Source organism: Spinacia oleracea, chromosome 2 (genome assembly GCF_020520425.1).
Source record: "Spinacia oleracea cultivar Varoflay chromosome 2, BTI_SOV_V1, whole genome shotgun sequence".
NCBI classification, from domain to species: domain Eukaryota; kingdom Viridiplantae; phylum Streptophyta; class Magnoliopsida; order Caryophyllales; family Amaranthaceae; genus Spinacia; species Spinacia oleracea.
Genome location: NC_079488.1, coordinates 62,812,465 through 62,884,553, shown reverse-complemented (window position 1 = coordinate 62,884,553; position 72,089 = coordinate 62,812,465). Strand labels below are relative to the sequence as shown.

The 72,089-nt window shown below is 37.9% G+C and overlaps 2 protein-coding genes and 1 long non-coding RNA gene across 4 annotated transcripts; 2 read left to right on the top strand and 1 right to left on the bottom strand.

Moving 5' to 3' along the window:
- Positions 1-37,922: 37,922 nt before the first annotated feature.
- Positions 37,923-44,591, top strand: LOC130467889 (uncharacterized). Its single transcript, XR_008927878.1, has 3 exons — positions 37,923-38,562; positions 42,706-42,807; positions 43,218-44,591. It is a non-coding gene; the product is annotated as an uncharacterized lncRNA (long non-coding RNA).
- Positions 44,592-45,187: 596 nt separating this feature from the next.
- LOC130467888 (uncharacterized) lies at positions 45,188-53,635 on the top strand. 2 transcript variants are annotated; one of them, XR_008927877.1, is made up of 3 exons: positions 45,188-47,144; positions 49,479-50,673; positions 51,299-53,635. XR_008927877.1 is itself a non-coding variant. In XM_056836878.1 (2 exons), exon 2 carries the CDS (start codon positions 49,528-49,530, stop codon positions 50,224-50,226), a length of 699 nt encoding a protein of 232 aa, XP_056692856.1. In that variant the 5' UTR covers positions 45,188-47,144; positions 49,479-49,527; the 3' UTR covers positions 50,227-51,292. The 2 variants fall into 2 exon arrangements, 1 of the variants encoding a protein (XP_056692856.1); XM_056836878.1 differs by lacking the exon at positions 51,299-53,635 and having other exon boundaries at positions 49,479-51,292.
- A 9,059-nt stretch (positions 53,636-62,694) lies between these two features.
- LOC130467458 (uncharacterized) lies at positions 62,695-63,633 on the bottom strand. Its single transcript, XM_056835969.1, has one exon. It carries the CDS (start codon positions 63,631-63,633, stop codon positions 62,695-62,697), a length of 939 nt encoding a protein of 312 aa, XP_056691947.1.
- Between the last annotated feature and the right edge of the window lie 8,456 nt (positions 63,634-72,089).

Sequence of the window (72,089 nt, the reverse complement as noted above, 5' to 3'; positions counted from 1 at the left end):
TCGCCGGAACAATGTATGGGTTAGGAAGGCTCAGCCGCCTGTAGAAACAGTGGCTAGTCCAGTTGATGATAGTAGTCCTTCTCCCACCATTGCCTGTGCCTTCGAGGCTGAGCGGGCTATAATCGAGAATGTTTCTGAAGCCTTGACATCTTTGGAAGTTAGTGTCCAGGAGCCGGCTCTTATGGAGATTGATATTGGGGCAGCGCAGAAGACTACGGGGGTGGATCCTGCGAACATTGCTCTCTACAAGACTTTATTTGATGATCCGGAAGAACTAGAGTAGTGTAGTTCTTGCTAGGGTGTAGGTGCCCTTTATTTATTTCAGTTGTGTTTGTTTTTTATTCCTAGCACTTTGTTTTCCTTCTTATTATATTTTAATAAAGGCGTATTTTTAGTTTCCATTCAATTTTGTTTATATGTCTAAGACTTTTTTACACAAAGAATATAATAATTTTTTTTATTATTATTTGGACCGAATCCTTGGTAAGGATTGCCTACGTATCTTGTCAAAATCAGGTCGCGCGTAGTTCTAGCTTTAGAATAAGTTCTAGTATGCCGGATTTCGGTAGATATGTCCTGAAGTGGAAACATATTACTTAATCGGTCAAATGAGTGAAGTATTTGCCATTTATTTTCATCTGCCGTTTTTTTTATAGGTTGCGTAAAATTCGACCAATTTGTTGGTAAACCTATTTGGATACGTACTGTACCCCCCAAGTGTTCGTTGTTTTTCCGTTGTGTGCGGATAAAATGACGAGCACTTTCGAAAAAGAAAACTTTTGGCAGGCAGAGAGTTTCAACGCCCAGGCTGGGGCGTCAGAAATTTCGGCGCCCAGCCCTGGGCGCTGAAAATGACTTGGGCGGTCAATTTTGACGCTTTGCTTCACATGTTCTTGCGTTTATTCCTATTTCGCTTTTTTTTGTGCCTTGGTATTTTTCTTTGTAGTTAAAGTTAATTTTGGGGCTATTTTGGAGGCTTTTTTGACTGTTAGCGTGAAACGCATTTTTGTCCAGATTAATTTTTTCTATTGGTGACTCAAAACAGTTTTGAAAATGGAGTTAGGGTGCGGAACTTATGAAGATCTTTGTGTAGGCTTTGGAGGTAGGTTGGTAGTGAAGGGTATGATGGAATCTATGTTTTATGAATCTGTTTTTTGGTAACATTTGCATTGTTTTGAATTTTTGATTTCCTTTGATTTTAGGTTGCATGGATTGGTTCTGACACTGGTTGGCTTTTTAGGTTTTGGGGACGTGAATGGGATAGTATGGTTTATTTTGTGGGTTTCGGGAATGGCATTATTTCAAAACCGAGTGGATTTTGTTTGTTGGGCCTATAGTGGGCCGCTTCTTTATTATATTTTTTTTTATTTTGCAAGTACATTTGGTGTTTATTTAGTGTTAGAATAAAATTTTTAGGAGAAATATTATGCCTTTATTGATTCGGAAAGTAAGGAAAACACACTGAAATAAAACTGACCCATATTCTAAAGGGCCTTAGGACCATCTAAAGTCTCTATTTTTTTTTTTTTTTTTTTTTTTTATCAATCTTAAAGAACTACTAGGCGCTTTTTACTAATGGTGCTCTATGTGGCTCAAGCCTGGGGTTTAGTCTCATAAAACTTCGGTCCTTCACCGGTACTCATCTTGAATTCCATTCCTTTTGCGTTGACCCACTGATATGTCTTCACCCATCCGTTCTCGACCTCTTCTAGTGTTGATGCAGGAGAGATTAACCGGGTTGGATCGAAACTTTTATCTTGTAAAGCTAGGGTAGTCATCACAGTCTCGTTCTCCATAGGCCTCGATTCGTTAAACAATGTCCACAGAGCCTGGTTGTCCAATATTTCAGATGTTTTAGCCTTAGCGAGGTGGGGTGCCTCATCCAAGGTGTGGCAGTCATGGAAAATTTCAAATCCGGGTTTTAGCAAGCCATCCTGAACGAAGGGTTCAGGGAAATCACAGCATGGGTGTTCTTCTCCTTCCCGAATGAACATCCCGTTAAGGGTCCTTTGATATGGGGGAAGGAGGGTGGTTTGTTTGGTTTTGTTAAGGCGTAGCCTAGATAGGCGGTCAGCAATATCTTCCTCCGTTGGTTCATAACCTAAGCCAAAGGGAGTAGATTTGTTGGGAAAAGGATGGAATGTGCATTCCTTCTTCCTTATGCCCAATGGGGTTCCTGGAAAATAGCCTTGAGCTAGCAGCATTCTAGGGATGACTCGGGATGCATGCGGGTCTATGAATGCTGGATCATAATCTTCGATGAACTGGATTGTTTCTTCCATTTGAAACCCATAAAGGTTGTCTGCAGTTTCAGCCGTTCCAACCATAGTACAACTGACGTCGAGAGGAGGGTCACGGATTTCTAGTATTACCCCGTTATGGTTAAGTTTAACCATTTGGTGCAAGGTCGAAGCCACACCTCCTAAGTCATGGAGCCAAGGTCGCCCCAAGAGGAGGTTGAAAGTGGGCTTGATGTCGATTATTTGAAACTCCGTGGTGCGTGCCACAGGCCCAGTTTGTATGGTAAGGTTGATTTTTCCCAATACAGGCCTTCGGGAGTTATCATAAGCTCGTACCCCTTGTGAGGAGGTTTGGAAGTCATCGCTTCCTAGCCCCAAGCAATGGGCGGTTCGCAATGGGCAGACATTAACTACCGAACCATTATCTACGAGCGCTAGGGGGATGTTTTGTCCTTTGCACCCAACCACTAGGTAAAGGGCTTTATTGTGAGCACCCCCCTCTTTGGGTAAGTCTCTATCAGTGAAAACTATGGCCTTTTCTCCGGCATCTCTCGTGACATGGCTAACCAATGAGTCAGGTGTGATATCTGTAGGTACCGAGATGAGGTCAAGTGAGCGAATAAGCTTTTCGCGATGTTCCTTTGAAGTACACATAAGATCCCAGATGGTAATCTCAGCCTTGGTTCTTTTCAGTTGTTTCAGGAGAGGATTTTCAATGACTTCCGCGACGGTGGCGTGCCGCCCGTTCTCAGGAGTTTGTCTGACCGGGATGTCGTCCATAGGAGGCGGGTGAATATCCGGTTGGTATATCCTTCCGGATCGGGTGAGGTTGTCGACTTCGGGCTCCTGAGGGGTGGTGTCAATGAGAGCATACCCGGGCCAAGTTTCAGTGAAGAGGTCCTGGCCCAAGACTTGAGATAGGTAAATATCTTCAGCATCATCGTTCCACACACCGCACACTTCCCCCTCGATTCGATCCATAGGTACCACAGCGAGTGGTGCACCTTGAGGTGTAATATACACCGTGGGGTCGAAATTCTCTGGTTGGTCGAGAGATATGTGACAAGAGCCGAGTGGGCTCTTGTTGTTGTTGGGTTTGCCAACGTTAGGGAGAGGTATTACTTCATCCTCTATCATGTCCTGGATCGTATGTTTTAGATTCCAGCAGTTTTCAGTGTCATGCCCATTTCCTTGATGGAATTTGCAGTAATTACCTTCGACCCAATATTTGTTTTTGACAGGAGGGTCACGGGTGGGGCCTATAGGTCTCAACTTTCCTTGATTGGTTAGTCTTTCAAAGGCTTGTACCAAAGTTGACCCGAGTGGGGCAAACTTTCGGTCTCGGACCCATCTTACAGGGTATCCTCGGGCGGGAGCCTCTTCTACAGCATGGACTTCTTGGGCTTGGGATGTGTTACCCCGATTATAGGTGTTGGTCTTATATGTAGGTTTGCTCTGTATGGTTTTGGCGAGGTCGTCCTCGATTTTTATTCCCACATCATAAACTCTTTTGAAAGTGTCGAGTCCCAGGTACCTAAGGTGTTGTCTGTAAGCTGGGTCCAGATTGTCAATGAATTTTTGGACCAATTCTGTTTCGGGAGGCCTATTGATTAGCTGGGCCGCATGGTCCCTCCATCTAGCAAAGTAGGTTGTGAAACCTTCATTTTTCTTTTGGAAGAGAACTTCCAGCTCGCGCACGGTGACTTGAAAGTCCATGTTCGACGAGTATTGCTTGATGAAGACATTGACAAAGTCTTCCCAAGTGGGGAAGAGCTTAGGGTCCTGGTGATAGTACCATTTGAGCGGCACAGGTTCCAAGGATAAAGGAAAGGCAGGTAAGTACATGGACTTGTCCACGCCTTTCAAGTTCATGGTATTCACAAAGCTCAGTAGATGATCACGGGGGTTATCCGTGGCTTTGAACTTTGGTAAGTCAGATGAACTGAACTTTTCTGGTAATTTGCCAGGAAAAGGTTCAGGATCGAGGGAGAAGTATTTTCTCCCCATGGTTTGCTGTAGGACCATTTTTTCAATCCTCTTCTCGTTTTCGAGATCATTTTTGGCTTGCGCAGCCGCTAAAGCTTCATTTTCCATTTTCAGTTGGCCCATAAGTTGGGTCTATTGGACAATCTGGTCTCGTAAATCTTCGATGGACATGTTTGAAGGTGCGAATCGAGGTTGGGGAAGCGGAGATCCTTGAAATGAGGGACGACAGACGGAGCTTGGAGTTACTAAACCTGATGTTGGTGATGTATCTTCGAGACGCACTAGCCGTTGATTCCCTGATCGGCACCAAGTGGCAGGACCAGTCCTAGGCATAAGATAAACTAAAGTTTAGGTTCCCAAAGTTTCAAGTATTACTTAGTCTAGACTTCGACTCTCTAAATTGGTTTCTTTTTTTCGCTCTTTCTTCTGTCGGTACACTCTTTGTTTTTTTTTTTGATTTTGGTCATTCTTTGAAACACCTGCCCGTGTGACGTTCATAGTTGTTAGCATGTTCGGCTTTGGTGCTGAGCATTGCCGTCGTAGGAGGCCTAACAACGTCACAAAGAGTTATTAATTCTTCGCGAGTCGCTTTTGAAATCGAGTGCTTTTCTTACGCCCTCGTAGCAATTCTCTTTTTTCATGAACATTTTTGCTACGTATTTTCCCTTCGCTCGGGCACCGAGGCTGCTGCGCCTGACCAGAAGGCCAAGCAGCAACTTCAGCGCCCAGCGAGGGGCGTGAGAATTTCTGGCGCCCAGCCAAGGGCGTTGAAAATGCGTCCCTGGCTGGTTCTCGTTTTTCTGTCTTTTGTTTATGCGACTTCGACTTGCGTGCTTGCCTAATAACGTCCTTTACGCGTAACAGCGTTTTGTGGGATTCGTTACTGAAGGAAATAATGCCCTTGGTCCAAGTATGCATTCAATGTTAAGTCTAATAAATGCGGTTCAGTATTAATTAACAAGTTAATAATTCAGTGAGATCAAGTGAGCTGAATGCCTAGCTAGAGGCCGCTTCAGTTCAAGTGGAATTAATGATATTAATCCACAGCTTACTCTTGACTGAACCCGTAGGGTCACACAAATAGTACGTAAACGGATCAAGTATTTAATAGGCATTAAATACTCCATCTATGGATATTCGGAATCGACGGATCTTGGTTTCAGTGGGAGCTGAGATCGTCACAGGCAAGAAAAGAATACTCCGGAAAACGATGATATTGCCGGAAACGGAAATATGGATCGTATCGGAAATATAAATATTATCCAAGTCGTAGATGTTGCCGGAAACAGAAACATGGTACGTATCGGAAAATATTATCGGAAATGGAAATATTGCCGGAATCGGAAATATTGCCGGAAACGGAAATATTGTCAGATCGGAAATATTATCGGAATCGGAAAATAATTCCGGAAACGGAAATATTAAATATTTGTTCGAAACGGAAATTAATTCCGGAATCGGAAATATTAAATATTGTTCGTATCGGAAATGAATTCCGGAATCGAGAATTTAATCGGAAGCGTATCGTACGAATTAGCATCGGACGAGGCCAGCCAGACGAAGGCCCAGCACGAAGCCGGGCCATCGCCCAGCAAGCCAAGCGCAACAACCACACGCCAAGCATACGACCAGGCCCAGCGCAAAGGCCAGGCCCAGCCGTAGCTTGGGCGCGCGCGCGGACAAGGCGGCGACAGTGGGCCTTGCGCTGTGCGCTAGGTGTGGGCCGCAAGGCCTGCGTGCGGGCGTGCGGTGCTTGTGCGCCACTCGTGTGTGTTACTCGGAATCCTAAGGCTACCGGGATTCGTAATATGATTAAATCTAATCCTAATAGATAAACCTTGTTTAATTAAAATCCTAGTAGGGTTATAATTAAATAGATTTGTATTCTAATAGGATTATAATTCCTTTCCATAAACTCTATAAATAAGTTCATAGGGTCACATATTTACAACGAGTTTTCAAGCATTCAAAGTGAGTTTTTGAGAGAAAAATTCAGTCACACATTTGCCTAAAAGTGCCGAAAATAATAGTACCTTAAGGGCGATTCTAGTTGGTCAATCTTAAGGCGGATCCGGACGTGCTGTGGACTATCTACGGAGGGACGACACTTGGAGTCCTAAAGACTTATTCTTGTTCGGTTCGGGCGCAGCTAGGGAAGGCACGCAACAAAGAGTATGCATCTAAACTGTGCTAAATGATTATGTGTAAATAATATGTATTCCTGGCTTAATGGTTGTTTCCGCATGATTTATGAATTGTCATATGTATCATAACCTAACAGTGGTATCACGAGCCTCTTATTATTTTCATAATCTAAATTGCATGAACATGGTTAAATATTATAAATTTGCAAGAATTTAAAGGGGTGATTAATTTTCGTAATTGTTAATTAATTGCAAATTGCGTTTATTTAATTATACGTACGCAGTTTTTCGGCAGTTTCTTCGTTACTCATCCAAATCGAGTGATTTTTGTGTCAATTCCGCATGTAAAAGGCATTCTAAAATTTTGACAAAAAGAGTATTTTTCTGCCGAACCCAGAATTCTCAAATTCGAAGCCTAACTATGACTTTTCGAAGGTTTTAGTTTTTCGAATGCAAAATTTCGTAAATTTAAGATGTTAAATTAAATATTTGCGATTCTTGTTGATAAATCTTGAATTTTTGATTGACCTACTGTATATGTTTAACAAGTTTGAATGCCTAGCCTTGTTAATTATGCAATCTAATTTGTAATTATGATTAATTAGTTGAAAATTAGAATAATTTAGAATTAATTTGATTTTCATAATTAATTATAATTTAATTAGATACCTATGATTAAAACCCACCATAAAAATTGTAAATTTATGATAAATTTTAAATTTTTATGACCTAGACTTGAATCCATGTTAATCGGAAATCAATTGAATAATAAATTTTCGATTTTTCGCCCTAAAATTATGAAATTAATATTATTTATTAATTTGTCATTAATTTTAAATATAAATTTTTTAAATTTTATGCGATTCGTTCATATAACTTGCACGCACAAAGCAATGGACGCTACGTGTTACCCTTAAGGGGTGTTGTATAGTGCGGGCATGTGACGACGAGCAAGGGAGCTCGTCGCCCATGCGGCACGAATGCAATGAGCAAGGCCATGGTGCACGAGCACAAGGCAGCAGCCCTGCCTTGTGTCGTGGGCTATGAGCAATGGACGAATGGGCATGGGCGAAGGCAAGGCACGGCAGTCGCGTGTGGGCAGCAAGCGAGCTGCGCCACAACGCGCACTGCCTCGCACAAGCGCGCACAGCCTCGTGCGCAGCGAGCGCAAGCTCGCGTGCCACGAGTGCTGCGCCCAGCGTCGATGCCTCGCGCAGCGAGCGCTGGCTCGCACAAAGCAAGCGCTGGCGAGCGCGCGCAGCGAGCGCTGGCTCGCATGCAGCGAGCGCTGGCGAGCGAACGCAGCGAGCGATGGCTCGCATGCAGCGAGCGCTGGCGAGCGAACGCAGCGAGCGATGGCTCGCGTGCATCGAGCGCTGGCGCGCGCGCAGCGAGCACAAGCTCGCGTGGAGCCTTGCGAAGGATAGCAGCAGCAGCTATGCAACGCAGCGCATGGGCTGCGCGCACATGGCCAGCGATGGCTGTGTGCGTGTGGCCCATGGGCGTGCGATGCGTAAGGTTGTTGCATTACGATTAGATCGTTTTGAAATTTTAATTTGAAATTTTCAGTTTACGTAATTTTAATTAATTTTAAAATTAATAATTTAAATTATTTTCTTGGATTTTAATTTTGAATATTGTAATTATAATAAATTTTATTTATTCTAATTATTTTACTAAAATTAAAATCATGAATTAATTTAAATACGACTGAAATTAAATTAAACTTTTTGGATTCAATTATAAATTTATATGAGCTTTAAATTTTAATTAAATTTGTATGTTTCCGGTTAGACTAGAAATACATTTTTATGTTTAAAATTAGTAAAGCATATGAATTTATTGGTTTAAGTGGGAGCCCTTTTAGTCATAAACTCTTGATTAGGTCTACAAATCCTTAAGGTTAAAACAACTTGATTAGAATTAATAAGGACTGAATAATTGGTAGATTATTGGTGCCCTTGATTAATTGCTGCAAATGTTTACGTGATGCATAATGTGTTTTACTAACCAGCTATGTGGGCCATTCATGATAATGAATGGGTGAATGGTATATATTGTATATGTACTGTTTTGCAGGTTATGAAGTGACTAGTATGGCCCAAATAGGATAGAAAATATGGTCTGCGTACCATTAATTTGAATGTAATTGGTCTAAAGTACCAAAGTTGTTTTTCAATTCAAATATGGTCTGCGTACCATCAAATAGTTGTAATTAGTTTTAATTATAGCTTATCCTATTTGAAGAAAATGGTGCCTCCCACGGAGATTTTCAAGACGGACTTTGAAGTTAAAGCTTCAAGATGAAGTCGGGCCATACTAGATCACATTTATCTTATGCATGTTTTAAGTTATTTATTGCTTTTAAATATGTCTTAAAATGCATGAGATCAAAAGCTTGATTATGTTGCATGATTAAGGATTTTAGTTCACTTAAAATCTAACCAACATAGTAAGAGCCTTAAGTTCCAAACTTAAAAATTGAGTTAAAAGGTGCCATGCCAAAATATACACTTGCTTAGATATCCTTTACATCAATCTAGTAATAGTTTTCACTCAGCGAGGTGTTACTTATTGGTCCTAAAGGGGCAAGGTACATAAATAATTGTGAGTACATGTTAGTTTTGGTGAAACTCAACGATATAAGTAAGGAGTCCTTTTATGTCGTGGCAAAATCGATAGGTTTACCTAATAAGTTCTTAGACGTACCTATCAACCAAGAATAGTTTCTAGACTATTAGCAAAAGGCTTTTGCTTACCTAAGATGTTTTAGGATTAAGTCGACAAACTGTGCTTAGTTCTTCAATGATTTTAGGATCTTGGAATCATTTTATTCACACCTGCCGGAACACATAACTTGAATAAAATGCTTAAAAAACATTGAATTATGCATGTATGCTAGAATTTAAGTTTATTAAGAGAAACTGTGAATGGTTATTTATTTGTTTATTCTTTTCAATTGTAGTTTTTAATATGGCAAACAACAATTCATTCAACATTCGATCAATTCTCGAAAAGGAGAAGTTGAACGGGAAAAACTTCCTTGACTGGCAAAGGAACTTGCAAATAGTTCTTATGCAGGAAGAAAAGGAGTATGTCCTAGAAGAGGCGATGCCCGAAGCCGCAGGCGACGGGGTCACTCAGGCAGCCCTCAATCGTTGGATTGATGCCAACAAGGATGTGAAATGTCTAATGCTCGCCACCATGAGTGCGGATCTGCAGAAAACGTTCATCAACTCAGATGCTTTCACAATCATCAGTGAGTTGAAGAACATGTTCCAAGATCTGGCTCGAGTCGAAAGATTCGAGACTCATAGGCAAATTCTTGAGACCAAGCTTAAGAAAGGCGAGCCCGTAAGTCCACATGTTCTCAAAGTGATTGGACTCATTGAGAATATGAGTCGGCTGGATCAGCAATTTTCTCAGGAAATGGCTATAGACACCATCCTCCATTCTCTTCATAGCGGGTATGATCAGTTCAAACTGAACTACAGTATGAATAGTCTGGACAAAACGCTCACTGAGCTTCACGGTATGCTGAAGAGCGCTGAAAAGACGCTCAAAAGTGATAAGCAGGATGTGCTTATGGTGCGTGGGGGCAAGTTCAAGAAATCTGGAAAGAAGAGGAATGCTAAGAAAGGTGGCAACAAGGCCAGCCCAACTAAGCAAACTGGCGCCAAATCTGTAAAGAGGAAGGTCAGTCAACCCACTTCTGAATCCGAATGCTTCTACTGCAAGAAGAAGGGGCATTGGAAGAGAGATTGCTTGAAGCTAAAGGAAGATCAGAAGAACGGAACAGTCGTTCCATCTTCAGGTATTTTCGTTATAGACTGTATACTTGCTAATTCAACTTCTTGGGTATTAGATACAGGTTGTGGCTCACACTTATGTTCCAATCCACAGGGACTAAGCAGAAGTAGAAAGTTAAGCAAGGGTGAAGTCGACCTACGAGTGGGAAATGGAGCACGGATTGCTGCATTAGCTGTAGGAACTTACTATTTGTCGTTGCCCTCCGGGCTAGTTTTGGAACTGGAAGAGTGTTTCCATGTTCCAAGTCTTACTAAAAACATCATTTCAGTTTCTTGCTTAGATGCTAAGGGATTTTCCTTTTTAATAAAAGACAATAGTTGTTCGTTTTATTTTAAAGAGATGTTTTATGGATCTGCTAGATTAGTCAATGGACTTTATTTATTAGATCACGACAAACAAGTATATAACATAAATACCAAAAAGGCCAAAAAGGATGATTCAGATCTCACCTATCTGTGGCATTGTCGATTAGGCCATATAAACTTGAAACGCTTAGAAAGACTTCAAAAGGAAGGAATTCTATAACCATTTGACTTAGAGGATTATGGTAAATGCGAATCATGTTTACTTGGCAAAATGACAAAGAAACCTTTCTCTAAAGTTGGAGAAAGAGCAAATGAACTATTGGGTTTAATCCATACAGATGTATGTGGACCAATGAGTACAAATGCTAGAGGTGGTTTCAGCTACTTTATCACTTTCACTGATGACTTCAGTAGATATGGTTATGTCTACCTAATGAAGCATAAGTATGAATCCTTTGACAAATTCAAGGAATTTCAGAGTGAAGTAGAGAATCAATTAGGCAAGAAGATTAAGGCACTGCGGTCTGATAGAGGCGGTGAATATCTGAGCTATGAATTTGATGACCATCTGAAAGAATGTGGAATTCTATCAGAATTGACTCCTCCTGGAACACCACAATGGAACGGTGTGTCGGAACGGAGGAACAGAACCTTGCTAGACATGGTCAGGTCAATGATGGGTCAGGCCAAACTTCCATTAGAATTTTGGGGACATGCACTAAATACAGCTGCACTCACTATAAATAGAGCTCCGTCTAAAGCTGTCGAAAAGACTCCATACGAATTATGGTTTGGAAAGCCTCCAAATGTGTCTTTTCTTAAGATTTGGGGATGTGAAGTATACGTCAAACGATTAATTTCAGACAAACTTCATCCAAAATCTGACAAATGTATCCTTGTGGGCTATCCAAAGGAAACAAAGGGGTATTACTTCTACAATACATCTGAGAACAAGGTGTTTGTTGCTCGAGATGGTGTCTTTTTGGAGAAAGATCACATTTCCAAAATGACAAGTGGGAGAAAAGTAGACCTCGAAGAAATTCGAGTCGAACAACAAACTCTAGAGAATTCTCAAGATGACATTCAGGATGAAACTCAGAGATCTTTAGAAGAATCTGGTGAGAATCATGATCAATCTAGAAATGTTACCCCGTGTAGATCGCAAAGATATAGATCTCAACCAGAAAGGTACTTAGGTATTTTGACGAACGAGAGCTATGACGTTCTATTACTTGAAAGTGATGAACCTGCGACTTATAAACAAGCTATGACGAGCCCTAGCTCCAAGCAATGGCAAGAAGCCATGCAATCTGAATTAGACTCCATGTCTGAAAACCAAGTATGGGATTTGGTCGATTTGCCAGATGGCTACCAAGCCATTGGAAGCAAATGGGTTTTCAAACTGAAAAAGGACAAGGATGGGAAACTTGAAGTTTTCAAAGCTAGATTGGTTGCAAAAGGTTACAGGCAAGTCCACGGTGTGGATTACGATGAAACCTTTTCACTTGTTGCAATGCTAAAGTCTATTCGGATAATGTTAGCAATCGCTGCATATTACGATTACGAAATATGGCAGATGGATGTCAAAACTGCTTTCTTAAACGGCGTTTTAACAGAAACTGTGTTTATGACACAGCCTGAAGGTTTTGAGGATCCAAAGAATGCTAAAAAGGTATGCAAGCTAAAGAAGTCAATCTACGGATTGAAGCAGGCATCCAGGAGCTGGAATATACGTTTTGATGAAGCAGTCAGTGACTTTGGTTTCATCAAGAACGCAGACGAATCTTGTGTATACAAGAAGGTCAGTGGGAGCAAAATTTCTTTCCTAGTATTATATGTCGACGACATATTACTTATCGGAAATGACATTCCTATGTTGAACTCTGTCAAGATTTGGCTTGGGAAATGTTTTTCGATGAAAGATCTAGGAGAAGCACAGTACATATTGGGCATCAAGATTTACAGAGATAGATCTAAAAAGATGATTGGACTTAGTCAAAGCACTTATATCAATAAGGTGCTTGATAGGTTCAAGATGGCGGACTCCAAACGAGGCTACCTACCCATGTCTCATGGAATGACTCTAAGCAAGAATCAGTGCCCAAAAACACTTGATGAGCGTAGACGAATGAATGGGATTCCATATGCATCATTGATTGGTTCAATAATGTATGCTATGATAGGTACACGCCCGGATGTTGCGTACGCACTCAGTGCTACGAGCAGATACCAGTCAGACCCAGGAGAGGCGCATTGGACTGCTGCCAAGAATATTCTAAAGTACCTGAAAAGGCACAAAGATGACTTCCTGGTCTATGGTGGAGATGATGAATTAATTGTTAAAGGCTATACGGACGCAAGTTTCCAAACCGACAAAGATGATTTCAGATCACAGTCTGGGTTTGTCTTCTGCCTCAACGGAGGAGCAGTAAGCTGGAAAAGTGCTAAGCAAAGCACCATTGCGGATTCTACAACTGAAGCGGAGTACATTGCTGCACATGAAGCAGCAAAGGAAGCTATATGGCTAAGGAAGTTCATAGGTGAACTTGGTGTAGTCCCCTCCATTAAAAGACCAATAGCCTTGTAGTGTGATAATAACGGAGCTATTGCACAGGCAAAGGAGCCTAGACACCACCAGAGAGTCAAGCATGTACTTCGTAGATTTCACCTTCTACGAGAGTTCGTTGAAAGAAAAGAAGTCGAGATAAGCAAAATTGGAACTTATGACAACATATCAGATCCATTGACTAAACCTCTGCCGCAGGCGAAGCACAACTCGCACACTGCAGCTATGGGAATCAAGCATATTGGAGAATGGCTTTGATGTCTCTGTTTAATGTTTTAAAGTTTTAGAGTTTAAATCTTTGTAAAACATTATTGGTTAATCATTCACAATAAATGAAAAGAATTCATTTTTCCATTTAATTTGTGGTTTATTAAATGATGAGTCCCTTCAATTTGACAATATATTCAAGATAGACTGTCAGGACCAGTCCTGTGACTAAGAAATGTCTATCAAGTGAACTTGAATGTCAAAGGTTGAAAATGGTCCCTAGTCGGAGTTTTCTATAAAATTGGACGCATAGAAAACGTTAGACGATTAGAATGCAAGATGACTAGTAGTTCTGTTTCTTGAACTATGTGGACATGGCAATGTCATAATCATTTGCATAGATACTTACTTTGAAAGACTAGTATCGGACAAGACCTATGAAACTTTACTGTAAGAGATGAAAATCTGTCATAAGTAAATTTCATTAAAATTATTAGACACTAAATCCTTAATACCTGAGTGATTTGAGATTACTTGTTTGAGAACTGGTTGCTTTGACGTTGACCAACCGTCGCACCGTAAAAGGAGGCTATAAAGGCAACGCTCAGGTAATCACCTATCAAACGAAGTCTAATCTCAAGATCGCAAGATTGGGATTGTCCACCCATAAATCGGGATGAGATGCTTAAAAGTTGTACAAGGCCACTCGGAGAGCTAGAAACTGTGAAATGCATGGCCGTGCTCGGATGAATCATAGGCTATGATTATCTGTTTATTTGATCAGTTGAACTCTGAAACCGAGGAACACCTCTGGACATAATAAGGATGACAACTCTTACCTTATGTTCAAGAGCAAGCATCGAGCGACAAAGGAATTAGGAAATGCACACTTGTCCCTAAGGACAAGTGGGAGACTGAAGGAAATAATGCCCTTGGTCCAAGTATGCATTCAATGTTAAGTCTAATAAATGCGGTTCAGTATTAATTAACAAGTTAATAATTCAGTGAGATCAAGTGAGCTGAATGCCTAGCTAGAGGCCGCTTCAGTTCAAGTGGAATTAATGATATTAATCCACAGCTTACTCTTGACTGAACCCGTAGGGCACACAAATAGTACGTAAACGGATCAAGTATTTAATAGGCATTAAATACTCCATCTATGGATTTTCGGAATTGACGGATCTTGGTTTCAGTGGGAGCTGAGATCGTCACAGGCAAGAAAAGAATACTCCGGAAAACGATGATATTGCCGGAAACGGAAATATGGATCGTATCGGAAATATAAATATTATCCAAGTCGTAGATGTTGCCGGAAACAGAAACATGGTACGTATCGGAAAATATTAACGGAAATGGAAATATTGCCGGAATCGGAAATATTGCCGGAAATGGAAATATTGCCGGAATCGGAAATATTGCCGGAAACGGAAATATTGTCAGAATCGGAAATATTATCGGAATCGGAAAATAATTCCGGAAACGGAAATATTAAATATTTGTTCGAAACGGAAATTAATTCCGGAATCAGAAATATTAAATATTGTTTGTATCGGAAATGAATTCCGGAATCGAGAATTTAATCGGAAGCGTATCGTACGAATTAGCATCGGACGAGGCCTGCCAGACGAAGGCCCAGCACGAAGCCGGGCCATCGCCCAGCAAGCCAAGCGCAACAACCACACGCCAAGCATACGACCAGGCCCAGCGCAAAGGCCAGGCCCAGCCGTAGCTTGGGCGCGCGCGCGGACAAGGCGGCGACAGTGGGCCTTGCGCTGTGCGCTCGGCGTGGGCCGCAAGGCCTGCGTGCGGGCGTGCGGTGCTTGTGCGCCACTCGTGTGTGTTACTCGGAATCCTAAGGCTACCGGGATTCGTAATATGATTAAATCTAATCCTAATAGATAAACCTTGTTTAATTAGAATCCTAGTAGGGTTATAATTAAATAGATTTGCATTCTAATAGGATTATAATTCCTTTCCATAAACTCTATAAATAAGTGCCTAGGGTCACATATTTACAACGAGTTTTCAAGCATTCAAAGTGAGTTTTTGAGAGAAAAATTCAGTCACACATTTGCCTAAAAGTGCCGAAAATAATAGTACCTTAAGGGCGATTCTAGTTGGTCAATCTTAAGGCGGATCCGGACGTGCTGTGGACTATCTACGGAGGGACGCCACTTGGAGTCCTAAAGACTTGTTCTTGTTCGGTTCGGGCGCAGCTAGGGAAGGCACGCAACAAAGAGTATGCATCTAAACTGTGCTAAATGATTATGTGTAAATAATATGTATTCCTGGCTTAATGGTTGTTTCCGCATGATTTATGAATTGGCATATGTATCATAACCTAACAGTTACAGGCCATCCCGAGCGTCGCTTATTTTATGGCGATCACTCGGGTTTGCGGAACACGTGTTTCGGTATAACTCTTTGGCCAATTAGTCTATGAATGTTTGGGCAGTTTTTAAGGTCGTTGGTTTTCTAGGATAGTTTGTCACACACAATCACATATTTCGCTACACATAACTATATTACAAACATGGATTTGAAAATTAAATACGCCATGTAGTTTATGATAGGCTTCTATGGGTAGTTTATTTGCGCCTGGCTTGGTACCGCTTCTATCGTAGATCCAACACATGCCCCGGTCGAGGTAGTGTCTTCAACAGACGAATTTCGCTCAAGAGGCCAACCCGCAAGTGCAAGCCAAGGGGGCATGCAGGCGAGAGGGACCTAATGAGCGAGCGATTGGGTTCGGGATAGGTGTACTACCTGCACAAGTACCAAGTGGGAAACATGCGCGGCGTATGCACCCCCCTATTGGCGAAAAAGGTATCCTTAGTCCCAACTCCCGAGGGAGCCGAGATTCGTTATGATGTTCTGCCCGTTCACATTAATATGCTGATTTTCAGGTCGTCCCAACTTGATGGGGAAATAAACGCGGGGTAGGATCGTTTCACCCTTCGGCTATTTTGATTACCTACAAGCACGAGTATTTCCTTCATTATTCCCAGTGGAGTCGCCACTGTGAGGGGGTCGAAAAAGCGCGAGGCTAATGCGTGACCTTGTCCCTCGTGGGTGTGACGATTCTTTTTATTCAATCAAGTGTAATTGGATTTCCTGTGAGTATACACCCAATTGACTAGTAATATAGGAGTCGCCAATCATTTTTTAACGACAATGAGAAAAACTGACAAAACCCGGTTATCGTGACATAAAGGGAGTGCAATTATGTTTGACCACGACGGCCGTAGGTTCCCTTGTGATCCCTGGTGTGGGGATCTCTCAATATACACCCGCAAGGTAGAGATTGAGGGTTCGGGGGACTGTAACTACCGCGAGGAGTAATTCGCTCGTCGATAACTCCATAGGCAGGATATCCTTACTAGCTCAGCATAAATAATTGAAGGGACATGCGTTAACTATTAAACTAATCTGAATTGATTTTAACAATATGCAACATATAATACGAATTCGATCGTGATTATCTGATTTAAATAGCATTAAGGGACCTAGCATGATAATCCGATCTCCCGAAAATATTATATTTGTTAGGCGTGATAAAACAATCATATTAGGTTAGTTTAACAGTTCATAAAAAGGGCGAGGAAAGCAGTTAAATCATCGAAAAGGGACACATTACGACGCACCCTTGAGAGGTGCGTCACGGTTCTCAGAAAACTAATCACTTTGACTTTGCTCTTTCTCCTTTTTATTTAGCGAATCTCAATTATGGGACAGGATACGTTATGTTCGATTTATGGATCGATTGCGACAGAACGCGTGAACAGTTTCGCAGCGAGAGGCTTAGGCTAAGGGGTTTAGAGTCAATACTCAGAATATATTATGTGTTGTTGTGTGTTGTTTCACGTCGAAACTAGGGGCCTATTTATAGGGAAGAGTTCGTGGAAAGATAGAATTGCAGAGTTCTAATCCGCAAAGAATTAGGAAAAGAAACGTACCCAGGTATTTTCAGCGCCCAGGCCTGGGCGCCGAAGATTTCGGCGCCCAGAGCCAGGCGTTGAAAATAGGATCTGGGCAGTTTTGTTTAGTCAGATTCGGATTCCTAAAATCCGTAGAGTTTGAGAATAATTCGAGTCTTTTAGCGCGTATCAATTTCATGACGGAATGCGTCTGGGCCCGTTACGAACTCTAGGCTCCTTAGGATTTTAATTAACACGTAACTCTTATTTCCGAATCCTATTAGGAATAGGATTCTCGCAGTTTTCTATCTCATTTAGGATTTATGTTGGAATGCAACACCTAATTCTGACAGGTTTCTATCTTTTATGTTTTGCCACTTTTAGAAGCTACCTTTTACGGCAGTTACTATTTTTAGCAGGTTTTCGATAAATAGCAGGTTTCGGGTGAAATGAAATGGGGAATCGAGATTCATTTATTTTATAGGAGATGCGTTGTCAAGTGGAGTTTTTATGCTTTTATCATCGAACCTTTCCCTTGCGGGAAAGGGGACAAAAGTAGGTGTCTACACATTGCTACATTAGTTGTAGGGTCATATAGTTTATTTTAAGTCCTTTCAAGGCTGGAACTTAATGGCTATTTTGTTCCATAATCAACATACCTAAATTTCTGTTTCAAACACAGAAAGACTCACATTCAAGAAAAACAAAAACAATGTTTGTTTGTTTATTTTAATGAAATGGTAATTTACGGGTTGAGTCAGTATGCTTGATTAAAACAAACAATTCTTTAACAATGAGAACTTTACTAGGTTCAAATCAATCTCTTGATTTGAGTTCTACAAATCTTTTGCATTGTTACTTAGACCATATCAACAAGTTAACATTCTAAAGCTCTTTTTTGATAGAATTTTGAAAGTCGATTGATTTCTAGATCAATTCAAGACAAGCTTGTCTTACTTGTTGAAAGTAACAAAAGATATGAACTATTGTTAGAACACCTAGAAAATAGAGTTCAAAGCTAAATAAAGATTTTATGACTTTATTATATCACCTGAATTTGAGTGAATATTTGTTTATTTACTCAATATGATATAAGTTTGAATTTGTTTGGCTAGTTCAAAGATTCATAGAAAAGTATAAAATCACCACTTGGCAAGAAATCATAAAGATCTAGGTTTGATCATGTTCATGATTACTTAGACCAAGAATGATCATCAATGATTGTGTGTTGTAATTTCACAATCTGGCTACATAAGATATGGTATATCTAAATTGGAAAGATCGAAGTCAAATGGTACTTGATTCGGTCAATGATGAATCATAAAGATTTTTTCGATAAACAAAATGCTCAGCTACCACCAAACTAAACCAAATTCGTCAAAGCTATTGAAAAGTAATTTCAGAATATCTTTTCAATAATATATATATATATATATATCTAAAGAGTTGTTAAACTGAGTGGGAGCTTAGTGTTTGTGTGAGGGGGTCGAAAAAGCACGAGGCTAATGCGTGACCTCGTCCCTCGTGGGTGTGACGCTTCTTTTTGTCAAATCAAGTGTAATTGGATTTCCTGTGAGTTTACACCCAATTGACTAGTAATATAGGATTCGCCATTCAGTTTTTAACGACAATGAGAAAAACTGACAAAACCCGGTTATTGTGACATAAAGGGAGTGCAATTATGTTTGACCACGACGGCCGTAGGTTCCCTTGTGATCCCTGGTGGTGGGGATCGCTCAACGTACACCCGCAGGGTAGAGATTGAGGGTTCGGGGGACTGTAACTACCGAGTGGAGTACTCGCTGTTCGATAACTCCAGAGGCAGGATATCCTTACTAGCTCAGCATAAATAATTGAAGGGGCATGCGTTAACTATTAAACTAATCTGAGTTGATTTTAATAATATGCAACATATAGTACCAGATCGAGCGCGATTATCTGATTTAGATTGTTTTAAGGGACCTAGCATGATAATCCAATTTCCCAAAAATATCATATTTATTAAGCGTGATCGAACAATCAGATTTTAGTTAGTTTAACAGTTCATAAAAGGGCGAGAAAAGCAATTAAACCATGGAAAAGGGACACATTACGACGCACCCTTGAGAGGTGCGTCACGGTTCTCAGAAAACTAACCACTTTGACTTTGCTATTTCTCCTTTTTTTTAACGAATCTCAAATTATGGGACAGGATACGTTCTGTTCGATTTATGGATCGATTGCGACAGAACGCGTGATCAGTTTTGTAGCGTGAGGCTTAGGCTTAGGGGTTTAGAGTCAATACTCAGAATAATAATTGTGTGTTGTGTGTTCTCTTCACGTCGGCTTTAGGGGTCTATTTATAGGAAAGAGTGGCGTAGAAAGATAGATTTTCAGGAATTTGAATACGAAACGGATTAGGAAAAGAATCCGTCCCAGGTATATTCGGCGCCCAGCTCTGGGCGTCAAAGATTTCGGCGCCCAGGGCTGGGCGTTGAAAATAGGGTATGGCAGAATTCTTTGTCAGATTGGACTCTAGAGTACGGAGTTCATTAAGAGACTTAATCCGAGTTATTTGGTGCGTATCAATTTACGACGGAATGCGTCTGGGCCCTTTACGAACTCTAGGTTCGTTATGAGTTTAATTAATACGTTAACTCTTTTATCGAACTGCGATAGGAATAGAATTCCTTTTACAATTTCTATCTCTTTCAGGATTTATGTTGGAGTGCAACACCTAATTCTGACAGGTTTCTATCTTTTTATTCTTACTACTTTTAGCAACTACCCTTTACGGCAGTTACTATTTTTAGCAGGTTTCCATAAATAGCAAGCTTCGGGTAAAATGAAAAGGGTGATTGAGATTCGTTATTTTATAGGAGATGCGTTGCCAAGTGGAGATTTTATGTTCTCATCATCGAACCTTCCCTTTCGGGAATGGGGACAAAAGTAGGTGTCTACAGTTAGCCCCCACTTTGACTGAGTCTTGGAGTAAGACGATGGTCAAAGTATTAGACGGAGTGCGTCACACAAGTCATGGTGACATGTTTTTGCGAGGGTCTCACGAGCCCCCGAGTGATAACATTTGACTTAAGGGTCATCACTTGAAGTGTCGACATACCCCTCACGTGTGATTGGGATTTGTCAACGGATAGTATAGAAACTTCCTCACTTTGTCATTGGAAGTATCCAAAGAAGTGTAGAAACTCCCTCACTTTGTCATTGGGAGTAGCTACAGATGTTTTTGAAATCAAAGCTATAAAGTGTAATTGGGCCTGGCCAAGCCCAACCACGAGGTAAAAATGTTTTTAAAGATTCTCATTTTCAGGGCTAGCTAAACGAGAAAACCCCCTTGTTTTTATGGGACGTAAAACGAAGGAAAATCCAGCACATCGCTCTTTTTTGGAAAAAACGGAAAACCAATCCTTTAATTTTTAACCAATCACATCGTTCTTTTTTGGAAAAACGGAAAACCAATCCTTTAATTTTTGGAAAAAGGGAAAACCGATCCTTTAATTTTTGGAAAAAGGGAAACCGATAAAGGTTATCGCTGCAGCGACTGAGGATCTGCGCGGCTAGTGACGCAGACCCCGCCCGCTGAAGGTGGGCGAGCCCTGTCCGCTAAGGGTGGACATCCCTGAATTCATTTTTTTCTTGATTTGGGACTCGCGTGGTTCGTGACGCGATCTTGCCTGATTGAGGTGGGCAAGTCTCTATTTCATTTGTTCTTGTGATTTCTTTTGAGAATTTCTTTTTATTCATTCTTGCAGGAGCGAATTCTTTCGGGGGATGCTCGGATTTAGTTGCAACCTGAAGGTGGGTTGACAACGTGCTTAGACGGACCATTATCTGGTGGTCATCATCTTTCATGGTTTTGAGCTAGTCTTTATGGCTCAATTTTGCCATTACCTGGGTCCTTGATTAGGGGACTATGTATAAGTATCAACGGCGACCTTTGTCTTGAGTTCGTAATCCGGTTTTATCTTTTGAGGTTATCCAAACACGGGACTTCGTACAGTGTAGCCTGGGAATACCGTTTTAACTTTGCACACTTTCTTTTGAAATATATATTTTCTTTCGAGCCCCCAAGCACTCGTGCTTGACGGTCATTTTTTTGTCAAAGAGGTTCCTACGCATTTTTAATGTCTTTGATCGTGTTTGGGATCGTGCTCGTAAGTGCGAGCGATCTTTGTAGTGGTGTGCTACTTTGACAAAGTCGTGAGGTGCGACTTTCGGCAATTTCCAAGTCGAATGAGTATGGCAGGGCCCACTATAAGTTAGGGCCTTTTTTGAGCCTGGGTACATTTTCGGCGCCCAGGCCTGGGCGTTGAAATAATTCACGCCCAGGTGGGGCGTTGAAAGTGTTGTTTGGGCTGGTCTTTTGATGACACAGTTGGCCTTTTTTTCATTCGTTTATTTCACTTGGAAGTTCTATGTATTCTCTTTTCTTTTGTTTTTTCTTTGTTTTTAGAACGTGATGATTTTTTTGGGAAGCCGTAGCCGATTGGTGGACTACGGTGCTTGTCGCTTTGGGGCGATTATTTTAAGGAATTGTTGCTCTTAAGGCGTACAGTTATTGTGATAGTTGGGCGAGTCTATATGGCCCGAGGAACATACCTTGAGGCGTAAGACTTTGACCGCTCTTGTTGTTGTATATTTTTCCTTTTGAACGCGTTCGTGAATGTTTGATACTTAGAATGATGATATGTATGTGCGAACAAGCGTTCATAGAATGGCCGTTGTGTGCGGTCCATTAATCATTTTGCTTGAATCATATTTTTTTTGAGCAATGACTGATTTTGAATAGTTTGCTTAGAAGCTTGATAGGGTTCAGGCCCATTCATGAAGTGGGCTCAAGCATTGTGCCCTTCTTGATCGTTCAAACACTTACTTTGAGTTTTTTTTTTATTTTGCTATGTTCGTTTCGTAGCTTGGAGCCCCCAAGTATGCATGTTGGGATGCTTCCTTTTGGGGTACGATTTTTGTAGGTTCTTTCGAAAAAGATGCCTTGGGGTTCCGCTCGTGTAGGTGCGATCTATCCCTTTCGTGGTAGGTAATATTTTGGTACCTTTAATCCTTAATGTAGAAGTCGTGTGGCTTGCATTTTGAATTTGGGCGATAAGTAGTCTTTGCCTCTTTTACACATGCTCTTTGGTCGTGACCGCATTAGTGCAATATGCCTTACTCTCTTTTTTAGACTTGTACCGTGGGATGGTTGAACTTATGGTGCGACGTAGGCTTGTGTGGCCTAACGGCGTGTCTTAGAACATTCCTCCAGGCGTTGGGATATCATTATTATTTTTGCATTGGAGTACTTCATCATGCCTCGTTCAGGTGTTTGAACAAGTGTAGCACCTTCTGCGTGGGTTTGCACGGCTTATTACTTCGTTCGATGAGAGGATTCATAGGTGTTTCTTTTTTTTTTTTATCTGGGCAAAACTTGGCTAGTAGAAAGATTCAGCGCCCAGGTTAGGGCGTTAAAGATATCGGCGCCCAACTCTGGGCGTTGAAAATGATTTATGAGTATATTTTGACAGTTCTTATCCTTGATTTGTTTTCTTTCGTTTTTGCTTTGGAACGAGGTAGACTGTGTAACGGGCGCTTGTAGGGCGAGCGTTATGTGCAGTAGTTTGATCGGAGTTTTGGTGACTCGCGATTTTCAGTTACCCTTGTTAGTGGGGTGACTTTATATATTCTAAGTAGTGCTTAGAATTTGTGAGGGGTTGTAGCCATTCTAAGGTTCGTTTTACACGATTAAAGCTTAGGATTGTGCCCCTATGACGTATGTATAGCATTAGCGTCGAGAATTTGTGGTAAAATCGTCATTTCGAGCATTTTTAGAGTGTTTTTCTCAAGCATCCAACTGTAGCTACGGGATTGGCTTGGTTCTATAATGCCTTGCATACGTTTTTGTGCATTCATGGTGACATGGATCATGAATAGTTTGAACCAGACTCGTTTAGTGCGAGGTATGTTCGAGTAGTGATTTTGCTACTTCTCTTGTAAATGTCGTATTGTGCGACATTGCTATGGTCAAGGTAGTCACATGTTGAAGTGTGCCTTGACCAAAAGCTAGGTGCCTTTCTTTACCCATAATCATATTTAGAAATCTTTTGACTCACTTGCAACATTGAGATAAACGCATACTTAGCCTAAACCAACGACACTTTATTATGTTCGAAGAAGTCTTTGAAAATTATTTGAAGTCCGAGTCCTACTGTGTACAATCCGAGGTGTCCTAAGTAAGTTGACTTATAGAAGGGTTCGTACAGGATTACATGAGTGAATCAAAATACTGTTACGATTTTTGGAATGCTGTCTAAGGATTAGCTGGAAGCCAAGGTGCAGGCGTCAAGGTATACTTGTGCCCGTTTGCCATATACTTTAGGCTTTTAGGGCCATCTTTTCCAAAATTGCGGGAATATAAACCGTTTTCAAATTGACTTAGATTTACTTGGTGTATGTCTGTATAAAAGGTCGAGGTATACTTAGTTCCTTCCCTATCTCTTTCATTTCAATTTTTAGCCCCCAGTTGCTGTTTATGTCTTCCCATTAATAATGTTTTCAGATTTCGATTTTAGATGCCCGTGTCATATGTCTGAGTAGGGTGAGCCTTGGTTAAGTGCCAAGTCCTATTGACAATGTCTGTTTTTTTTTCAAAGGGGATTCGCAAGCATTTGAATTACCATGAACGGGTGCCCTGAGTTCGAAGGAACGATGGGGCAATGCCGTAGAACAATTCTCTTTATTGCAAGCTTACTGCCTTTACTACTTGTTGGCGATTATGACTGTGTCTTGTGGTGAAAGAAGGTCTTTAAGCGAACGACTATGTCTAGTGGTGAAAGAAAGTCTTTAAGTGAGTTAGTTCGCTTTAGGGAGGGTCAAGCCGAGTACTTTAGAGGTCATGGACGCTTGCGCTAGCCCCCATTCAATTGAGGCAAAGCGATCTTTTTGAGTCTTGGCTAAGTGCCTAGGAGTGTGAGTGCTCCTTCTGGCAAGGGTACGTGCCCTTATTATTTTTCGATGTGTGCTCATTAATTTTGGCATTTTGATGACTTGGATTCTTCCTTTTGACTTAAATTTTTCTTTCGACTTGGATTGCAAGTAATTAAATTTCAATAAGGGACTTCTATTTTTTATTCTTGATTTTCTATAGGCTTTAATATTTTTGCAAATTGGTTGGACCGAATCATGGATTGCCTACGTATCCGCCTTAAATAGATTTAATTTGGAATCAGGTCTTGCGTAGTTCTTAGCCTAGAAAATGGTTTCTTAGAATGCCGAATTCGATAAGTATGTTCTGAGATGGAAACATATTATTTGAAACGGTAGAATAAGTGAAGTTTATTACTTTTTTTAATCTGCTGCCTTGCCGTAAGCCAAAATTTTGTTTTATTTTTTAAGTACATGTATTTTCTTTTCATGTGTTTTTTGGTACGTATACCTGAATACGTGTTGTACCCCTCTAAGTGTTCGTTATTTTTCCGTGCATGTGCGGATAAAATAACGAGCACTTCTGGAGAAAATTTGGCAAGCAGAGAGATTCAGCGCCCAGGCTGGGGCGCTAAAGATTTCGGCGCCCAGCTGTGGGCGCTGAAAATTATTTCTGGGCGGATCTTTTTTGGTGCGCTAAATGCTTCTTTCTTTTTAGACTAACTTTAGAGGCGCTTTGCAAAGTTTCTTTTTATTATTTTTTGTACTTTTCATTTGTCTTCATTTTTTATTCGTGACTCAAGACGGTTTGAAAGATGGGTTGAATGCGATAGGATAATTTGTACAGGTATTGGTCAAGCATGAGGATTACATCTGTTAGGACTCACAATTTGCAGCCTCGAGCTAGTGTCATGAATTTACATCAACCAAGGCTAATGAGTAGCATGGGGACGGCTCAAGGGTATATCAACAGGATGTATTCAAACAAGTTATATGGTCATTATGCTAATGGTGTCAATAGCCGTACGTGGTTTGCAGTTGACAACAAGTTCAAGAGCAAGAGTCGAGGTAATGGTTTCTTGAGTTATGGCAATGAGAACATGGATGGGTTAAATGAGCTGAACAGGGATCCCAGAGCGAAGGCGTCTAAGAGCATAAGGATTGGAAAGGGTAGACATCGTAGAATTTTATGATTTGGATTGGTTGACTCAATTCTTTTCCTTCGTTTACTTGGGTAAATTTCGCATTTTGGGAGGTACGGGCTAAGTATTTCATGGCTCGCTCTTTTCACTCTCCCTTTTCTCTTTCTTTTTAAGTATTTCATGGCTTGCTCTTTTCGCTCTCCCTTTTCTCTTTCTATTTTTTCTTTTTGCTTGGGATTTCTCCCCAACATAAATCCTTCAAATTTTTTTATTTGGGCTAAAAGGTAGATGGTTGTGGTCTTTGAGTCACGAGGCGAGACTGAGTGAGCCTCGTTTGGTAGGCCTATAGTGGACCTTTAATTTTAGTAGGCCTAGGGTGGACCTTTTAAATTGTCTTACTTTGCAAGCGTATTTAGTCGTTTCTTAAAATGTGCAAATAGCGTTGATTCAAAATGTTGTTTTTACCTTATTGAAATTTAACGAAAGAATTACATCGAAAATAATTTTTTGCTTCTTTTTCAGATTCCAGTTTCTCGGATTTTAACTGGGTGTTGTGATTTAGACTCAAACTTTCATTAATCTTTCTAATTATAACCCGTGTATGAATAAGGAGGTGGCCTAGACTCAAAATGATGACGTGGCATAAGCCTATAATACTTGACCAAGCAACTCTCAAACTTAGGCTAATTGGACCATAACTTTCGTTGGTTGACACTTTAGATTTTAACCCTTGGGTGTTCATTTGTCATACGCCATTTTGCTTAATGTTGGCAAGGTAGTTAGTTGGGGAGATCGAATTTTTATTTTTGCAAGACTAGAATCATTAGTGTGGCTTCCCTCTTAGTGTGTATTGCTTTACCCCAATGGTAGCCTTATGGTATGCCGATTTGGGTATTTTCATGGTTGGTCATGTTGCATTCATGGAAAATCTTTTAGTCCGTACTTAGTAGTATTTCAAGGAGCGAGTGGCTCGAGAGGACTATGATAGTCGTGACCCAATGTGATCATAAGCCTTGAGGCCATTAATAATTTTTTGCCAATGGTATTGATACCTTAGGTTCACTTTGGGGGTTGTGCGACTATGGGGGAAAGATTTTCAGAATGTGACCGTTTCCATTTTGCAAATACTATAATATATTCTTTTTATTGGTGAGAGAGAGTATTGAGGCCGTAGACTCTTAGCAAGGGATGACAATTACATATGGGTGCCTATTGATTCAAATGTCAGGAAGGGAGACTCAATATGGTTTAACCTTTTAACTTTGCAGAACGACACCAAGCATCAGGACCGATTCTATGGATAAGACAACTGAGACTTAGGATTTAGATTGTACTTTGGCATAGCCTAGTCTAGACTCGGATTTATTTATTTTCGAACATTATTTTTTGAATACTTTGCCCATGTGACATTCAAGGTTATTTCAATTAGCGTGCTCGATTTTGGAGCCGAACATTGCCGTCGTAGGAGGCCTATCAACGACACAAAGAGTTATTATTTTTTTTTATAAGTCGCTTTTGAAATCGAGTGCTTTTTCATACGCCCTCGTAGCAATTTTTTTTTCACGAAAAGTTTTTTTTTTGCTACATATTTTCTTCATGCGTGGGCACTGAGGCTGCTGTGCCTGACCAAAAGGCCAGGCAGCAACATCAGCGCCCAGCAGTGGGTGTGAGAAATTTTGGCGCCCAGCCAGGGGCGTTGAAAATGCGTCCCTGGCTGGTTCTTGTTTTCTGTTTGCGTCTACTTTTTGTTTATGCGACTTTGATTTTGCGTGTTTGCCTAATAACGTCCTTTACGCGTTGTGCAGCGTTTGTGAGATTCGTTACAGGCCGTCCCGAGCGTCGCTTATTTTTGTGGCGATCGTTCGGGCTTGCGGAACACGTATTTTGGTATAACTCTTTGGCAAATTGGTTTATGAATGTTTGGGCAATTTTTAAGGTCGTTGGTTTTTCTAGGATAGTTTGTCACACACAATCATATATTTCGCTACACATAACTAACATTCTATCATGAGGCAATAATAATATGTCATGTAGTTTATGATAGGCTTCTATGGGTAGTTATTTGCGCCTGGCTTGGTACCGCTTCTATCTTAGATCCAACACATGCCCCGGTCGGGGTAGTGCTTTCAACAGACGAATTTCGTCCCAGAAGGCCAACCCGCAAGTGCAAGCCAAGGGGGCATGTAGGCGAGAGGGACCTAGTGGGCGAGCGATTGGGTTTGGGACGGGTGTACTACTAGCGAAAGTGCCGAGTGGACAACATTCGAAGCGTATGCACCCCCGGTTGGCGATGGGTATCCTTAGTCCCAACTCCCGAGATGAAACACCAAGGGAGCCAAGATTCGTTATGCGGTTCTGTCCGTTCACATTAATATGCTGATTTTCAGGTCGTCCCAACTTCATGGGGAAATAAACGCGGGGTAGGATCGTTTCACCCTTCGGCTATTTTGATTACCTACAAGCACGAGTATTTCCTTCACTATCCCCAGTGGAGTCGCCACTGTGAGGGGGTCGAAAAAGCACGAGGCTAATGCGTGACCTCGTCCCTCGTGGGTGTGACGCTTCTTTTTGTCAAATCAAGTGTAATTGGATTTCCTGTGAGTTTACACCCAATTGACTAGTAATATAGGAGTCGCCATTCAGTTTTTAACGACAATGAGAAAAACTGACAAAACTCGGTTATCGTGACATAAAGGGAGTGCAATTATGTTTGACCACGACGGCCGTAGGTTCCCTTGTGATCCCTGGTGGTGGGGATCGCTCAACGTACACCCGCGGGGTAGAGATTGAGGGTTCGGGGGAATGTAACTACCGAGAGGAGTACTCGCTCTTCGATAACTCCAGAGGCAGGATATCCTTACTATCTCAGCATATATAATTGAAGGGACATGCGTTAACTATTAAACTAATCTGAGTTGATTTTAATAATATGCAACATATAGTACTAGATCGAGCGCGATTACCTGATTTAGATTGTTTTAAGGGACCTAGCATGATAATCCAATTTCCCAAAAATATCATATTTATTAAGCGTGATCGAACAATCAGATTTTAGTTAGTTTAACAGTTCATAAAAGGGCGAGAAAAGCAATTAAACCATGGAAAAGGGACACATTACGACGCACCCTTGAGAGGTGCGTCACGGTTCTCAGAAAACTAACCACTTTTACTTTTCTATTTCTCCTTTTATTTAACGAATCTCAAATTATGGGACAGGATACGTTCTGTTCGATTTATGGATCGATTGCGACAGAACGTGTGATCAGTTTTGTAGGGTGAGGCTTAGGCTTAGGGGTTTAGAGTCAATACTCAGAATAATAATTGTGTGTTGTGTGTTCTCTTCACGTCGGCTTTAGGGGTCTATTTATAGGAAAGAGTCGCGTAGAAAGATAGATTTTCAGGAATTTGAATACGAAACGGATTAGGAAAAGATTCTGTCCCAGGTATTTTCGGCGCCCAGCTCTGGGCGTCAAAGATTTCGGCGCCCAGGGCTGGGCGTTGAAAATAGGGTATGGCAGAATTCTTTGTCAGATTGGACTCTAGAGTACGAAGTTCATTAAGAGACTTAATCCGAGTTATTTGGTGCGTATCAATTTACGACGGAATGCGTCTAGGCCCTTTACGAACTCTAGGTTCGTTATGAGTTTAATTAATACGTTAACTCTTTTATCGAACTGCGATAGGAATAGAATTCCTTTTACAATTTCTATCTCTTTCAGGATTTATGTTGGAGTGCAACACCTAATTCTGACATGTTTCTATCTTTTTATTCTTACTACTTTTAGCAACTACCCTTTACGGCAGTTACTATTTTTAGCAGGTTTCCATAAATAGCAAACTTCGGATAAAATGAAAAGGGTGATTGAGATTCGTTATTTTATAGGAGATGCGTTGCCAAGTGGAGATTTTATGTTCTCATCATCGAACCTTCCCTTTCGGGAATGGGGACAAAAGTAGGTGTCTACAGTTTGTTGTTCAACAAACTAAGGCCCAAGTATATATATATGTTTCATTGTGATTTATTCAAATGAGACACAAGGGTATTGTTTCTACCACGAATTTTGAGAACATAATGTTTGTTTGCTCGAAATAGTGTCCTTTTGGAGATTTGTTTCCAAAATGACAAGTGGCAGAAAATAGACCTCGAAAGTCTTCGAGGCGAACAACAAACAAAAACGGACATTCTGGAGGCTTTTCGAAGTTCTTTAGAAAAATCCGAACACTTATTCTTTAAGGACTTTAGAAGTGGCTTTAAAGAATAGACATCTCTTAAAGGACTTTACAAATGCTTCAAGGAGAACAGAATATTCAAAGGACTTTCAAGTGTCTGTTGATATTCTATTGTTTGATGTTCTATACCTATGTAGGCATAGAGTTCAGATCAATGAAACTATGAGAGTCTTCTATTAGATAGTGAAGAAACCTACAACTTGCAGTCAAACTATTATCAAGAATGGTAATGAGTTTGTGACTTGTAAGAAAGCTATGACGAAATATAGATTCCCTAAAATGGTTAGAGGCTATATATAGACTTAATGTTTAATTGGTTAAAGGCCATAAAACATACTTAGTGTTTTGATGAAAAAATTGAATTTTGTTGATTTGCAAGAATGGTTTACATCTATTGGTTGCAAATTGGTTTTAAGGATAAAAACCATCAAACATGGAATTGTGTTCACACACAAAGCTAGATTAGTTGCTAAAGGTTACAAGCAAATTCATGGCGTGGATTGTGTTGAAACCTCATGCATAATCGTAATGCTCAAGTCTATAAATCAAGCAATGATTGCATATTGGTACATATAGCAATTGGATGACAAAACGTATTCCTTAATCAAATGTTGGAATAAACTATGTACATGACATGTCATAGGATTTGTGGATCCAAATAATGCTTGAAAAGGAAAGCTAGCTTATGAAATCTAAGTACAGAATTAAGCAAGAAATTGGGAATTGGAATTGTATTTTACTGAAGCTAATAAGTATTTAGTTTCATAAAATGTACATGATTCTTATAGATATATAAGAAGTTTAGTGGGAGTACGTAAAACTTAATTGGTCCTATGTGTATCTATCTATTGTGAAATAACATTTAAATGCTAATGACTTAGATTTGAAATTATTCATCAATAATGGACCAAGGCGAAACTTAGTACATACTGGGTATTAAAATCTATACTCAAAAGATCTTAGAATATTGTTTTGGATTAATTAATGGCATTTACTAAATTAAACATGAAATACTCCATTAGAGATATTCGACCCATGTGAATAAATCTAAGTAATGAATGTTTGAACTATTTATAAGCATTTACTAAGTTAAACATCAAAGAATCTAATGAGATTCTGAACCTATATTATATGTCAAAGAATTTAGCTGGGTTCAGTGTCTACTGAAATTGTATAGCTAAAGTTACATGAGTAGAATTCAATTGGGAATCATTCTGCAAAATAATTTATCATGTATGATATAATATAAGGATCGCCAAAAATTTATTGTATGGCTTTAGGCATAACGAACATATATCAATCTCTATTGGTCTAAGTAAACATCAAGTAGATTGAGTTCAAGAAAAACTTATGGTACCTGAAAAGGTAAATAGGATTAGTTCTTGATTCAAGGAAATGAAGATATGCTAAATATTGATGCTACACGCATAAACACTGGCAAAGGATCAAGATAGATCCCTTTGGAGTTAACCATTGGCAAGGACGAGCTACAACCGCATCGTGTTTTGGAATGGCAACATGGATTGAAGACCATGAGTTGTTGCGTGGGAAATTATATATTAATTTCTATGTTCTAAGATACAGCCGGAAAGTATTCCGCATATCCGTGAACTGCTTGGATAAGAGAATCCTAACAAAGCATCACTAGCAACCTATACAGTTGAAGTACAATACTTATAGCCTAAGAAGCAATGAAACATAGTTGTTTACGTTAAGAGTTCTTCACTGAACTTGGGTAGATCACATGTCTGCTAACTTAATGGTTCTTCATTTCAAAATGCGTAGAACCACTATTGAAGTAAGAAAGACTAGATCACATAATAAACAAACTAAAAAGAGCTTATCATCCTATCTCGAAAGACATTCGATGAAAAAGGATATTAAGATTGGCAAAGCATGATAACTAAACCTATGCAACAAGTGAAATACAACACTCACATTGTGGCACTGGAAGTCAAACATAGTTTTGAATTCCATTAATTGTTTTAAAGATGGGTTCGAGGCCCATGGTTGTAAAACACCGGGGTTGAACATTTATCATATATGAAATGTATTTTCATACTCCATTTAATCTTGGTTTAGTATTAAATGATGAGTCCTTTCAATTTGACAATATATTCAAGATAGACTATCGGGACCAGTCCTATGACTAAGAAATGCCTATCAAGTGAACTTGAATGTCAAAAGTTGAAAATGGTCCCTGGTCGGAAGTTTTCTATAAAAGTGGACGCATAGAAAACGCTAGACGACTAGAATGCAAGATGACTAGTAGTTCTGTTTCTTGAACTATGTGGACATGACAATATCGCAATCATTTGCATAGATACTTACTTGAGAAGATTAGTATCGGACAAACCTATGAAACTTTACTGTAAGAGATGAAAATCTGTCATAAGTAAATTTCATTACATTATTAGACACTTAATCCTCAATACCTGAGTGATTTGAGATTACTTGTTTGAGAACTGGTTACTTTGACGTTGTCAAGCGTTGCACCGTAAAAGGAGACTATAACAGCAACGCTCAGGTAAGAACCTATCAAACGAAGTCTAACCTCAAGATCACAAGATTGGGATTGTCCTCCCATAAATCGGGATGCGATGCTGAAAGTTGTACAAGGCCACTCGGAGAGCTAGAAACTGAAAAATGCATGGTCGTGCTTAGATGAATCATAGGCTATGATTATCTGTTTATTTGACCAGTTGAACTCTGAAACCGAGAAATACCTCTGGACATAATAAGGATGACTACTCTTACCTTATGTTCATGATCAAGCATCAAGCGACAAAGGAATTAGGCAATGCACTCTTGTCCCTAAGGACAAGTAGGAGACTGAAGGAAATAATGACCTTGGTCCAAGTATGCATTCAATTCTAAGTCTAATAAATGCGGTTCAATATTAATTGATTAAACAAGTTAATAATTCAGTGAGATCAAGTGAGCTGAATATCTAGCTAGAGGCCGCTTCAGTTCCAGTGGAATTAATAATATTAATCCACATCTTACTCTTGACTGAACATGTAGGGTCACACAAATAGTACGTGAACGGATCAAGTATTTGAGTTCATATATTATTCATTAAATACTCTATTTATGAACATTCAGAAACAGATCCCGGTTCCAGTGGGAGCTGAAATCGTCAAAAGGAAAAATATAGAATGCTCCGGAAATGATGATATTTCCGGAAACGGAAATATGGATCATGACGGGAATATAAATATTATCCAAGTCGTATATGTTGCCGGAAACAGAAACATGGTACGTATCGGAAAATATTATCGGAAATAGAAATATTGTCGGAATCGCAAATATTGCCAGAAACGGAAATATTACCGGAATCGGAAATATTGTCGGAATCAGAAATAAATTCCGGAAACGGAAATATTAAATATTTGTTCGAATCGGGAATAAATTCCGGAATCGGAAATATTAAATATTTGTTCGAATCGGAAATGAATTCCAGAATCGGAAAATGAATAGGAAGCGCGACGTACGAACGATCAACGAATGAGTTTGCGAGACGCAAGGCCCAGCGCCCTGCAAGCCCGCGCGCGGGAGCAGCGAGGCAAAGCAGGCCGAGAAAAGCAGGCTGAGCAAAACAGCGCCCACATGGGCCGCGTGCTTGCTGCCAGCGCCCAGCTCTTGGGCCGAGCCGAGCAGCAGCGCCACTCGTGGGCTGAGTGGCTTCAGGCTGCGTAGCAGCGTGGGCTCGAGGTCACGCATGCAATGCCTTGGCCGGTAAGGATTACTTGGTTGTCAAGTAATCGTTTTTTCCTAATTCTACTCGAATTATTTATTTTTGTTAAATCTGAAATACTTAGGTATTTGATTAAACCTAAAATTCTAATGATATTATTTAACTAAAATCCTAATGGATTTAGTTATTCGATTCCTAGTAGAATTCAAACTCCGTCATTTCCACCCTATAAATATGTGGTTCATAATCACAATTTATAATGTAATTCAATATACTATTCTACATTATTAGATTCAAGAGAGAATTTAATACTTGCCTAATATTATAATAAGTTTTCCGAGTGCACATAAAACCTTAGATAATATTCTAGTTAATTGAATCTAAGGCGGATCCGAATGTGCTGTGGACTATCTACGGAGGGGCGACATTTGGAGTCCTAAACTTGTTCTTGTTCGGTTCGGGAGCAGCTAGGGAAGGCACGCATCACATTGTATGTATCCTAATTATGCTAATTGACTATGTGGCAATTAATTTGGATTCCTGGCTTTATGGTTTTCCGCATGAATTATATTGTTTATATTTTTCATAACCCAACATCTCGAATCTTTCGAATCGAGCCAGATCTTGGAACATGTTCTTCAACTCACTAATGATCGTGAAAGCATCTGAGTTGACGAACGTTTTCTGTAGATCTGCACTCATGGTTGCAAGTACTAGACATTTTACATCCTTGTTGGCATCAATCCAACAATTGAGGGCTGTCTGGGTGACCCCGTTGCCAGCGGCTTCGGGCATCGCCTCTTCTAAGACATACTCCTTTTCTTCCTGCATAAGAACTATTTGCAAGTTCCTTTTCCAGACAAGTAAGTTTTTCCCCTTCAACTTCTCCTTTTCGAGAATTTGATCGAATGTTGAATGAATTGTTGTTTTCCATAATTAAAATTATAATTGAAACGAATAAAAAATTAATAACCATTCATACATGCTCTTAATAAACTTAAATTGTAGCAAACATGCCAAATTCAAATTTTATTAAGCATTTTATTCGAGTTTTGTGTTCCGGCAGGTGTGAATAAAATGATTCCAAGATACTCAAGATCATTAAAGAACTAAGCATGTTTTGGCTTGTCTTAATTCTAAAATATTTTAGGTAAGAAAATCCTTTGCTAATAGTCTAGAAACTACTCTTGGTTGATAGGTACGTCTAAGAACTTATTAGGTAAACCTATCCCATTTTCCACGACATAAAAGGACTCCTTACTTATATCGTTGAGTTCAACCAACTTCAACATGTACTCACAACTAATGTATACCTTAACCCTTTAAAATAAATAAGTAACACCTCGCTTTGGCGGAAAACTATTACTAGATTGATGTAAAATAAATAAGTAAGTGTTATTTTGGAATGGCACATTTTAACTCAATTTTAAAGTTTGGAACTTAAGGCTCTTACTATGTTGATTAGATTTTAAGTGAACTAAAATCCTTAATCATGCAACATAATCAAGCCACAATCTCATGCACAATATCAAGGCATATTTAGAGCAAGAAATATCTTAAAACATGCATAAGATTTAAATGTGATCTAGTATGGCCCGATTTCATCTTAAAGCCTCAACTTCAAACTCCGTCTTGAAAATGGATTGGAAACTCCGTTCTTGAATTTCACATGGGAGGCGCCATTTTCTTCAAATAGGACTTGCATTAATTAAACTAATTGCAACTAGTTGATGGTACGCAGACCGTATTTAAACAAAAACTATGGTGCATTAGACCATATTTACATTCAAATTAATGGTATGCAGACCATATTTACTATCCTATTTGGGTCATACTAGTCACTTTCCGCAACCTGCAAAACAATATATTTGCAATGTACCATTCACCCATTCATTTATCAATGAATGACCCACTTAGCAAGTTAGCAGAAAAATATGCATCACATAAACATTTGCATCCCTTAATTATTTTTCAGTTGATTAAAATTAATTAATTATAATTTTATTAAATAATTAGCATAAAATTAATTATAATAATTAAACTATCAAAATTAAATTCCGAGAAAAATTATAAGCACGAAATTAAAATTAATTAAATTCGTCGCTCAACGAAAAATTAAAACGAGTCATTAGGCCAAGGCAAGGCGCATGGGCGCAAGGCCCATGCCTCGCCAAGCCAGCAACGTCACTAGCAAGTGCATGCATGGCCCAAAGCCATCGCACAACCTCGCCTAGGCCAGCGCTCGCTGGTTCGCACCAACACTCGGTGGGCGCGCAAACAATATTGGGCGTGCGCGCATGGCATGAGGGCATCGCTCGATGCCTCGTCTCCATCGCTCGTTAAGCGCTACATAGAGAAGGCAGACGCGGATGGCATGAGGACATCGCTCGATGCCTCGTCGCAGCGCTCATTGGTCTTGTGCGCGCACTACCCCTTTCGCCTTGCTCGCTCACTCGCACACCGCACACTCTACACAGGCCTTAGCCCGCGCGTACACGCTTGTGCCTTGCTCGCTGCCATAGCACCGCATGGGCGCTGAGCTCCCTTGCTCGTCGTCGCATGCCCGCACCATTGCAACATCCCTTAAGGGTAACATTTGGCTTTCCATTATTTCGTGCGTGCAAGTTCATGAACGTTTTATGTATAAAAATCGAAACTTTTATAATTTTAAATTTCATGACAAGTTAATAATCCATATTAATTTCATAAATTTAGGCAAAAATCAAAAATTTATTAATTAAGGCAATTTTTGTCTACGTGATATTTAGTGATTAAAATCTAGGTTGGTAGAAATTTTAAATTTCCAATTTTAACAAATTTCTATGGTGGTTTTAATCATAGGATCCTAATTAAATTAACAATTAATTATGAAAATCAAAACAAATTCCAAATTATCTGAAATTGATCAAATTAATTATAATTACAAATTTGGTTGCATAATTAACAAATTTAGTCCTTAAATTTGTTAAACACATGCAATAGGTCAATTATTAATTCAAGATTTACATACAAGATTAAAAAATATTTAATTTAACATCATAAAAATTACAAATTTTGCGTTCGAAAAACTAAAACCTCCAAAAAGTCATAGTTAGGCTACAAATTGGGGAATTCTGTGTTCGGCTCGAAAATACCATTTTTATCAAGATTTTAAAACGCCGTTTACAAGCGGAATACTATAAAAACATAAGATTCCGACCATTATTGACAAAACTGCCAAAAATCCTGTGAACATATAATTAAATAATCGCATGAATTTGCAGTTAATTAACCAAATTAATTCGCCCCTTTAATTCTTTGAAAATTTATAAAATTTAATCCATGTTAACTAAAATTGATTATGGGATTAATTAGAGGCTCGTGATACCACTTTTAGGTTATGAACTATTTAATTCATACGGAAAAACCATAAAGCCAGGAATTCAAATTAATTGCCAGATAGTCAATTAGCATAATTTAGTTTACATACTATGTGATGCGTGCCTTCCCTAGCTACTCCCGAACCGAACAAGAACAAGTAAAGAGCTCCAAATGTCCCCCCCTCCGTAGATAGTCCATAACACGTTCGGATCCGCCTTAGGCTCAACCAACTAGGATATTCTCTAAGGTTTTGTGCACTCGAGAACTCACAATATGTGATAGGAAAAAAAATTAAAACTCTATTGAATTTAATGTATTATCAAAGCTTAATCAATATGTGATCATGAACCTCATATTTATAAGGTGGAAATAGAGAAGTTTATTCCTACAAGGAATCGATTAACTAAATCCATTAGGATTCTAGTTAAACATAACTACTTAGTATTCTAAGAATAATCAAACATTAATTAAGTATTAGATTTATCCTAGAATTCTAATTTATGCAGGATTTAGGAAAACACTAGCTTCAGGCCCAAGCTACTTGTTGCGCAAGTAGACTTGGCGCCCAAGCCTACAACAAGCGCACGACTGGGCCTGCGTGCTCGCTGCACACGCGTAGTGCCAAGCACATGCTACAACTTGCTTGTCTCCCACGCATGCCTTGCGGTATTCTAGGTGTTGGGCCTCGCCTTAGCGCTAGGCTTCGCGCTCGGCGTTGGCGCTGGGCCTTGTGCCTGGCGCTGGCCTATTGAACTTGCGGTCCTTACTCGTCGAGTGATAGGCTGGCTCGCTTGCCGGCCTGTCGCTCGTCGTGCTTCCGATTCGTTTTCCGATTCGAACAATATTTACGTTTCCGACAATATTTCCGTTTCCTATAAAATTTCCTTTTCCGTTAATATTTTCTGATACGAACCATATTTCTGTTTCCGGCAATATCTTCGACTTGGATAATATTTATATTTCCGTTATGAACCATACTTCGTTTCCGGTAATATCTTCATTCCCAGAAAATATTCTTTCTATACCTTTGGATGATTTTAGCTCCCTGTAGAAGCAAGATCCATCATTTCCGAATGACCATAAATAGAGTACTTAATGAATATTATATTCACTTAAATACTTGATCCGTTAACGCACTATTTGTGTGACCCTACCGGTTTAGTCAAAAGTAAGTTGTGGATTAATATTATTAATTCCACTTGAAATGAAACGGCCTCTAGCTAGGCATTCAGATCACTTGATTTCACTAAATTATTAACTTGTTAATTAATGAACCACATTTATTAGACTTAGCGTTAAATGCATTAAATGCTAACTTGGACCAAGGGAATTATTTTCTTCAAGATTGATCAGAAATTGCATCATATTCGACCATTGTTGAGTTAGAGTCAAGGTTTTTGTCAAGATTCGTGTTACCAATCCCTTCCTTATTGTTCTGTGAAGATTGCTTCGCATTTTCGCCATTACAGGCGCGTTGAGTTTGCCGGCGAGTGTTTGCCATGGCGACGTAGGAGGGAACCCTCGGGCAAGATTTGGAGATGATTTTTTTTGAATATGCTTTAGAATTTTAATTTAAAAACTCAGATATTTATGTTAACCGACATTTCATCTCCCAATATTCTTCCTTACCATTTCATCTTCACTCAACTTCTCAATATAGGTTCCTCCATTCCCTGTTTGTCGGTTACCCTCACTGAAACCACATATCAAGCCACCACTTCTCCTCTGCCGTCGACCTTACCATCGCCGGTGACATCTAACATCGACGATGTTCACTCGATCATACTCCCTTGTTCGGTAATTTTAGACTCCCTTCATCAATTAGTTGGAATCGAATAAAGATGAAAACCCCCAAATTGAGTAAACCCTAACCTATTAAATCTTCTCTCTCTTTTGGATTTATCCGGTGTCGTCGGTCCTTCCATTTGACGGAGGCGTCGTCCTTATTCGTTGGTGCTACTAATACTGTCGGAGATGATACCTTGCTTGTTGGTGTTGATCTTTGTGTTCTTGTTCCTCTTCTCTGCTACTCGTTGCTAGCCCGAGGTGCCACACTCCTTCCTTTTTCTTTTTCTTATCCCCCTTTCTTTAAAGATAGATTGGAAACAAATTGTGGGTGATCATGCATGATTTTTGTTATTGATGATGTTGCTACTCATTTAATTGATGTTGTTGCTTCTTTTAATTGATTGTTGTTAGTGGGGCTGGATTTCTTGTTATCAAGGATGTTCTAGTTGTTTTTGTGGTTATAATTGTTGTTGGTATCGCTGTTCTTGTTGCCGCTGTTGCTATTGCATTCAACACGAACTTCTGGTCGTCCTGTTTTCTCAGTCTTTTGTTCATTTTTAGGTCTTATTTCTGAACAAAAGTTGTAGATCTCTTCAAGCTATTGAATTTAGCCTAAAGAATTACTCAATTTGGGTTCCCGAGCTAGAAGATATGCCCTTCTGAAACTAACCGTTGCTGCTACCGCTTTGATGTCAGCACTAGCTTCTTTGTCTCATATTTCAACGATTTTATGATCATTTTGAGCTTCTGTTCTCTGAACAAGAATTGTATATCTCTTCGACCTGGTGAACTTAGGTTCAAGAATAACTTGATTCGGAGTTGTGTGCTAGGAGATATGCCCTTCTTAAAGTTATTGTTGCTGCTGTTTCGTATAGTTATTGTCGTAGTTGTTGCTGATGATTGTTGTTTTTAATAGTGATGTTGCTGCCCTTGATCTTGTTGGTTTAGGTATTTTATTGTTATTATTAATGTCTTATAGAGTATTGATACTAGTACCATTTTTAGTGTTGTTTTGTTGTCGTTATTATTGGTATAGATTGGTATGGATGATGTTGCTGCTGCTATTTATGTTGTTGTTATTGTGTCTTCTGCTTATGTTCATTAATGAATTAGATAATGATGATACTTAATGAGTTGGATTTATAGTTAATATCAGTTTTTGTATTAGTGATTAAGTTATGGAATTAGGTAATTGAACGTGGGTGAGCTAATTACTTCCAGTTACAATCGAAGGAACTTTTTGAGAGATTGGACATTAGAGTTTAAGGTGATTGTGGGATTTATTGATTGATTTTCGACGTATGTGGAAATTCGGAATTAATTATCGCCGTATGTGGCAAGATGGTAAACCGTCCTCATCTCTAGTGTGACTGTTCAGAGACTCCCGGGTCACAATAAAAAAAAAGCTAGAGTTGTGGGGTGTGCACACTAGAGGTTATTGAAAATAGTTGGCCAACAAAGATTGAATGTACTGTCAGGGGCTCCCGGGTACATCTCAAATGGACTGTCAGGGTCTCCCGGGTCTATCTATTGCTCAGTAGATTGTCAGGGGTTCCCGGATCTACTTAGAAAGAAGATATACATGAATTTGGGAATGTAAGACATAAATATGAATAGAGAAAGAGCTCCAATAGAGAACCATTAGTAATCTATAATACTTATTTACTACTAACAAGGCTCGGTGGTTTCATCTTTTGTTATTCCAAATTTGTTTGGGAACGACGTCTTTCTGTGTATTCATTATTTGGTGTTTTATCTTCATTTACTTAAATGGTCACATGAGTTTTCTCAATACTTGATTAAGGTAGAGTTGTGGTACTCAGCCTTTTGCTGACGTGTGTATTCCTTGTTTGTTGTTTGTGTTGTTCTCCCATTTGGGATTGAACCTGCAACGACCCATTTTATCATGGTGAGCAGGACCATTTTCTACAGGTATCTTTGATTTTATAGGTTGTTCGAGTGAGGATGATGCTAGTAGAAGTAAATGTATTGCAACGGGGGTTTTCAATCGTAAAGTCTTTTTGATATAATTTATAAGGTTTATATATTTGTTAAGTCTTAATTTAGTTAATGTAGAAAGGTTTGTAATCTTGATTATCTTTTATCGTTCCTTAGATTTGTAGCCTTGCGTTTTCCCTTAGGTAAATGCGGCGGTAATACTCCGATTCTTTGTTGTTGCTTCCGCCTATGTTTAAAAATATACAGGTTTCTAAATCCCATTTTTGGATGGATGTTGGTTTTGTTTGAATTTATTTCAGGTTTTAAATAATCCTAAATCTGGATTTGTTCGATTTACAAAGGAAACTCTGTCGAATTTTATACTCAAATTAATATTTTATGATTTTAAGTAATACTTTAATAGGGTCTAGAACCTGGGTATTACAAAATGGTATCAGAGCCAGACTATTTTTAGGTTCGCCATGATCTTCATATCTTGGCGTATGATTGGGATTTGTGCGCGATAGTTTCTGTTATAAAAAGTTGAGCTTCAAAGTTTTAATAGTGAATGTTTTTTTTGGGGACGTTAGTATACATTATTTTTGGATGAAAATGTTAAGGTCACGTGTTACTACTTGAGGAATGAGGATCTATTTGCAGCTATTGGGTTGTCAATGGAGTAATATTATATCAATGAATTGAATTGGAAGGCCAAGATGACTATATGAATTCTTTGAGTTATACATATAATAATGAGATTATAATTAATGGATATGATGGGTCTATAACAATTGATTTGTTTATAATTAAGGAGTATTGCAAAATAGTAGTTGGGAATTTAAGTTGATCTTTAAAGGAATTGAGTTTGATTGATTATAAGAAACTAGTTTTTGGGCCCGTTCACAGAACAGGCTTGTTATATGTGGGTTTTCCATTGTTGTATTGTACTGGGAGTTATTTTTCTTATTCTGTTTGTTTGCCTGTGATGGTGTGTTTGATTTGGCCATTTGTAAAAAATATTGGCTACAAATATGCAGGTCATGTTCTTTGTGAGACTACCATTTAGATGAGGTTTTAACTTTGTCGTCATTAATACAGGGAGTAGCACTATCATTGTCACCTCATTTATTCATTGGAAATGCAAACATAACTCCGGCCTACATTTTAAACACTTATTGGGAATGCAAACATAAATCTAGCCTACATTATAAAAACATATTGCTACCAATGTAGTTGGACATAGTAGATATTTCTCTAATTATGTAAACCCCCTAAATTTTGTAGATGTTGTAAAATAATTCTATTCTCATCACAAACTTCAAGGTAGCTTCGCTTAAGATCATTTAAGCTCATCTCTTCGTGGCTAGTTTAATCTCAGCTACACGTCTTTTTTTCCTTTGTTGCATGCATACTTCATAGTTCACATCATCAACGTCAAAATTATGTGTTTGTTGAATAATTTTGACTACTTGTTTTGCTGCTTCTTCGGAGGCTTGTGCAATGTCTTTGCGTAGTTTACTATAAACTTTGATTGGTAACTCTCCCTTGTTAATTGTAAGCTTTAAAACAACCTTGTACTTGTTTCTTTTGGCTTTGTAGTATTGTCTATATAGGGGTTTAGGAAGACCATGCCAATCAACAATTTGTCCAAGCAACGTTGTGAAACTAATACAGAAAAGTTTCCTGCCATTTTTCATTTTCTTTTTAAAAAATAAATGGGGAAAAAGTGAATTTAGCATGTTTATAGATAACACATAGGCTATGATGCTATATTAAGTATAAATTAACAATTTTTTACTCATTCCTATATTTTGTGTGTTCAACAATCGTATATAATCCCACCAAATATTCAAGAAAAATCCAATAAGGGAGGAATTTAAATATTTGCACAAACAACGTCAATTCTTTATTTTAAAGCTAGATTAAGTATTCGAACTTTGAAGTTTGCTCAAAAGTGTGTCTTAATCTTAGTGACTAAGGAACTATTGCAGTGGAGAAGAATGATAGATAGAAACTGAGTATCATTCTTGACTAAGCTGAGAGTACACATGAGAGAGTTATCCTATTGATCAGGGACTAATTCGAGCAATACATCAGCTTGACTTATGGCCGTGCTTTACACATGATTTTTAAGACCACTGGTTTGTCTAAAACTTAGGTTCTTTGTCAACATTCCCTTGATCAGTTAATTAGAAATCATTATACCTAATGTTTTCTCGGAGCAACTCGGATACAACCATGATGCTCATGCCATGACCACTTAAATTCAAACCATGGTTTAATTGTACAATTCTCATACTACAGGAGCATTTCTTCTAGATCCTCCAATAGAAAACTAATACTCAAAGAATCCATATTTTTTATAGCATTACCCATCATGCTCATGCAATTTGGGTGTAAATGACCTTTTTTTTAGCTGGTTTCTTGCTTACGTTTTTCAATTTATTTTTCTGGATATTGCAGAATAAATGGGGAACACAAATAAATCCAATGATACAGTGGCCTGATAGATCATTTACTCTTGGTTTCGCGCAAGACTTAGCTTGGAAGCGTTCTGGTCTGTTGGTGAGGCAAACCATAAAGTTTACTCTTCTCATATTAAGATAGTGGATAACATTTTGGCTCATGGTCTTGTACTAATAGAGTTATAGGAGAGCTAAATAAGTGTTTTGAAAACCTTAATCTGCAGTAAGAAGTAATATCTGAATATAGATTTTAGTTTATTTCAGTGTCTTAAGAATTGAAGTAGTAAGAGTGGTTTCTTATTTGTCAAGTAGCTGTTTGGATTTTGGGACCAAACCTAATTGAGGGTATATTAGATTTAGATGTAACCGGGCAGAGGTTTCTTATCACTATGGTTAGCTACATGTCAGGTTTAGGATTGCTGTATATTACCACTTCTAAAGCATTAGGGCCCAAATTGTGGGGTTTTTGCATTGTTGTATCAACTAATTTATCTCTACTTTGTGTTCCAGCCTAGGTCCTACTTTTGGTAGAAGTGATCCTAGAGTACGGGCAGAACTATGTGATTAACGGAGGTAACAGGTTTGAAAAGCCTCATCCTGAATTCCCTATTCCCGTATCCGGTATACTGAATCTCTGTTGATTTGTTCAAATATAGCCATGTTATCCTATGAAAACTGAAACTCTTAAGCTGCATAATTGTTCCTTCCGACCCAAGGGAACCCTTAAATTATGAGCAATTCTCCAGTCCAATTATAAGTTCAGTGGATGCAAGGACATTAATATAATTGTCCAAACATACAGTCGAAAACTCAGAGATTCGCAGATTGAGTTCTAAAAGGGATAGATGAGACTAACAATATATGGAGTAAGTTAAAAAGATACAAGAACGGTAATCATCCTGAGTTTTTTTGTTAGGTTTACTGCTACCTTTATGTTCCCAGCCTAGCTCCTAATAAGAAACTTTTATCAAAACCAAGGTAGCTAACTGCTTCTTTTCAGTTATTACATTAGGAAGAAGAAGGACCATATTACCAGAAAATTATGTGAAGTATCTAAAGCCAACAATTGAGAATTCCTCACTTGAATGTCTTTGGTATTCGTCCCTCCACACTATCTTAATCCCCAACCCCAACACGCAAAATGGAAACACCGTAATATGCGTCTGTTAAGAACTTGTAATATGCGTCTGTTAAGCACTTGTAATATGCGTCTGTTAACCTCAATGGTATGATGGAAACATCTCTAGACCTGGGTGACGTAAAAATGAAAGCATTTGACTAATTACGCTTCCTAAACAACTATCTCTATTTTCTGTGATTGTGTTAGTAGTTCCAACTTTACCACACCAAATTACCTGCTTCCACTACAGTCCTTATACAACATATACATTGTCCACTTCATTACCTACAAATTTCACATCTTGATTCACCCAAATAATCATTCATTGATTCCCTTTTTCAAAATTCATGTTCTTACATTTTTCCAAGCAATTCAAAAACATGCATCAGTTTTCTCTACAAATACCTTTATCATAAGGAAATCAAGCAAACCCAATACCCATCATTCTATCCACCTGTATAATAATAACAATCATCAAACAAAAAACACTCTTGACTAAGCTGAGTATCATTGCTGAACAAACCAATTCGATAGGAAAACACTGGAACTATTACAGTAGAAACAATAATAAGGACCAACAACAATCAAACACCAATCAAATAGAAACCCAATTCCAAAACTCAAAATAGTTGGAAATAAAACCAGTACGGAGCTGTATGAAATTTCCAAATTAAAATTGGAAATTAAACTTATGGCCAATATTCTGAAATCAAATTTGGGAAAATAAAACTCAAAAATTCAAAAAACGGAAACATACCTCTATGTAGCTCTTGGTCGTATCTTTACTCATGGAAACCCTAACAGTCTTAAATAGAGTGAGGATTGGATTAACATATGGGAGATGGAATTTCAATGACTGTTTGTGCAAACAACCCGTAACTGACATGATTAAGAAATTGCTAATTGCTAATGTTGTTTGGGGAAATTAATGTCCAATTTAAGTTAGGGAGAAGATTGTGGGATCATATTGAAGGTGAACTTGAAGGTTGATTCTGGTTCGAGGTCGAACAGTAATGGAGAATGTGTAAGAAGGAAGGGGTGCGGTCCGTAACTGACATAGATTTTAGAAATTGCTAATGATTTTTGGGGAACTTAATGTGCAGTTAAAGTTAGGGAGACAATTGTGGGATCAGATTGAAGGTGACATTGAAGGTTGATTCTGGTTCGAGGTCGGACATTAATGGAGAATGGGTAGGAAGGAAAGGGCGCGGTAAGGGAGTTCTGGGCTGGGTTTCTTGCTGGCGTTTTTTTTTGCTTCCTACGTGGTTGGATTGAGATGGTAAGCCACGTGGCGTATTTTGACGTTTTTAGAAGGAAGCCACATGTCTTTGTAAGGAGAGTGGTTGTGTTTTTTGGTATTGATGTGATTTGAGAATATTGGAGACTTATGTTTTGAAGTTTCTTCGGTTAATTAAATCTTATTTTTTTTAGTGGAAAATGAGAAAAGATGATTGATTAGCATAGTTGGGATATTAGACATGGGGTATTTAGTTTGTTATGTGTATAATGTATTGGAGATGTATAGTCGTGAGACTTGATCAATGAAATGGAGGAATAATAATGGATAACTCAAAACTATTGTCTGTTTTAATTACAGGAAGCCTTGCATCAAGTGATCAATCCAAAGGATTGTGATTCGAGTTGGATTAAAAGCAAGTATTTTGAACATTAGAGCAAGAAGTGAATTAAGCTTGAGATTTTGAAAGACTAATCCTATATTAGCTTGGTTTCAAAACAAGTTCCCTTAGTTATTATTAAGATATTGAAATGATATGAATTTGGTAGTATATTAAATAAAGACTTGAGGATTTCTGGTTAATATGGTTACTAGAAGCTGAGTATTGAATTGAAGATTTGAATGATGGTTTGGGCTCGTGAAATGTCTATTCGAAATTGGGGTTTGGAAATGAATTGTGGTACTTAAACGTAACTTATGGGAATTATCTCAGTCTTATTTGATCGTGAGAGGAATTCTCAAGGAATGAATTTGAGATTGGGAGTTATAAGCATAGTTATGCATTTGAGATCTATGTACCGGGAGTTCTAGTTTCTTTGTTAATCCTCTGTTTTTGAATTATTAGAAACAATGTGAAGTATAGGTAATTTGAGCTTAGGAATTAGAACTTGCGGAAAAAGGTCGGGATCTAAATTATAATACGGGAAGAGTCGTATCCATTCTATAGTACTTACTTATTGGATGGAAATGGCTTTACCTGATACTATTACAGTATTACTTTTTTTTTTTTAAGTGGCCTAAAGATTTACGTAGTATGTTTTAAAACTTCGAAACTCTTTACCAAATATTTATCATGTTTTCATTAGCAAAATATGATTGAAATCTTTCCACAATAACCTTGGAAAGTATATAAAACTCAAAATATTCCTCTTAAGGGTAAAAAAAAACATTCCAAAATAATTGGAAATATATGTTTATCTAACATTTCCCTAGAGAGTAATATTTTTCTTTCTTTTTTTCATCAACATGGTGAATGTTAGGGGAAATCTAGCCTTCATTATCCCTAAAATTTTGTTATTCCTAAATTGAGTGTCTTTTTTTTATTGCTATACTATGATTTCAAGATATAAATTCAAAACGCTACGTTTCTTCAAATAATATAAAATTTTATGTTTTGAAGTTTCAAGGACGAAACTTATTTTAAGGGAGGTATAATGTGATGCCCCAATATTTTATATTTTTAATTCTATTTAAGAAATCATTATTTATGAAAATAGTATTCTAAACGAACTTATTAGTCAAATACTTTGTATGATTTTAAATTTTAGATTTCTAGTAAGTCAAAAATTCAAATAAACAATTTATGAAAAAAAAAAGAAAAAAGAAAAAAAAAACTCAGATATTTATGTTAACCGACATTTCATCTCCCAATATTCTTCCTTACCATTTCATCTTCACTCATCTTCTCAATATTGGTTCCTCCATTCCCTGTTCGTCGGTTGCCCTCACTGAAACCACATATCAAGCCACCACTTCTCCTCTGCCGTCGACCTGACCATCGCCGGTGACATCTAACATCGACGATGTTCACTCGATCATACTCCCTTGTTCGGTAATTTTAGACTCGCTTCATCAATTAGTTGGAATTGAATAAAGATGAAAACCCCCAAATTGAGTAAACCCTAACCTATTGAATCTTCTCTCTCTTTTGGATTTATCCGGTGTCGTCGGTTCTTTCATTTGACGGAGGCGTCGTCCTTATTCGTTGGTGCTACTAATACTGTCGGAGATGATACCTTGCTTGTTGGTGTTGATCTTTGTGTTCTTGTTCCTCTTCTCTGCTATTCGTTGCTAGCCCGAGGTGCCACACTCCTTCCTTTTTCTTTTTCTTATCCCCCTTTCTTTAAAGATAGATTGGCAACAAATTGTGGGTGATCATGCATGATTTTTGTTATTGATGATGTTGCTACTCATTTAATTTATGTTGTTGCTTCTTTTAATTGATTGTTTTTAGTGGGGCTGGATTTCTTGTTATCAAGGATGTTCTAGTTGTTTTTGTGGTTATAATTGTTGTTGGTATCGCTGTTCTTGTTGCCGCTGTTGCTATTGCATTCAACACGAACTTCTGGTCGTCCTGTTTTCTCAGTCTTTTGTTCATTTTTAGGTCTTATTTCTGACCAAAAGTTGTAGATCTCTTCAAGCTATTGAATTTAGCCTAAAGAATTACTCAATTTGGGTTCCCGAGCTAGAAGATATGCCCTTCTGAAACTAACCGTTGCTGCTACCGCTTTGATGTCAGCACTAGCTTCTTTGTCTCATATTTCAACGATTTTCTGATCATTTTGAGCTTCTGTTCTCTGAACAAGAATTGTATATCTCTTCGACCTGGTGAACTTAGGTTCAAGAATAACTTGATTCGGAGTTGTGTGCTAGGAGATATGCCCTTCTTAAAGTTATTGTTGCTGCTGTTTCATATAGTTATTGTCGTAGTTGTTGCTGATGATTGTTGTTTTTAATAGTGATGTTGCTGCCCTTGATCTTGTTGGTTTAGGTATTTTATTGTTATTATTAATTTCTTATAGAGTATTGATACTAGTACCATTTTTAGTGTTGTTTTGTTGTCGTTATTATTGGTATAGATTGGTATGGATGATGTTGCTGCTGCTATTTATGTTGTTCTTATTGTGTCTTCTGCTTATGTTCATTAATGAATTAGATAATGATGATACTTAATGAGTTGGATTTATAGTTAATATCAGTTTTTGTATTAGTGATTAAGTTATGGAATTAGGTAATTGAACGTGGGTGAGCTAATTACTTCCAGTTACAATCGAAGGAACTTTTTGAGAGATTGGACATTAGAGTTTAAGGTGATTGTGGGATTTATTGATTGATTTTCGACGTATGTGGAAATTCAGAATTAATTATCGCCGTATGTGGCAAGATGGTAAACCGTCCTCATCTCTAGTGTGACTGTTCAGAGACTCCCGGGTCACAATAAAAAAAAAGCTAGAGTTGTGGGGTGTGCACACTAGAGGTTATTGAAAATAGTTGGCCAACGAAGATTGAATGTACTGTCAGGGGCTCCCGGGTACATCTCAAATGGACTGTCAGGGTCTCCCGGATCTATCTATTGCTCAGTAGATTGTCAGGGGTTCCCGGATCTACTTAGAAAGAAGATATACATGAATTTGGGAATGTAAGAGATAAATATGAATAGAGAAAGAGCTCCAATAGAGAACCATTAGTAATCTATAATACTTATTTACTACTAACAAGGCTCGGTGGTTTCATCTTTTGTTATTCCAAATTTGTTTGGGAACGACGTCTTTCTGTGTATTCATTATTTGGTGTTTTATCTTCATTTACTTAAATGGTCACATGAGTTTTCTCAATACTTGATTAAGGTAGAGTTGTGGTACTCAGCCTTTTGCTGACGTGTGTATTCCTTGTTTGTTGTTTGTGTTGTTCTCCCATTTGGGATTGAACCTGCGACGACCCATTTTATCATGGTGAGCAGGACCATTTTCTACAGGTATCTTTGATTTTATAGGTTGTTCGAGTGAGGATGATGCTAGTAGAAGTAAATGTATTACAACGGGGATTTTCAATCGTAAATTCTTTTTGATATAATTTATAAGGTTTATATATTTGTTAAGTCTTAATTTAGTTAATGTAGAAAGGTTTGTAATCTTGATTATCTTTTATCGTTCCTTAGATTTGTAGCCTTGCGTTTGCCCTTAGGTAAATGCGACGGTAATACTCCGATTCTTTGTTGTTGCTTCCGCCTATGTTTAAAAATATATAGGTTTCTAATCCCATTTTTGGATGGATGTTGGTTTTGTTTGAATTTATTTCAGGTTTTAAATAATCCCAAATCTGGATTTGTTCGATTTACAAAGGAAACTCTGTCGAATTTTATACTCAAATTAATATTTTATGATTTTAAGTAATACTTTAATAGGGTCTAGAACCGGGGTATTACAGTAGGTATCCCATTTCGTTTTCTAGTTGTGTTCCAGGAGAAGTATGTTGAGATTTATTTACATTTTACAATTGTGTTATGTTAGAATTATGATATATACTGTTATTGGTTTTAAAAGTTAACTCATTTTTTTACAAGTCCAGTCATTTTATTTAAAATACTGTCATTGATGATGATGTTGAAATATGTTTGGAATGTTTAATTCGTTAGGTTTTATCGTTGGATGCTAATGGCGATGACATTCTAGTACAGTCTGGGGATGAAGAATTGGGAAACTTTGATGCAGACGTGGTTTATTGTGGTGACGAAAATTTCTGCCGTACACCATCGGGTAAAATTGAATTGTGAGGGCAAAGGTGTAGTGGAGGAGGTAGTTGTGGCTACCCCTTTAGTTGGTATGACGTTTTCATCGTGGGATAGGGCTAATGAACATTTTAGGAATTACGGAAATCATTGTAGTTTCGGGGTTGTTCGTGCTTATGGTAATTACAGTCGCAAAGTTGGTGAGGAGAAGACCTTGAGGATCTATGTTTGGAAGTGTGAATGTGAAGGAAAACTAGATTTACGAAGGGTGAAGGGGGTGAAAGCTACGAGAGCCATGATTACCGCCCCTGGTATCCTTGACCAGAGGACAAGTAAGTCAAAAAAGTGTGGATGCCCTGTTCATATGTATGCGTCGGTAGACAACTATGGAACTTGGGAAGTAAGGAAAGAAGTTGTAGAACACTTGAATCACAAGCCAACCCCTCTTAAGTCTCGTTATATCTCAATGTACAGAAAAGATAATATTACTTGTGTTGTGAGGAGGAGGTTGTTCAATGGTGTTGGTGGTGGTTCCAAGATCAGTAACATTCACAGAAGCTTAGCTAAAGAGAGAAATGGTGTAGAAAATATTGCTATAACTATGAAGGACTTGAGGAAAATAGTGGCGAAGGAAAAGAAACTCGATCAAGATTAGAGGTGGAGATGCGAAACTATGATTGATTATTTCGATAAGATGACCATTTTCTAACTTTGTGGGGGTCAATCATCATGGGCAGACTATTTTGCTTGGCTGTACACTAGTGTCTCATGAAGACACTGAAACATTTGTTTGGTTGTTCAAAACATGGCTCCGTTGTATGGGAGGCAAAGCCCCTATTGGTTTTTTGACTGATCAATTAATGTGCAGCAATGAGGGCAGCACTTGAAATTGTTATGCCTATGCCAACCACTAAGCATCGATGGTGCTTGTGGCACATACTTCAGAAATTTGGCAAAAGGTTGGGTAACTATGCAAAATATTCAGAGTTTAAAGGTGTGTTACATAACGTGATCTATGATAGCTTAACAGAAGCAGAGTTTGAGGTGAATTGGACTTCTTCCATAGAGTTGTATGGACTTGGTGTAGACGATTGGTTAAGTGGTACGTTTGTCACCCTTTAATCTCATTTAAATGTTCATTATATTTCATGTTTAAATGGTAAAGATAATAAGTTGGTTATTCTGATATCTTTAACATTTATGACTTTCAGAAATGTTAAATCTTGGAATTGGAATGATACATGTCATTCGAGTATATACTGTCATTATAGTCATTAATTATCAGATGGTGTTCACTATTATGTTATCATAAGTAGTGTTGACTTTAGTTAAAATACTTCCATCGGTTTTGTTATTCGTTGCGTAGCTGTGTTCATAACTATGTTATTCATATGTTGTTGCTTAATTATGAATACTGTCATATCATTTATGGATTGTGTCATTGATTTTTATATACTGTCACTCATATAATGTTGATTCAATTAATTATAAATACTGTCATGTGATTTATGGATTATGTCATTAATTTTTATATATTGCCAATATGGTTGACTTTTATACATTGATTTATATATATTGTCATTAATCTATGTTGTTGAATTAATTATAAATACTGTCATTGGTTTGTCACACTTCATACATATGTATTTCTTTATTTTATTTTTACATTGCTTTATAAATACGAGTTCATTGAAATCTAGGAGTTCAAATATTATGTATAATTGCAGGGTTGTACGACCAGAGACACATGTGGGTCCCAGCGTACATGAAACACTTATTTTGGGCCGGAATGAAGATCACACAATTTTCTGAGAGTATCAACAACTTTTTTGATAAGTATGTAAAAAGTGACACCCGTTTGTACCAGTTTGCGGAGAGCTATATTGATGCTATGGAACACATAGTTAATATCGAGAAAGAAGCTGATGTAAACACATCCATTAACGTTAGGGAACTGGTAACTGGCACTACAAAAAATTGTACCATTAATGACGGGAAATCCCGTCGTTAAAGGCCAATAATCGTTGATTCATGAAGGAATTTCCTGTTGTGAACCCGTCATAAAAGGGGGCTGTCGTAAATGGAAAATCTCGTCGTTAACCCGTCGTAAAAGACATTTGCGACGGTTGTTCACGTCTTTGTTTGGTTGTTAGCCCCGTCGCAAAAGGCTTTTACGGCGGGATTTTTGACCCATCATAATTAGGTTGTCGTTAAAGATACAAATTCTTGTAGTGTGGTTTTCAAGTCGAAAGAGTATTTCAAAAGCTTTACACAGATGCGAAGTTTTTGGAGGTTCAGGTTCAATGCATGAGAGTACTATATGTCCAATGGCTTAGAAGAATTGAGTTGTCAGAAAATGAAGTGGAACACCATTTGGAAGACAGGGTTTGGATTTACTTAAAGTAAATTAGGAAGGAGATTGTAACTGATAAGAGGAGAACATACTCAGTGAGATTGAATATCGAGACCAAGCAAGCTTCGTGCTATTGCAAGTTGTTTGAATCCCATGGAATTATTTGTAGGCATGTGATTACTGTTTTTAACAGAGAGAAAATCACCGAGGTTCCAAAGTGGATGATACTAAGGCGTTGGTGCAAGGATATTCATAGGCCGCATACTCGTGTCAAAGTCGTGTACCATGACCCAAGCAAAAGTTAAGAAGTATTGAGGTATGACACCCTTTTGGTTAAGTTCGAGTCCATTTGCTTGAAGGATGCCACCCTCCCCGAATATGTGAATATTGCAGTTGCAGTTTTAGATCAGTTGGACATCCAGCTTGATTAGAATATCAAAGTGAAGGCTCAAAATAAGAAGATGGCCAAGAAGATAAAGGCGAAAACCAGGAACATACTCCTCAGTCAGTGAACAATGGAGAATGCAACACATATATGAACAAGGATGGAGAAGAATTAATTGGTTTGGATAATCTTGTCATGGATGATGACACTCAAATTTGTACACCTGGTGCACATGCAAAGTTGTGCACCATTAGTGTGTAACACACCGAGTAGTGTTGGAAATGCACTGTGCGGTGTTGGTAGTGCACCGAGTAGTATTAGCCTGCAACCTTTAAGTGGTAATGATAATAGTTTTGTGATGGATCCCTTACCTCGACGGTCGAAAACATCTAAAAGATTGAAGTCTTGTATTGAAAATATCAAAAAAAAATCGAAGAATACCAAAAACCCGATAGTAGGTCAACAACAAGTTCCAATTGATAACGAGGTTAGTTAATACTCTTATAATTTTCTTTGTGCATTATGTTGTTTTGTTGTCGTTCCTTATGGATCTGTTTTGTTGTATTTATTGAATGAAGTTGTTCAAACATTAGCTGATAAGCCTAAACCCAAACGAAAGAGGGCACCAAAAAAACAAAGCAAAGTTGTTCCTACAATTGAGGTATGGAGTAGCAAAGTTATGTTTTTATGTATTAATAATCATGTTTACCTTATCTTACCCGGTATCTTTATATCGGGGAAAATACTATGTACCAAAAATCAGTTGTTGGTATTAGTTTTGGACAAGAGCAAGATAGAGTATGTTATTTCACACGCAACTATTTTCCCGTATGCCCTGAGTGGGTTGTTAGAGAATGTTTTCCATCTACTAGAACACTTCCGGTGGACACAAGAACACTCCCGGTGGATTGTGGTACTGCACCAACGAACGCATCACCAATGGATGTAACATCACCTTGGGTTGGTGGTGGTGGTGGGGAAAATATGTGATGGAATAGAAAATTGAATGCCAATAGTTAACCGGATGCAAACACAAATGCAATTGCAAACGGCTATCCAAAAATATTGTAAGACTATAATTTTGTTAGTGGGCTGTAATTTTGTTATTAGGTTGGGAGATTCTATTGCCAGAGATTAAAAAGGATTCCTTAAATTGCAATATTAAGTACATTCCGAGGTTAAATAACCTTTAAACACCAATACTATTACAATTCTCAAGGTTACAGTACAGTACACGATAATAACTCGACCCTTATCCATACAAACCGATGTCTAGAGTAATGTCGCCTAGTTTCCTAATTTTGTATTATTAAATCATCATAATGTTGGCGTCGATCATGATTAGGGCCCTCGAGAACAAACTGTAGGACCTCCCCATCATAAAATAGTGCCTCTTCAAAAGTTTTACGATCATCAACGTTCTTAGTGTCTAAAATAAGCTGAACCCGATATTTGCAACTTCACGGATATTGGCAACACGATTGAATATAATTCTTGTTGGGCCAACCTTTCTAACACGATATTGGTAAGTGGCTGGGATTGTGGTACATTCCACAACAGTGAAAATGATGAATTCCCCTATTCCTCCTGTTGGATTCACCAGCACTCCACGACCATTCTGTTCAAATTCAACGTTAACACAAAATGTTTATAATATCATTTTATAAATGTTTCTGTCATAAATTACAAACGTCCTATAATTTAATAACGTATGATTGATAGTAAATTAAATACAATCTTACCTTATCTTGTGCAAGGACAAAGTCATTTGCTATAAAGCTACGACCAAATGGGGTTTCAGCCGGTGTTATAAGTGCACCCTGATAAAATAGCCTAAGGTCGCTTGGCCTCATTTCTACCCTTCTTGCATAATCCTTATAAATACGGTTGAATGTCCCGTCAATGTCGATACTATATTTTACTCCTACATCGTCGATATTACTACCCTTCACAAGAAATTGGATACGCGTTTTTAGTGAGCTTTGGATCACTGAACTCTCAGCGGTTTCCACAGACTCGTTATCTGAAGAAGCAATAGAAGAAAGAATTGATTCAGCGGATGAATCATTAGACATTTTTGGTTTATGTGTTTTGTTTTTGTTTGCAAATAGAGAGTGTTTTTTGTTATAGTTCCTACAAGATAGTGAGGTCTATTTATATTACAATTTATAGTTCGTTCACTTTTTGTTTCAAAATTATATTCCCAATGTCCATAACATGATGACAAAATTTGATTCCAAAATGACAGTATACGATACTTTTGAGACACTGTTTAGGGTTTGTTCAGGTTTAACCTGTCATTATTGATAGGTTCACATTTTAGGTTTAATGTGTCACTATTTGAAGTAGTCTAGCTTCTGTCATACAGTTTCAAGAGTTGTATAATATTCGCGGCGAAATTTGCATATTCACAACAACGTTATTTAAGTAACTTAAATGAAGTAAAATTAAGAGTTTTAGATTAATGCAACAAATATGTTAAATTAAGACTTGTATATTAACACAACAAATATGTTGTAAAATTAAGACTTGTAGATTAAACAAATATGTTAAATTAAGACTTAGATAATTAGCTAAAGTTACATACATTCCGATAAAAATTAAACATAATAACAATAAACATAAAAGTACCTTACGGGAACTTAAACATAAATAACAATAAACTTCAAACAAACTACAAGTACTTCGATTATATCGAAGCACAATTACACTACATTCCAATAAGACTCGACTTCTTCCCCGCAAATCTGGCCGTGTTTACCATCTATCCACTATGCGAAGACTTGTCTACTAGGTCTAGTTTCGTCTTCTAAGAATCTTTCCTATGAAGAAGATAACACATAAACAACAAAATGACAGTGAAGTTAGTATGGATATCTTTAAAAGTTTTATTAATCGGTAAAAATCTAAACAAGTTTAACATATATAGTAATAAATGTGTTGTTGCAAAACACAAATTTACCTTTATTACTATTTGCATGGAATTTTCTGGTCCAGGATTTTGGGAGTTCATTTGAACACGGACGAGATTATCATCCCACATTATTACCCCTCCTCCAGAAATTCCCACACCATCCACACAAGACCATCACAAATTGCACCCAAGCAAGTTGAATATTGATTCAAACTGCTCAGGGCAAACCCTAGTCTCAAGCAAAACAATCACCTTCGGCCTATGAAGTGAAAAAAGAGTTCTAAAATTGGAAGGGAATGATTGTTGTGTGGCACTTCGCGTATTTCATATGATAATTTCCATTGGGGTTGGAAACCTCCTAAGGGGATTCTTAGTGGTTGCAGCAAACCTAGTTGAATTGAACCTAACGTCAATATTATCTTGTCTTCTCACCAATACCGAAGTACAAAAATCTATATCGCTAACGGCAACCGCCACTTTTAAAATGTGAACATGTATAGCTTCCATGTAAACGTGTATGAGTGTTCAGCGTAATAGGTGAATTTTACCACCTGTTCGGAGTGTTGGACTTGGGTCCAAAATGAACCTTGCAAATGCAGGGACAATGTCATCTACGTCTTCAGCGGTAAGAAATTCTAGAGCCAAGGTCAAATCATCTTGGAATGCATGTCCCTCGGTGACAACATCCGTTCGGTTTGGAAGGTGTGCTACTCGATGCACACCATCGAAACCAAACATATACATGTTGCGGCAATTCCCATGCAGTAATTTCTCCGAACATGGATTCTTAATTATTTCCTGAATGTCGGACTTTGATACAAGTATTGAACCATGGGATTCATCGTAAAGGAAATAGGCGTGGTTGTTAAAATTTAATTATGGATGTCGTGGTGGTGGAGGGTCTTCGTAAAAATTGGCATTTGTCTATGTCGTTATATTATTGTGACAATCATGCAAACGCAAGCTTAATATATGTTTGTGTGTGAATTTGTCATTTATTAATCAACATTTGTTATTTGAATATAAAATACTGTCATAGTTGACTAAGTTAAAATAAAATTACATGGGGTCGTAATGGACTAAGTAAATTTAAAGGTATGGAATAGAAATTACATCATTTTAATAACATTATTACAATGGCAAATAGAAGCCTTGACACAATCAAACCAATTGTAAAGGTTTTTTCGTTTCTTTTCGTATTGAGCAATTCAACTCGCATTTGACAAAGTTCATCTCTCATCTGTTGCACATCACTTTAAAGATCCTCCTTTCTCATCTTCAACTTTTGATATTTTGCCTCCATATTCTTCTTTTGAGCTTCCATGTCAGCTATAATATGGTCCTTCTTAAATAGTTGGTAACGCAAATCTTATATTTCTTTTAAGGGCACACTATCGTCACCGTCCCACCTAAAAAATTGCATGGAGAATTCTAATTGAAAAAACAAAAGAAGAAAAATAATTAGTATTAACGACATGATAAAAATATGTTTTTAAAATTCCAAGAACTTAACTATAAACATACAGGCCATAAAGGACATGCATAAAATTTCTTGCCATTATTTGCACCTCGCTTGCAGGTTTGGAGAGGAGATTCCAAGTTATGATAACATTTCACCATTTCCCTACAACCCTTTCGTGAAACTGAACTAGACCGCGACTCATTTGACATAAGATTGAAGATTGATATTTAAGGTGAAGAGGGATATGGAGGAGGAATGAAGAGGGAGATGGAGAGGAGATGAAAAATAAATGCAATTACAAAGTAGGGAAGCGGGGTGGTATTTATTAAGGAGGGTCGGTGGTAGGATTAAATTAAGTAAAAATTTAATAAAGTGAATAACTGTAATTCTTAATGTTTTGTCACCAATGAAATATATACTTTCATACCTGGGATCTATTCTGCCATTTCTTAATGTACCTTATCCGATAAAAAAAACGTATATTCAATTAACAATTAATTACGAAAATTCTTAATAATAAAATTTTAATCAACAATTTATTTACCCTTTTCTTTTGGTTTTCAATCAAACGTAACATATTTACAGTCATACATAGATATAAACTGTCAACGAATTAGATAGTTGTTTTTAATACCTGGTTTTTATATCAACCAAATTGGGCCATGTCGAATGCGTCCAATGTAGTAAATTAACCAACAAATTTACAAAATGGCCTATAATTTACCCATACTTATACGAATGGGGGGCCTATAATTTACCCGTACAATACAAAACGGTCTATATCAAAAAAATGCAACGAATTTCCAACTATTTACAAAGTGGGCCAATAATTAATTTGCCAAAATGGACCAAACTTTACATAACGGCCTAATAATTTGTCACTAGGGCTAGTTTTTTACAAAATGACCCATGTAATTTAGAAAGTGGCCTATACTGTCACAATTTGGATTAAGGTTGTCATGACCCGTGGAATGTCCGTTCTTTAGAACACCTTTAGTGCTTGTCACTCTATCCAACTCTCATTGGATTTTGCAATTAAAATAAATCTACAAAAAAGGCCAATACTTTACAAAATGTGTCAGGAACGAGGGTTTACAAACTGACGTGTCAGTCTATCCAGGTTTCATGAATCCATTTAAGCACGTCTTTCTTGGCATCGTCGAAATCCGACATAATGTCTTCACATAATATCCACTTCCTTTCTTCTGGAAAGTTGGGAACCTATAATAAACCAAGTCATACGATTCTCACAAAAGTGAGTTGGGAAAACAAAAATAGAGATTTGTCATGCCATATAAAAATGAGTTGGGTAAGCAAAAAAGAATATTTTACCGGATCCATGCGAGTTCTGATCCTATCCGCATTCCGTTTAATACAAAATAGCATCCATACAACACAACTGTGCCTGGATAATATATACTTACAATATTAGAAAACTGTAAAACATATAACACCATATGAACAAGGTTAATCACGTTCGGATGAAACACATACCCGTCCTCTTGTTGTTCCATGGCCAATGATGTTCTAGGCCATTCACTTCTAATTGTATCAGATACCCACTCCGGATCTAACAATGAAAATGCAGTGCCCATCGCATAGGCCTGGATATTGTTGAAAATAGTTAGCTGACACGTTTACATTATACTACTAACAAAGAAACCTATAGGTAAGTTTTTGTATACCAATTGGGTGACCTCTAATGAGTGAACATTAGCCGCATCGGTGGTGCTCATTGAGTCCATTACTAGGATCTCTTGTCTAATCATTGAGAATGCAACACACCACCAATGCCTCCTCACTAGAACGGGCGCAAACACCTTTAAAAAACAAAACTTAGTCATCAGACAGTTATCAATTAAAATAAAACAATTACCATATTAGAGTGTTTATAAATAAATGTGAAGCACTTATTGTAATGCCACGACCTCTAATTCACTTATTAAAGCATAATTAGCAGCGGAATTAACCTAATTCGGTCGTGACATTACTGCCGTAACTCCCTCTTGGGAATTACATTGGGAATTACAAGGCAACTATCAATCATAAGCTATTAAACTCCAAAATTAACATAATAATCCTTTTTAATTCCTTAATAAAAGTACGTAACTTAATCAAGAATCTTTACTTAAACTTGTTACAACTTAACATTAACTTAGGTGAACATTGCTACAGTGAAATCTTTCCACTACTCGTTTCCGTGGTCCCCAGCAGTACCTAAAACAGAAAACAAAACGGTGAGCCGAAGACTCAGTAACGAGTTACCCTAGCATCGCAACATCATTTCAATTCATTTTATTTAATAAACAAGGAGAATAGAATATAGTAAAACATTTAATAAATCATCATTTCAGAAACATAATTTTAGAAACGTCATTTCAGAAACATCATTCAGGAACATCATTTCAGGAACATTATTTCAGGAACATCATTTCATTAATCTTTTTCCTTTTAACGGCATTATTCAGGTCGTCCGGACTTTACAGGAAACATGGTAGGACGTCTCCTATGAACAGGGGAAGCCAGTGCTTCATGACAGGGGGAGCCAGTAATCCATAACAGGGGAAACCAGTGCTTCTTATCAGGGGGAACCTTGGTTCCATATCAGGGGAAGCCAGTGCTTCTTATCAGGGGGAGCCTGGGCTCCATATCAGGGAACTTGACCAGTTCTTACACTTTCATTTATCATGTTTACATTTCTTTTAATGGAACATTAATCAGGAAAAACTCATTCATTCAGGATTGTTCAATAAAACCATTAAATCTCATTATTTCATAAAATAATTCTTTCTGGAATAATAATTCATTAAATCAATACTTTGCATAAAGCTGCATTATCGTAAATCAATTCAATCAAAACATACTTTTTATCCCGCAAATCATAAAAATCATTATAAAACATCAATCATTCATAACGTCATTCGTACAAAAATACATTTCGAAGGGATTGCGGGTACTAGCAATAACCGTTACCTCAATTCCACAATTTGCTAAGCCTTTTCGCTGGTTCGTTCTTCCTGAGCTCCGAGTCCGAATTCTTTCAAAATATTAAATTATTGAATTAATATTAAAACAATAAATATCGTAAAGTTAATATTTTCTAAATAATATTCCTAGTTTATAAATTCATAAAATGTTATGAAATTCCATTTAAGGTCAAACTAGAAATCTTATTTTGGTAGAAATTCCGCAATATAATTTCTTCCTAAAAATAATAATTAATGATTAGCAATCACTTACATAAACAAAATATTGAAATACTTTATCAATCTAATTCATTTAGAAAAACTTGAATAAAGTAAGGTTAAAGATCTGAAAATAGAAATAGACAATAAACTTACCGAAACCCAAAATATTATAATTGGGCCAGCCTTTTTGTTTTGGGTTTAATAGAGCAAAGATTTCAAAGTCAAAAGTCAGGAACCCAAATATTAGAATTCCTGGATGTCGAGCAAAGAAGAGGAGGGGAATCAGAGCAGGTCACGACAGAAGAAGAAGAAGAAGAAGAAGAAGAAGAAGAAGAAGAAGAAGAAGAAGAAGAAGAAGAAGAAGAAGAAGAAGGGAAAAGGGGAGCTGGGCGGTGGCCGACGTGGGTGGTGTATTACAGGAGAGGCGTCGCAGCGCAGCAGCACAATGGTGTTGTGCGGCGGTGGTTTGCGCGAAGAGGGAGGGGCTGGGCGCAGGTGAGGGAGGAAAGCAGGGAGGACGAGTGAGAAGGAGAAAGAGGGGAGGGAGTGGTCGGTGTTGGTTAACGGTTTCAGAAGCAGTGGTGACCGGAAAAGGAGTCAGGTCGGAGGGGGTGGTCTGCCGTCGGTGAGTCTGCCGGCGGCAGTCAGTGGTGGTGGCGGCGGCGTTGGTTGGTGGTGGTTATGGTGGTCAAAGTTTTGAATTTATTTTAAAAGGGATTTTCAATGGTAATTGAGAAATTAAAAAAATTGAAATAAAATGTTATTGTTTGTTTGATTTTGCAGATTCTGTACAGGTTTAGGAGCTATATATAGCAATGGAATTGATCAAGTTACGTGATTGATGATCCAAATTGGAATAATTTAGATGACAAATGTAAGAAAATAGAGAAAAGTATTGATGAGTAATGAAATCTAGTGACTTTAGGTGAGTGAATCAACAAGCCTAAAGTTTATAGATGTAATAGATGGCAAGCTCCATGGCTGCCAAATGCTCATGTTTACACGGCAGAGAAGAGGAGAAAAGAGAAGGGTTGACTTGGTTTTAATTGGTCAAATGGGAATTTGGTAATATATATATTGTTGGATAATTTTCAGAAAATTGGGGCTATTTTTAGGAAATTAATTAGAATATAAATGTTTAACCAAGTTTTGAAATAATTATTTATAAAAATATCGTAACGAAAAATAAATTTAGTTTTTGAATAAAATAAGAACGTTTTGGAATTATTAAAACCCTTTATAAATTACGAAATAATAAAGATTTAAAAATGTAGCTAAGCTCGTAAATTTGAAATTATAAAATCTGAAAATAATTCGAGTAACAATATTAAAAATTCAAGCGAAATAAAACTTCATTAATTAAAATAAATTTTGAAATTATGATTTAAAACGATTTTAAGCTAAATAAAAATAGTTAAGCATAATTAACTAAGTTTTAAAAATTCGGGGTATTACACTCTTAACCCCTTAGAAAAAGTTTCGTCCTCGAAACTGGAGCTCAGTTGAACTTGCCATTCTTAGAAATCATACATGTCATACTTAATCGCTCAACAAACATAACATTGTAACATAATCATTCATAGAAAACATAGTCATTCGTACATCATATCGTTCGTGGGCGAATAATTAGAGATATTTCGCTTTCATTTGCCATTGAGCTTCTTTGCTGCAGGAATCTTGTAGTTGACTTTCGTTATTCCATTCGCTCCGATCTTTTCTTCGGCGTCAAACAACTTTGTTGACTAAGTTTGTTGCAGGGGTTCGAGTCCATTTACGCGATAGGAAATACATCGTAGACATACGACTTCGCTACTTATCCTTAGTATTTTAAGTCGACAAACCTCGGATTTTGCGGATAATGCTAAACCATCAAGCATGCCTTTATCATAAACAATCTAGCTTCCAGAAACTTAGTTCAGACTACCTGGTTCTATAGGCTTGTCATTTCGTCGATTTTCTTTTCTTAACTCTATTGCATTCCTCAATTATTCATAATTCTTTTTGAATTTCATAACATTCATTGATATCATCAACCTGATAGACAGGCTAGTTCTCGATAACTTATTGTGGTAAGATCCTCAAAGCTTTATATGCAAACTCAATTTCATCTTTTCGATCACCATAAATCATGTTTTCCACATAACATTTTGCAAAACCTTAAATTCTCTCGCTTAGCTTTCTTTATGGAGATAATCAAGCATTCTTTCAAAAACAATCCCTATAAATGATGCGGAAAGGTATACTAAAAACACCATCAACCTTACTGACAGACTAATTCCTGATAACTTCCTTTGGTATAATCCTCAGAACTCCATGTGTAGCCTCAATTTCATATTTTCACCATAAATCATGTTTGGTGTCGATCACATAATTTTTTTGCATAATTTTTTTAAGATTCTAGCTTAGCTTCCTTACGCATATGAAAATAGACTTAGGTATACTTACAACCACAAACAATCATTATGAAGGGTATGGGAAAATAACCCATAAATCATAACTTAAACGCTATGAACCTTTAATAACCTTGAGTTATGTGATGATTTGCCATTTATGAAATATAAACTCATACTCTTTTGTACTCCTTAAATATAAACTCATGCTCTTTTGGTACTCTAACAATCAACCTTAAATATTTCATAAACATAAAAGTTCTTTAACACAGTTTATATTCACAAAATCATGCTTTTATTAATTCTTTCATAACTTTACTTCCTTGAGGACATTAGTGATTCTTAAACATTTCATAACATGTCCTTAACAAAAGATCTATGACATGATTCAAATCGAAAACAGGAAACTTAGGTTCAAACGTACACGAGAACTAAATTGGAATGGTATCAGCGTTGGCGTTATCTTCTTCTTCCTTGTCAGCTCTCATCATGTAAGCCTTTCCAGATATTAGTGGTCGTGGTGGATTATGATTAACCCTATCATTGTTGTTGTTTCGTTCATGATTGGCCGAGGTTGCTCTTCCCGTATACGTGGGAGGTGGTTTAGGGCAGTCCCTGACAAAATGGTCTTTTCCTCCACATCGATAACACGTCTTTTTTCCTGCACGACATTCACTTTCGGTATGGTTTCTCTTTCCACACTTAGCACACCATACATTACGAGCTGCTCTTTCATTATAACCTTGGTCTCTACTATCGTTCTTTCTATAATTATGGTTTCCTTGGTTTGGCCTTTTGGCTCCTCCATGGTTTTGATTATCATTCTTCCTTTTATCACCAACATTTTGCGCTTCTCGAAGTAATACAAGTAGTTCAACATTAACTGCAATATCAACCATATCTTGATAGGAATTAAACCTTTGAGTTGCCAACCTATCTTGGTACTTCAAGTGAAGATCTCGCTCAAAACGGTTCATCCTGGATTGCTCTGTCGATACCAGCTCCGGTGCAAATCTTGACAATTCCATGAACTTGTTTGCATATTCCATAACACTCATTGTTCCTCGTTGCAAGTGCAAAAACTCGTCTTCCTTTTGTTTCCTCAGGGATGGTGGATAAAACTTATCTCTTAGTAACTTTTGTAGTTCGGTCCAACCAAATCTAGGTTCATTCTTCCTTTCCTTATTAACTTTCCACCATAAACTTGCTTGACCCTTTAAGTACAACACAGCGAAATCGACTCTCCATTCCTTAGGACATTGCAAGGTTTCAAACAACTGATCTATGCGATTAATCCAATCCTCGAATTCTACAGGGTCGGGCTTGCCATCGTAAGAAGGTGGGTTTAGGGATGAAAACTTCTTGAACATTGATGCATTTTCGTTCGCATTCGTCGATTCCTTTTTCTGAGAATCTTTGATTAATTCAGCTAACATCATGCTAACGGTTTCTAATCGTTCCATCCTTTCTTTATGATCTTCGATAGGTTATCGTGGGCAACATCCTCGTACATAGTGTCATCGTTGACATGGACGTTGTGCTCGTTGTGCGCTCCACCGTTAATATCGTTAGTCACCTCGATAGTCGACATTCTGCATAATATACTTGATCAGGAACACATAGATAACAGGAAAATAATCCCTTTTCTGCCCGTTCCTACACTCACACTCATTTCATTTTAACTTAACATGATTTTAACATTTTCTTTTTAACTTATTCCTTAAAACTCTTTGTTAAAGCCTATGGAATTCTACTACGCGCAAAACCCGTAAGGTTTAGCACTTATGGTCCAAAACCTTTGCTCTGAATACCAAACTGTAACGCCCCAACCTCTAATTCACTTATTAAAGCATAATTAGGAGCGGAATTAACCTTATTCGGTCTGGACATTACTGCCGTAACTCCCTCTTGGGAATTACAAGGCAACTATCAATCATAAGCTATTAAACTCCAAAATTAACATAATAATCCTTTTTAATTCCTTAATAAAAGTACGTAACTTAATCAAGAATCTTTACTTAAACTTGTTACAACTTAACATTAACTTAGGTGAACGTTGCTATAGTGAAATCCTTGCCACTACTCATTTCCGTGGTCCCCAGCAGTACCTAAAACAGAAAACAAAACGGTGAGCCGAAGACTCAGTAACGAGTTACCCTAGCATCGTAACATCATTTCAATTCATTTTATTTAATAAACAAGGAGAATAGAATATAGTAAAACATTTAATAAATCATCATTTCAGAAACATAATTTTAGAAACGTCATTTCAGAAACATCATTTCAGGAACATCATTTCAGGAACATTATTTCAGGAACATCATTTCATTAATCTTTTTCCTTTTAACGGCATTATTCAGGTCGTCCGGACTTTACAGGAAATATGGTAGGACGTCTCCTATGAACAGGGGAAGCCAGTGCTTCATGACAAGGGGAGCCAATAATCCATAACAGGGGAAGCCAGTGCTTCTTATCAGGGGGAACCTTGGTTCCATATCAGGGGAAGCCAGTGCTTCTTATCAGGGGGAGCCTGGGCTCCATATCAGGGAACTTGACCAGTTCTTACACTTTCATTTATCATGTTTACATTTATTTTAATGGAACATTAATCAGGAAAAACTCATTCATTCAGGATTGTTCAATAAAACAATTAAATCTCATTATTTCATAAAATCATTCTTTCTGGAATAATAATTCATTAAATCAATACATTGCATAAAGCTGCATTATCGCAAATCAATTCAATCAAAACATACTTGTAATCCCGCAAATCATAAAACATTATTATAAAACATCAATCATTCATAACATCATTCGTACAAAAATACATTTCGAAGGGATTGCGGGTACTAGCCATAACCGTTACCTCAATTCCACAATTTGCTAAGCCTTTTCGCTGGTTCGTTCTTCCAGAGCTCCGAGTCCGAATTCTTTCAAAATATTAAATTATTGAATTAATATTAAAACAATAAATATCGTAAAGTTAATATTTTCTAAATAATATTCCTAGTTTATAAATTCATAAAATGTTATGAAATTCCATTTAAGGTCAAACTAGAAATCTTATTTTGGTAGAAATTCCGCAATATAATTTCTTCCTAAAAATAATAATTAATGATTAGCAATCACTTATATAAACAAAATATTGAAATACTTTATCAATCTAATTCATTTAGAAAAACTTGAATAAAGTAAGGTTAAAGATCTGAAAATAGAAATAGACAATAAACTTACCGAAACCCAAATATTATAATTGGGCCAGCCTTTTTGTTTTGGGTTTAATAGAGCAAAGATTTCAAAGTCAAAAGTCAGGAACCCAAATATTAGAATTCCTGGATGTCGAGCAAAGAAGAGGAGGGGAAGCAGAGCAGGTCACGACAGAAGAAGAAGAAGAAGAAGAAGAAGAAGAAGAAGAAGAAGAAGAAGAAGAAGAAGAAGAAGAAGAAGAAGAAGAAGAAGAAGAAGAAGAAGAAGAAGAAGAAGAAGAAGAAGAAGGAGGGAAAAGGGGAGCTGGGCGGTGGCCGACGTGGGTGGTGTATCACAGGAGAGGCGTCACAGCGCAGCAGCACAATGGTGTTGTGCGGCGGTGGTTTACGCGAAGAGGGAGGGGTTGGGCGCAGGTGAGGGAGGAAAGCAGGGAGGACGAGTGAGAAGGAGAAAGAGGGGCGGGAGTGGTCGGTGTTGGTTAACGGTTTCAGAAGCAGTGGTGACCGGAAAAGGAGTCAGGTCGGAGGGGGTGGTCTGCCGTCGGTGAGTCTGTCGGCGGCAGTCAGTGGTGGTGGCGGCGGCGTTGGTTGGTGGTGATTATGGTGGTCAAAGTTTTGAATTTATTTTAAAAGGGATTTTCAATGGTAATTGAGAAATTAAAAAAAATTGAAATAAAATGTTATTGTTTGTTTGATTTTGCAGATTCTGTACAGGTTTAGGAGCTATATATAGCAATGGAATTGATCAAGTTACGTGATTGATGATCCAAATTGGAAGAATTTAGATGACAAATGTAAGAAAATAGAGAAAAGTATTGATGAGTAATGAAATTTAGTGACTTTAGGTGAGTGAATCAACAAGCCTAAAGTTTATAGATGTAATAGATGGCAAGCTCCATGGCTGCCAAATGCTCATGTTTACACGGCAGAGAAAAGGAGAAAAGAGAAGGGTTGACTTGGTTTTAATTGGTCAAATGTGAAGGAAATAATGCCCTTGGTCCAAGTATGCATATAATATTAAGTCTAATAAATGCGGTTCAGTATTAATTAACAAGTTAATAATTCAGTGAGATCAAGTGAGCTGAATGCCTAGCTAGAGGCCGCTTTAGTTCAAGTGGAATTAATGATATTAATCCACAGCTTACTCTTGACTGAACCCGTAGGGTCACACAAATAGTACGTAAACGGATCAAGTATTTAATGGCATTAAATACTCCATCTATGGATATTCGGAATCGACGGATCTTGGTTTTAGTGGGAGCTGAGATCGTCACAAGCAAGAAATGAATACTCCGGAAACGATGATATTGCCGGAAACTGAAATATGGATCGTATCGGAAATATAAATATTATCCAAGTCGTAGATGTTGCCGGAAACGGAAACATGGTACGTATCGGAAAATATTATCGGAAATGGAAATATTGCCGGAATCGGAAATATTGCCGGAATCGGAAATATTGCCGGAAACGGAAATATTGTCAGAATCGGAAATATTATCGGAATCGAAAAATAATTCCGGAAACGGAAATATTAAATATTTGTTCGAAACGGAAATTAATTCCGTAATTGGAAATATTAAATATTGTTCGTATCGGAAATGAATTCCGGAACCGGGAATTTAATCGGAAGCGCATCGTACGAATTAGCATCATACGAGGCTTGCTAGACGAAGGCCCAGCACGAAGCCAGGCCCGCGCCCAGCAAGCCGAGCGCCCAACATGGAGCTGCCACAGCCTCGCCAGGCCCATCGCAAGGCCAGGCCCAGCAAGGCCTTGGCGCGCGCATGCTAGGCGTGCTGTTGGGCTGCGAGCAGCGGCTGCTCGTGTGGGCCGCAAGGCCTGCGCGGATGGTGCGATGCTCGTGGCCATACGATGCTCATGTTCGTAACAAATCCTAATCCTATCGGAATTCGTGTATTGATTAAATCCTAATCCTAATAGATTAAATTTATTATTTAGAGTTCAAGTTGGATTCTAATTAATAAATCCAAATCCTAGTAGGATTATAATTCCTTTTCCATACCTCTATAAATAGGAGCCTAGGGTCATAATTTATAGATACAATTGAAGTATTCTAAAGGTAAGATTTTGAAGAAAAATCAGCCATACACTTGCACCTAAATAGCCGAAATTCCTAAGCAACCTTAAGGGCGATTCTAGTTGGTCAAGCTTAAGGCGTATCCGGACGTGTTGTGGACTATCTACGGAGGGACGACACTTGGAGTCCTAAAGACTTGTTCTTGTTCGGTTCGGGCGCAGCTAGGGAGGGCACGCAACAAAGTGTATGCATCTAAACTATGCTAAATGATTATGTGTAAATAATATGATTTCCTGACTTTATGGTTTTTCCGCATGATTTATGTTTTGTCATATGAATCATAACCTAACAGTGGTATCAAGAGCCACTTATTATTTTCATAATCTAAATTGCATAAACATGGTTAAATTTTACAAATTTGCAAGGAATTAAAAGGGGTGATTAATTTTCGTAATTGTTAATTAATTGCAAATTGCGTTTATTTAATTATATGTACGCAGTTTTTCGGCAGTTTCTTCGTTACTCATCCAAATCGAGTGATTTTTGTGTCAATTCCGCATGTAAAAGACATTCTAAAATTTTGACAAAAATAATGTTTTTCGGCCGAACGCAGAATTCACAAATTCGAAGCCTAACTATGACTTTTCGGAGGTTTTAGTTTTTCGAACGCAAAAGTTTGTAAATTTAAGATGTTAAATTAAGTATTTGCGATTCTTGTTGATAAATCTTGAGTTTTGATTGACCTACAGTATATGTTTAACAAGTTTGAATGCCTAGCCTTGTTAATTATACAACCTAATTTGTAATTATGATTAATTTGTTGAAATTCGAATAATTTAAAATTAATTTGATTTTCATAATTAATTAATAATTTAATTAGGTACCAATGATTAAAAAACCACCATAAAAATTGTTAATTTGTGTTAAATTTTAAATTTTTATGACCTAGATTTGGATCCATGTGAATCGGAAATTAATTGATTAATAAATTTTCGATTTTTCGCCCTAAAATTATGAAATTAATATGATTTATTAATTTGTCATTAATTTTGGAAATAAAAGTTTTAATTTTTACGCAATTCGCTCATAAAACTTGCACGCACAAAGCAATGGACGCTAAGTGTTACCCTTAAGGGGTGTTGTATAGTGCGGGCATGCGACGACGAGCAAGGGAGCTCGTCGCCCATGCGGTACGAATACAACGAGCAAGGCGAGTAGCACGCGAGCACAAGGCAGCAGCCCTGCCTTGCGTCGAGTGCTGCGATGATGCATGGGCGGATGGGCGAAGAAGAAAGGCGAGCGAGAAAGGCAGGCGCGCGCGCGGGCAGCGAGGGGTGCCTCGCAGCACGAGCGCTGCCTCGCCCAGCCTCGCCAAGCAACTGCTGCGCTACGAAGCAGCGAGCGATGCTGCGCGCAAGCGTGGCTCGGCTTGCTGCGTTTGCGCGTGGCAGCTGCTCGTGTCTTGCTGTGCGATCACTCGTGAGGGGCGATGCTGCCTCGAGGACTCGACGGGGCATGGGCGCAAGCCCATGGCCTCGTCTTGACCCGATTGATGCGCTTTGAATTTAATTTTTAATTTTCAGTTCGGAAACAATTTTAATTAATTTTAAAAATCGTAATTTAAATTGTTTTCTTGGATTTTAATTTTGAATATTATAATTATTATAAATTTTATTTATACTAATTATTTTACTAAAATTAAATCTTGAATTAATTTAAATTCGTTTAATTCAACTGAAATAAATTAAATTAATGGATTCGATTATAAATCTATATGAGCTTTAAATTTTAATTAAATTTGTATGTTTCCGGTTAGACTAGAAATACATTTTTATGTTTAAAATTAGTAAAGCATATGAATTTATTGGTTTAAGTGGGAGCATTTTTAGTCATAAACTCTTGATTAGGTCTACAAATCCTTTAAGGTTAAACAACTTGATTAGAATTAATAAGGACTGAATAATTGGTAGATTATTGGTGCCCTTAATTAATTGCTGCAAATATTTATGTGATGCATAACGTGTTTTACTAACCAGCTATGTGGGCCATTCATGATAATGAATGGGTGAATGGTATATATAATATATGTACTGTTTTGCAGGTTATGGAGTGACTAGTATGGCCCAAATAGGATAGAAAATATGGCCTGCGTACCATTAATTTGAATGTAATTGGTCTAATGCACCAAATTTGTTTTTCAATTTAAATATGGTCTGCGTACCATCAAATAGTTGTAATTAGCTTAATTATAGCTTATCCTATTTGAAGAAAATGGCGCCTCCCACGGTGAAATTCAAGACGAAGTTACCATTTTCGAGACGGACTTTGAAGTTAAAGCTTCAAGATGAAGTCGGGCCATACTAGATCACATTTATCTTATGCATGCTTTAAGTTATTTATTGCTTCTAAATATGTCTTAATTATGCATGAGATTGTGGCTTGATTATGTTGCATGATTAAGGATTTTAGTTCACTTAAAATCTAACCAACATAGTAAGAGCCCTAAGTTCCAAACTTAAAAGTTGAGTTTAAAGGTGCCATGCCAAAATAAACACTTGCTTGGATATCCTTTACATCAATCTAGTAATAGTTTTCGCTCAGCGAGGTGTTACTTATTGGTCCTAAAGGGGTAAGGTACACAAATAATTGTGAGTACATGTTAGTTTTGGTGAAACTCAACGATATAAGTAAGGAGTCCTTTTATGTCGTGGCAAAATCGATAGGTTTACCTAATAAGTTCTTAGACTTACCTATCAACCAAGAGTAGCTTCTAGACTATTAGCAAAAGGCTTTTGCTTACCTAAAAGATTTTAGAATTGAGTCTAAATACATAATGTGCTTAATTCTTCAATGGATTTTAGGGTCTTGGAATCATTTTATTCACACTTGCCGGAACACATAACTTGAATACAATGCTTAATGAACATTGAATTATGCATGTATGCTAGAATTTAAGTTTATTAAGAGAAACTGTGAATGGTTATTTATTTGTTTATTATTTTCAATTGTAGTTTTAATTATGGCAAACAACAATTCATTCAACATTCGATCAATTCTCGAAAAGGAGAAGTTGAGCGGGAAAAACTTCCTTGACTGGCAAAGGAACTTGCAAATAGTTCTTATGCAGGAAGAAAAGGAGTATGTCCTGGAAGAGGCGATGCCTGAAGCCGCAGGCGAAGGGGTCACTCAGGCAGCCCTCAATCGTTGGATTGATGCCAACAAGGATGTGAAATGTCTAATGCTCGCCACCATGAGTGCGGATCTGCAGAAAACGTTCATCAACTCAGATGCTTTCACGATCATCAGTGAGTTAAAGAACATGTTCCAAGATCTGGCTCGAGTCGAAAGATTCGAGACTCATAGGCAAATTCTTGAGACCAAGCTTAAGAAAGGCGAGCCCGTAAGTCCACATGTTCTCAAAATGATTGGACTCATTGAGAATATGAGTCGGCTGGATCAGCAATTCTCTCAGGAAATGGCTGTAGACACCATCCTCCATTCTCTTCATAGCGGGTATGATCAGTTCAAACTGAACTACAGTATGAATAGTCTGGAAAAAACGCTCACTGAGCTTCACGGTATGCTGAAGACTGCTGAAAAGACGCTCAAAAGTGATAAGCAAGATGTGCTTATGGTGCGTGGGGGCAAGTTCAAGAAATCTGGAAAGAAGAGGAATGCTAAGAAAGGTGGCAACAAGGCCAGCCTAACTAAGCAAACTGGCGCCAAATCTGAAAAGAGGAAGGTCAGCCAACCCACTTCTGAATCTGAATGCTTCTACTGCAAGAAGAAGGGGCATTGGAAGAGAGATTGCTTGAAACTAAAGGAAGATCAGAAGAACGGAACAGTCGTTCCATCTTCAGGTATTTTCGTTATAGACTGTATACTTGCTAATTCAACTTCTTGGGTATTAGATACAGGTTGTGGCTCACACTTATGTTCCAATCCACAGGGACTAAGAAGAAGTAGAAAGTTAAGCAAGGGTGAAGTCGACCTACGAGTGGGAAATGGAACACAGATTGCTGCATTAGCTGTAGGAACTTATTATTTGCCGTTGCCCTCTGGGATAGTTTTGAAACTGGAAGAGTGTTTCCATGTTCCAAGTCTTAGTAAAAACATCATTTCTGTTTCTTGCTTAGATGCTAAGGGATTTTCCTTTTTAATAAAAGACAATAGTTGTTCGTTTTATTTTAAGGAGATGTTTTATGGATCTGCTAGATTAGTCAATGGACTTTATTTATTAGATCACGACAAACAAGTTTATAACATAAATACCAAAAAGGCCAAAAAGGATGATTCAGATCTCACCTATCTGTGGCATTGTCGATTAGGCCATATTAACTTGAAACGCGTGGAAAGACTTCAAAAAGAATTTTAGTACCATTTGACTTAGAGGATTATGGTAAGTGCGAATCATGTTTACTTGGAAAAATGACAAAGCACCCTTTCTCTAAAGTTGGAGAAAGAGCAACTGAACTATTGGGTTTAATCCATACAGATGTATGTGGACCAATGAGTATAAATGCTAGGGGTGGTTTCAGCTACTTTATCACTTTCACTGATGACTTCAGTAGATATGGTTATG

Bases quoted from the DNA above. Each gene is read 5' to 3' on its own strand.
- LOC130467888 (XM_056836878.1), top strand. From the start codon at position 49,528: ATGAAGAATTGGGAAACTTTGATGCAGACGTGGTTTATTGTGGTGACG.
- LOC130467458 (XM_056835969.1), bottom strand. From the start codon at position 63,633: ATGTTCAAGAAGTTTTCATCCCTAAACCCACCTTCTTACGATGGCAAG.